The sequence below is a fragment of the Dama dama genome, chromosome 23, assembly GCF_033118175.1.
Source record: "Dama dama isolate Ldn47 chromosome 23, ASM3311817v1, whole genome shotgun sequence".
Classification (NCBI taxonomy): Eukaryota; Metazoa; Chordata; class Mammalia; order Artiodactyla; family Cervidae; genus Dama; species Dama dama.
Genome location: NC_083703.1, coordinates 67,230,019 through 67,301,126, shown reverse-complemented (window position 1 = coordinate 67,301,126; position 71,108 = coordinate 67,230,019). Strand labels below are relative to the sequence as shown.

The window sequence follows — 71,108 nt, the reverse complement described above, 5'->3', positions numbered from 1 at the left end:
TTACTTGAAATTGCTCACTATGATGGGCTTCCAAGGTGGCACTAGCAGTAAAGAATCCACCTGTAATGCAGGAAACCCAGGTTCGATCCCTGGGTTGGGAAGATCCCCTGGAGAAGCGCATAGCAACCCATTCCAGTATTCTTGCCTGGAGAATCCCCATGGACAGAGGAGCCTGGAGGGCTAAAGTCCACAGGGTCACAAAGAGTTGGACATGACTGAAGTGACTTAGCGTGGCATGGCTGGCTGACTACGATAGCAATTAAACTTTGAACAGACTACCGAGAGAAGATGTGTGGTGCTTTGTTGCTTCATCGTGTCCAGCGCTTTGTGATCCCATGGACTGCAGCCTACGAGGCTCCTCCATCCATGGGGATTCTCCAGGCAAGAATACTGGAGTGGGTTGCCATGCCCTCCTCCAGGGGGTCTTCCTGACCCAGGGATCGAACCCAAGTCTCCTGCATTTCAGGAGGATTCTTTACTGTCTGAGCCACCAAGGTACAGAGGCTTATTTCTGGAGATCTCTAAAGGGATACTTTCTAGCTATCTCAGGGCCAAGATTCAGCTCTAAGAAATAATAACAGTAATAATAATAAATTATGTTTTAATTTAAAATATGTTGATGACAATTTCGATAACAATGACAACCATTAAATTGCACATCAACATCTGGGAGCAATTGTTACTGTTTAGCTGCTAAATCTGGACTTCTCCTTATGGACTCACTTAGTGGAACAAGCATACATTAAGTAAATAAGCCTGCAAAGAGCTACATAAGTATCTTTACATAAGTCCTATGAAGAAAAATAATAGGATGCCATAAGAAAAAAAAGTGACAAGGGTCGTAAGATAGATCAGGGATAAGGGCAATCAAGAAAGGCCAATCTTGGGACTTCCCTGGTGGTCCAGTGGTTAAGAATCTGCCTGCCAATGCAGGGGACATGCGTTCGATCCCTGGTCTGGGAACTAAGACCCCACATGCTGTGGGGCAACTAAGCCTGTGCATCACAGTCTGAAGACTGCATGCCCCATAAGCTGCGCTCTATGACAACAGAAGTCAGCACAATGAGAAGCTTGTGCACTGCAACTAGAGAGTAGCCCCCAGTCTCTGCAACTGGAGAAATAAAGACCCATAGCAACCAAAAATAAATAAATAAATAAACTTAGATAAAAAAGAAGAGAAAGGCCTATCTGAGGATCCTTAAGTTGAGATCAATTTTAAGGAATTAACCAGGTGGTCAGTGCAAGGAAGAACCAGCAGGAAAAGGCAACAACATTTGCAAAGGCTTTGAACCTTACCACACCGAGCCGGAAGACAGGCTCCTTGACGGAGTTGGGCAGGAGCACAAAGGCCTCGATCTCCATCTGGGCGGCTGTGGACAGATTCCCAGGGGTGAAGTTCAGGCATGGGGCAGAGATCACTGCTCCCTGGAGCTCCAAGTTTGTGTTGGGGTACAGTCTGGCTATCTGAGGGTGGAATGAAGAGATTATGTCGAGAAGAAAATATGCAGGTTTGCTGGGACAACCTGGAGGGAGCTAGAGCAAGCTGAGACCACCTGTTGGTTTAATTTCCACAAAATGCTCTGTGCCTTGTTCTCTTAAAGGTATCACTGGACATCCTTCCATGTCAGACATATAGAGCCTGCGTCACCTCCTGGCTGAACTGTATTCTATTCCACTGTGTGTGGGTACTGCAAATGATCTAATCTTATTGGGCATCAAGTTGTCTCCAAAGTGTTGCCTTTTAATAACTACTCCCCTGTGTACCCTTGGCTATTATTTTGGGGGATACATTCCCTGAGGAGTCCAAGGACAAGAATATTTTTAAAGCTTCTGCCAGGTATTGCCAAACTATCCTCCAGAAAGGTTGGACTGAGTTTTTTCACTCCACACCCCTCCCTGGGCCATCGCTGAGAGCTATTGCTTCTCTAGAGCCTGCACGCCTGGCTCCCTTCCCCCTAGTCTGATAACTGCATACGCCAATGTTTTTGAGATATGACACACCTAGATTCTAGCATTTAAAAAGCTCTGGCAATTTTCTGTTTAATTAAAATTTAATCTGGGGTCAAGACTGTTCCGTGTAGGGGGGAAGTTGGTAGAGGAACAGTCCCAAGAGCCTTTTAACTATGCAAATATAAAATCTACGTTCTATTGTAAAACGGAGATGTTTAGAAGGTTGAGGAGGTAAATCACTTTCCCTCAAAAGGATAGCTGATCTGCTTATGTGTCAGGTTGATTATGATGTGAGCAGGAAGGAGGAGGGGGAGTTTCCTCCTCTTTCTGGGCAAAAAGGGCTGTTGGAGCCAGGATGTGGCCAAGGTCCCAAAGCTAGTGCCAACAATACGGCAGCAGGTTGGGCTGTTGTGGGGTTCTAGGGAGAGAAGGGGCCTGCTGTGGGGGTGCCTTATGGAAGGAGATGACCCAGGTACTGCAGCATTTGAAGTTTAACAATTTTCCCATCATTATAATTCCTCTCAGCCATCATTAAGCCTCCTGAAAGGAACTTTAAACACTACTGGCTATCTGAGCGGTGTCTTAAGGGTACCCAGAAGTTAGAGGAGAAGACAGGTAGATTTCTATGGGATTAAATGAGACATTGAAAATAAAGAGCTTAGTCCAGCAATGACAGAGCTACAGGGTTATTCACTGTGTCACTGATATAGCAAAGAGAAAACGTACATGTCCTGCCATGGGAGACCCAGATACTCAAACTATGCTCAGTCCATAATACAATGGCAGACAGGATTCCCAGGAAAACAAGAGTGAGGAAGCTTTTTATTTACCTATACAGAATCATCTCCTGGTACAGTAGGGGAAAAAGTAAGGTGAAAACTGGTGTGTAAAATATACCTCCATTTGTGTAAAAAAACAAAGGAAAGACAAATAACATTTGTTTGTATATACACACAATCTCCCCAGAAGGATGTGTGCAATCTGATAATATTGGTAGACTTGGGGTGTGAGCTGGATGTTTAGGGGACAGGAGTGGATGGGAATTTTCATTCTATAACTTTTTAGGTCTTTTGAATCTTGAACCATGAGAATTTATTATCCATTCAAAAGATAATTTTTGTAAAGCTGCAAGAACAGGGCCTGACCGCTACTACACCCTCTGTGAATTGGGGTACATTTTGTGGGGCCTGTCAGTATTCCTTGGGATTGTCAGAGATCATCAGTAAGAGACTGGGTGGTCTGTGGTCCCAGGAGACACAGGGCTTGGGCCTCTGTCATTTTGACTTTAAAGGGAAACCTGTAGCACCCCAGCCTTCAGTGGGGACCCCGCTGTGGGCCTTCTGACTCTTGATCAAGCTGAGAGGAGGTTGCAGGTTTTAAAGAATACTCCTGAAGGCTTTCGGGGCTCAACCTGCACCCTGAGGGCTAAGGGAAGCCTTACCCTGGGAACAAAGGCGCGGAAGGACTTGGTGTTCAGTCGAATGGTAGAATCAGGTGGAATCTGCAACGAAGGGACACAAAGAGGTTTTAGGTGCTCCAGCCAGAGCTGAAGGTCTGAAGAGAGATGGGGAAGTGAGAGGGTATTTAATAATGTAGCTTCTTGACTGCTTGCGGTTACCATGGCAACGACGAGATGCTTGTTCTGCATTCACCATGAGCACATGAATCCCTGGGGTCCTGGATGCTCTCCTTGGGGCATAGGTGACATGCAGGACTCAATCAGAGGATCCACAAGAGTGAGATTTGCAGTCTCACAGACCTAGGTTTGACTCTAGGTTACTATGTAATCCCAGCTGAGTCCCTTTCCCTCTCTGAGCCTCAACTTCCTCACCTATAAAATGGAGATAATTATGTGTGTGCGTGTATGTGTGTGTGTTAAGTTGCTTCATTTGTGTCTGACTCTTTGCGACCCCATGAACTGTAGCCCACCAGGCTCCTCTGTCCATGGGATTCTCCAAGCAAGAATATTGGAGTGGGTTACTGGGCCCTCCTCCAGGGGATCTTCCAGACCCAGGGATTGAACCTGTGTCTCTTATGTCTCCTGCATTGGCAGGTGGGTTCTTTACCACTAGTGCCACCTGGGAAGTCCAAGAGATAATTATAGTCCCCCACTTGTTGGGTTATTGTGAGAGCTAAATGAAATGGTGAGTATAAAACATCTAGCCCAAGGCCTAGCACATAGTGGGCATTCAATAAAACACAGCTACTATGATCCCTTCCACTGAAGGAAAGGTCTGTACCACAGGTGGGAAGGGTGACTCAAAAATGACAATAGAAGTAAATGACCCTGGCATGGATGAGAAATCATTCAAAGGACAAATGTCACTCCATCCATCACTGCTGGTCTCCAATTTATTACCAGGATTGGCTGGACCATCCAGTTTGGACTGCATTGTGTTTCCTCCACCATCCTGACATGGAACACGAGGCTTCAGCTTTTACAAAGAGCTACAAGAAACAGCTGCCTAAAACCCCAGAAATTTGAAAGAAACTGAAAGAAATTTTCATGATGTGACCCACTATAAAATGTAGTAACCTTTATACAAAGCCACATTGGAGACAGTTTTGTTTTAGAGGTAAATGCTAAGGTGACGTTTTCTCTCCTTTTCACTATGAATCCCTAAATCCTGTACTCTTTCCATTTTGACTACAGGAAGCACTCACACAGATCTGTGGTTTTTAAAAAATTCAATTTATGGGTCCCGTGTCTCCATAATTGTGCCTTACTTTTAACTTGGTCTTTATTTTCTATTCTATGAAATCTTATTAATTTATCAGTGTATCTATTATCCTGCCTCCTTCACTAAAATCTTTTTTTAAATCTCCACAAACCATCAGGATGAAAGAAAATATGCATGAGAACAGATCTAGGGACTTCCCTGGTGGTCCAGTGGTTAAAAACCTGCAGGGGACACAGGTTCAATCCCTGGTCAGGGAACTAAGATCCCACATGCCATGGGAAAGCTAAGCCTGAATGCTGCAAATACTGAGCTCATGTAATCTAGAGTCCATGCTCCACAACTAGAGAAGCCCCCATGCTCCACAAGACCCAGTATGTGCGCGCGCGCGCACACACACACACACACACACACACACACACACAAAGATAATGGATCTAGACAGGAGGGAAAAGTAAAATATGGACAAGCAAGCCACAAAATCTTCCACAATTGTTATAATGGAGAAAGAACTTTGAGCTTCCTGGCCACCAAAGTGAAAAGGGAAATTGTGCTAACATATTTTTCCTGCTCTTGATCTTTTTTCTTAGTTATAGTTTACTATTTCACTGATGTAAATGGGTGGAAAAGAAAGAGGAAGGAAGACCAAGTGACAAAGTCATCTGTGAGAGCTATTCTGCTACAAGTCTCACCATGTCATCCGTGATAGTAAAGTTCAGGAATCCCGCTTTATGATAAACTAGGCTGGCGGTGTTGAAGGCATAATCAGAGATGGCAAAGTAGACCATTCGGCTGTGTTCCTCAGGAAGGTTCATGACAGGAGCAAGGAAAGCAACTGGGAAGCGGTCCTCTAGGCTAAAAATTTCTCCCTAGAAAGAGAGAGACAGAGAATCCATTTGAACTTTTCTAAGTCTATCCCAGGGCTAGACACCTGAGTTGGGAGCCTATAGAGTCTGATGAGGGAACACTGGCGCGAAACACTGCCTGAAATTCCACCATTAAAGATGTTTCCCTTGGAATCTAAAAAAAAAAAAAAAAGATCCAAATGAACTTGTTTACAAAATGGAAGTAGAGTCACAGATGTAGGGAGCAAACTTATGGTTACTAGAGGATGGGGCAGGGGAAGGGATAAGTTGGGATCCTGGGACTGACACATATACACTGCTAAATACAAAATAGATGACTAATGGGAACCTGCCACATAGCACAGGGAACGCTCCTCAGTAGTCTGTAATGATCTATATGGGAACAGAACCTTAGAAAAAGAGTGGATATATGTCTCTCTATAACTAATTCACCTTGCTGTACGCCTGAAATTAACACAGCACTGTAAATCATCTACGTGTGTGTGCTCAGTCACTCCGTCGTGTCTGACTCTTTGTGATCCCAGGGACTGGAGCCTGTCAGGCTCCTCTTGGCCATGGAATTTTTCAGGCAAGAGTACTGGAGTGCGTTGCCATGTTCCTCCTCCAGGGGCTCTTCCCGACTCAGAGATTGAACCCACGTCTCCTGCACTGGCAGGTGGATTCTTTATCACTAGAGTTACTTGGGTCGCTCAAATCAACTATACTCCAATAAAATTGTTTTTAAAAATATGCTTTCCTTTGGGTCAAAGTGTATGTCCAGGATCCCCTAATGAAACGCTCACCAGAAGCTTTGGTGTTTTAACCTATAGGACCTCTTGGCCAGCTCTTCAGTGCTGAGGGCCAGCTCTGGTTAATGTCACCTGCATGGTGGGATAGGTGAAGGAGTGGAGTGAGGGGCGGGGGAGGAAGGAAGTTTCAAGGCCTAAGTGATGTAAGACACCATGGGAGGATCCTGGCTCTGGGAATACTCCCCACAACTCCATATTGCCCTGCCCTTGACACAGTGGGAACCATGGGGACACAGGGACAGATCTGAAGCTGGGGAACAGGAGGCCCCAAGAAAGGGCTGAGCTGAGGGAATGCCACACCAGGGCTGGACCCACTCAAGCCCCTGACCCAGAACCCTTACCTTGAACATCACATCCAGCATTTGGGCTGTTGCTTGAGGGGCCCCCATTAAGCTGTAATCAAGGCCAGCGAGATGGTCAATCTTCGTTGTGACTGTGAACCAGGGGAAGGGACAGAATTAGGAGGCGGGCGATGCAAAAGTGGTGAGGGCTCTGGCTGACCCACATTCCCTCTGGAGAGGTCACCAGAGCCCCTTGCCCATCCACCTTAAGACCCTCCACCCAGTCCAGTGCTGGGGCAAAGAGCTCCTTCACCAAGAAAGAGGTGACATGGTTCCTTCTGTTCGGCTGATGATTTAGCCACAAGGGGACAGGTGTGCTTAGCCCAGAGCCTGAGCAGTTTCCAGAGTCTTACACACACACACACACACACACACACACACAGCCTGAACGCAGGAGGAGCTCAGGTGTGGCAGCCCCTCCATACCCAGAACTTCACACCAAAGAATACATACGATAGGGAAAATTCTCCAACCGAAGATATTGCTCTTCAACTTTATAACCAAGACCTTGATCTTCAAGGAAACCAGCCTCCTACCAATATCAACAAATAACCAGGAAGGCGGGGCCATGTTCAGAGGACCCAGAGACTCCCCTCCAAGACCTTGGGGGCAGGAGCTCTCTGTCCCACATGCTGGGGCCTCTGTGCCCACGTGGGTCTCCACTGAAGGGAAGGTTAGCAGTGAGTGTGGAGGCCTGGGGGCCAAGGCATCAGGGAACACCTCCAATTGTCCAGGACCTGTCCTGACAACTTTACCTGTGTAGCCTAGCTCTGGAGCCTCTGCTTGTAGAGAACTGTTCTATAGGTACTCTTAAGTGCAGGCAAAGAGGTAGTATGAGATGCTCTCTGCCCCATTGTTGGTAAAAGGAAAGGATGACAACAAACCTACCTGTCCAGCAGCTGGGGGCTCACTAAATAAATGGAGACACATCCGTAAGATAGAACACTGTGCAGTTATTAAAATGAAGTCTAGGGACTTCTTGGAAGTCCAGCGGTTGGTGGTTACTCCACGCTTCCACTGCAGGGGGCACAAGTTCGATCACTGATTGGGGACCTAAGATCCTGCAAGCTGAGTGGCATGGCCAAAAAAAAAATGAGGTCTATATAATTATTTTGGAAAACTGTTTGGCAGGATCTGGTAAGGCTGAACCTAGGCACATCACAGGAACCTGTAATTTCTCTCCTGCGTATATACCCCAAGATGCGTGTCCATATGACCTAGAATATTCACAGCAGTACTACCCACAATGATTTAGAACTGAAACTACCCAAATGGCCTTCCACAGGTCTATAGATAAACAAATGGAGAGATGTTATGGCTGATCCACATTGTTGTACAGAAGAAGCCAACACAACATTGTAAAGCAATTATCCTCCAAATTAAAAAAAAAAAATGGAAAGACGTGGACACAGTGGATGACACAGCAGGAGAGTGAATAAACTCACAATATGGAACAATATGGATTGACCTCATATTTTATTATTTTTTTAAGCTTTTCTTTATGTGAATCGTTTTTAAAGTCTTTATTGAATTTGTTACAATATTACTTTGGTTTTATGTTTTGGTTTTTTTAGCTGCAAGTCATGTGGGATCTTAGCTCCCCAACCAGGGATTGAACCCACATCCCTGGCACTGGAAGGCGAAGTCTTAATCTCTGGACCACCAGGGAGGTCCTTGGAGTGACCTCATATCTTAAAGTTGAACAGAGAAAGCCTTCTGCTTTCGATAAAAGACTGTGATTACTGTATAGGGCCATTCATGTACCAAGTGCAAAGCTGATCTTTGCTGGAAGAAGTAGAGAAGATGGTCACCCTTGAGGGGTGGGTAGTGTCAGAAGGAGACATGAATGGACTCTGAAAGGCCAGCCATGTTCTGTATATTGATCTGGAAGTGGATAAGTGCGTGTGCTCAGTTTGTGAAAAATTTTTAAAAACTCCACTTACAGTTTGAGCACTTTTCTCTCTGTATTGACTTCCACAAAAACATTTTTAAAAATGAGATCTGTTTATGTGTGCTGATGGAAAAAGATCTCCAAGGTATACAGGCTACAAAAGAACAATGTTTCTACTATTATAGACTAATGTATATGTTCATAATTATGCATATTCACATATATTCATGAACAAAAGTAATACATATGTGAATGTATGGTGGTGGTGGTGATTTAGCTGCTAAGTCGTGTCTGACTCTTTGTGACCCCATGGACTGTAGCCCGCCAGGCTCCTCTGTCCAGGGGATTTCCCAGGCAAGAATACTGGAGTTGCCATTTATTTCTCCAGGGGATCTTCCCAGACCAGGGATTGAACTCCTGCATTGCAGGTGGATTCTTTTACTGATAAACCACCAGGGAAGCCCATGTGAATGTATATTCATATGCTTATGTATGTGTATATTTATATTTGTACATGCAAAGGAAACATCTGAGAGTACACACTCAAAACAGATTTTACCTCTTGGAAGAAAATTTGGGGAGGAAAGGGAACTTTTAATTTTTACTTTCAACACTGCTGCTCCATGTAAGTTTTCATAAGGTACCTATTAATGTATGCACTTATAAAAATTAATGAGAATCAAAGATGGGTGGAGTGTCCTACCTGGCAGAGTTTGGAGATAAGGCTGTAGTTCAGAGGTCACTGAGTCCTGAATAATTTCGCAAATCTGAAAAATATGGGAAAAGAAAGCTCAAGTGAGTCTGCTGGCTTTGGTCTGGCCCTGTGCTAATTGCTTCAGTCCCATTTCGCATCTTTGCTAGCTGGTCATTGATTCTACAAAAATTTATAAGTGCTTATGATGTGCCAGGTACCGAGAAAATAGAAATGATCGAAAACATGTCTGCCCCGACGTGGACCTCAATAGAGTCCAGTTGGGCCTGTTAAAGTCCATCACAGGACTGGAGATCAGAGCTAGGTAATTGCCTATGCAGCCGGATGAGGCAACATGGCTGGAGGCACCGCCTGAAACTCCGTCATTAAAGACCTATTCCTTTGAGAATCCCTAGTCTCTCAGGGTCTAGAATTGAACAGCAGAATTAGATAGTTAAGTAGCAATAGCCACACAAATAAGTGTATACTTAATGCAGATACTTAACAGATTAGCTGGATGGATCAATAGTTCTTGTGTTACTGAGTCCAAGCTCGCTCTGCTTGCTGAACGCCAAACAACAGGCCAATGGATGGAGACAGGTAGTAAGACAAGGAATATGTTATTCCAAGAGCCAGCTGACCCAGAAGATGGCAGACTAATGCTTCAAAATAACCATCTCCTCAGGGTCTGGATGTGGGGTTCTTTTATAGATCAGAGATGGGAGAGATGAGGAAACAAAGTAAAAAGGCCATTGATCTTGCAAATATCTCCTAGAATGACAAGCCTTGGGAAGGGGATGTGTTAATTTCTTCCTTCGTGCCATCTACAAGTGGACCAGGGTTCTGAACAAAGGCACTTTAACAGTCAGGCAGAGGGGCAGGATTTTCTGAGGCAGGCCATTATGTCTAATAACAAAAGCAAGGAAAAGCAAGTCAAAGAAACAGTTCCAGTGTAGAGTCAGAATTGGCTTTTCCCTGCAACACTTGTTTCCCCAGCTGCTTGTGGAAGACTGAATCCTCCCATCCAACAGGCTACCACACATAATAAACACTCAGAATTTGTTGCCCCAGTTAAATTGTGTGCTTCTCAAGAAATGGAAATGCATGCTCTCAAACCTGTTTGCTTTCCTTGCTATTGCAATCACTCAAATTATTCCTTACGTAGGGACTTCCCTGGTAATCCAGAGATTAAGAGTCCATCTTGCAATGCAGGGGATGTGGGTTTGATCCCTGGTTGGGGAACTGAGATGCTATGGAGCAACTAAGCCTGCACACCACAACTACTGAGTCCATGTGAGACAACTAGAGAATCTGTATGCCACAACGAAAGATCCCACCTGCGGAAACCAAGACCCGATGTAGCAAAATAAATAAATAAATATTGAAAATTCTTTTTTATGTAAACCCATGAAATAAAGACTGAGAAAAGAGTTGTTTCTCTGAAAAACCTGTGGTAAGTGCTTTGGAAAGGTGAGTTGCTTAAAGAAAATGCCAGTAAACTGCTGTGGACCGGAAAAGCTTACCAGGAAAACAATTATAAAAATACGGAAGGATTCTGCATTGATATCGCTTGGCAAACATCTCTAGATTCTCACTGTGGTTAAAGAAATCTAAGCCGGAACCTGTGGCTGATGTATGTTAATTGTTAGAAGGACAGTGCTAGGCCAATTAAGAGACTGTTTACAAAGAATGGTTCTGCATCTTAGGTCAAAGGAATGTGCATTTACTGTTTCTTAAAATATTTGGATTCATATGTAAATATTTTCTTTGTTCAAGGCTGTGTGAGTGAGTCCTCACTTTATTTTTTTCCCCCATTTATTTATTTATTTTTATTTTTGGCTGTGTTGGGTCTTCATTGCTCCACGCGGGCTCTCTCTAGTTGCAGAGAGCCGGAGTTACTCTGTTGCAGTGCACAGACTTCTCATTACGTTGGCTTCTTCTGTTGGGGAGCACAGGCTCTAGGGTATGTGGGCTCAGTAGTCACAGCTCCCAGGCTCTAGAACACAGGCTCAATAGTAGTGGCCTACAGGCTTAGTTGCTCTGCTGCACGTGAAATAGTCCCAGACCGGGGATAGAATCCATGTCCCCTGCATTGGCAGGCCGATTCTTAACCACTGGACTACCAGGGAAGTCCAAGCCCTCACTTTAGACAGCTTTTTTGATTAATCAGCTATCACCTATCCTCCACAGATACAGTGGAGGAGAGGAGCTTATGGGGGGAGGTGTCCTAGGGCACGTTTGTGGCCCTGGCCTAGTGAGAGGGTCACTGATGGCTCCTATGAGGAGGTGACACTTTCAGGGCAAGTTGTGGCTCAGATGGTAAAGAATCTGCCTGCCATGCAGGAGACCCGGATTCACAGCACTATTGTTGTATAATATTATTAGCCATTATTGTCTGCATCATCAACAGGGGAGCATAAATCCACACAACCATGAAGAAAACTATGTCCCACTAGAAAGGCATGGAAACATGCAACGGGGTGCATGAGAAGAGGATTGGCATGTTTCCCAAGCTCGCCTAGACCCTGGGACCCCAGAGCAAGAAAAGGAACAGAACTGCTTGCCACGTCCCATCCTTGGCGTCTGCATGCTATTTTCACTTCAACCACCAGGAGGCACTCAAAGCCAAATCAGACTTGGATCAAGAGCGGTGTGTGCCTGTGTTTCCCCTTTCCACTTCGTTACTGTCTGCCTTCCCAAGCAGTCATCACTGCAAATGCAGCTCCAGGTAGATGATACACCAGGGCCAGGATTTTAGGGTGAAGTAGGTGAATGAGAGAACTGAAAGTTAACATACACCTCTTTATTTTAGCCACAGATTCCAAAATTTGGGGATTTCACAGGATTTTTTTAAATGGGGAAAACCGACACTGTTGCTGTTTATACAAAGCAATACAAAGCAGGTGCTCATGCGTTCACCCAGGTAGGAACCAGAGCTCCTACCTGGTCCACACACTCCCAAAGCTTCCTGCTTGGTCTCCACAGGCACCTAAGTGTTGATTTCCTTTTTGGCTTTTGTGGACTGCAAAGCTGGGGCGGGCCGTGAGCACAGCCAAGCTGACCTTATTCCCTGTTGTTTGACCCTTGGCCAAGCATCTGACCATTTTCTGTCGAACTGAACAGACTCGGCATCCAGACACCTACATCTTGCCCTCAGCTTTGCTGCACACCAGCTCCATGACCTTGATTTGTCCTCTCTGGGCCTTGAGCCCAAATATGCCTGGGCCAGCCCCGAGGGCTGTTCAAGTCCAAAGATCACTGAGAATTTGCACCCAACCCATGAGAAGCTCAGCAATGCCAGCTGCTTGGACAAGCTTACCTTGCTCTCCAAGACCCTGCGGAACTTGGACTCGATCTGGCTATGGAAGAGATTCAGCAGCCACCTGGGGAGGGAAGCACAGTGGATGGTCAGCTTGGTGGCCCTGAATGCAGGGAAAGCGGGGCATCAGGGAGAGTCAGACCAGTTCCCAAGAGAGGGCTCCCCTCCCCATCCTGGCCCCTGCGGTGTTCCAGAATCCTGAATGGGATGAGCATGCAGACTCCCATTTCCCAGCACACCCCCTGATTCAGTGCATCTGACAGCCCAGCCCCAAATTCAATAGATGTGGAGGAGGGGCTGGAGACTCCATGAGACTTCCCGGGTGGCTCATGTCTGCTAATGTGAGAGACAAGGGAGACACAGTTTTGATCTCTGAATGAGGAAGATCCCCTGGAGTAGGTAATGGCAACCCATTCCAGTATTATCGCCTGGAAAATTCCATGGACAGAGGGACCTGGTGGGCTACAGTCCATGGGGTTGCAAAGAGCTGGACACGACTGAGCACGCACACTGCCACCACCACCATCACCTGGAGAATCCATGTTTTTCTTTTTCTTTTTTGGGAATGTATCTTTATTTATTCTTATTTTTAAATTTTTGCTGTGCCTCACAGCAACTGGGATCTCAGTTCCCCGACCAGGATCAAACCGGCCCCTCCTGCAGTGGAAGCGCAGAATCTTAAGCACTGGACCACCAGGGAAGTCACAAATTCATGTTTTTCTAATCAAGGAAACTGAGATGTGAAGAGATTGGCTCAAGGGTTTGTGTGTTTTTCACAAACTCTCATTTGACCAGAAGCCTTTGTGCTCTTTCCATAGCCAAACTGCACTTGTCTCATGGTGGTGAAGCTCTTTATTTTTTGGTGAAAATGGCACACCAGTGCATGCTCAGTCGTATCCAACTCTTTGCGGTCCCTTCATCTGTAGCCCGCCGTGTCCATGGGATTATCCAGGCAAGAATACTTGAATAGGTGGCCATTTCTTTCCTCCAGGGCTTCTTCTGGACCCAGGGATTAAAACTGTGTCTCCTGCAGCTCCTGCACTGGCAGGCGTATTCTTTACCACTGAGCCACCTGGGAAGCCCGGCACACCCAGCATTATCTGAGCTTAAATCTGCTTCTGTTCATCTCAGCAGGTCCCCCAAAGAATTACCTCCAAGTGTACATGATGTGCCCATGCAGGACCCTGGACCATCACGCTTATCAGAGGCCTTGGGCCTTGGGTTAGATGGGCCTCTGGCTCCTGCCGGGGGTCAAGCTGGTCAGTGTCCCTGTGGTGACCTACCCCAAATCTCCTGACATGTGCACCTCCACGTCATGGATGTGGCTACTGCAGCTGGAGACAGCAACTTTGGGTCTCCCAGAGGGCTCACTGTCCAAGAGAAGATTGACTGAAATGGTGATGCCTTTGACCTTCACGTCAAAGGAGCCTTTTAGTCTCCTGGAAGAGAAAGGAGAAGTAGTAAGTGATTCATAGACTATAGTTGGCCACCATTTGAGGGGAAATATAAATCTCAGTTCTTACCCCCCAGCTAAATGAAACCAGAGTAAGAAGTTAACTACAGAAATTATTACAAATATAGTTATTATGAGATAAAAGATTTGTTATAAACAAGACAATAAAAGAGCAAGAAGAAAGCTTGGGTCCATTTATTTATGGTCAGGGATGGGCAAAAGCCTTTCTAGGTTAAATCCAAGTCTCAGAAGCCATAACGGAAATGGTTATGAGCTTGCCAGCACTGAAAATTAAAACTTTAGAGAACAACAATGGCATATGCAAATTTTAAAAAATTGCATCGTGAGCTAGCCGGAGACCTAATTTGCTTAACACGTGAGCTAATATACGAGTTAATTTCCTTAATACACAAAGAACAAGCTTATACAGAGTAATAAGGAAAGGACAAAAGAGAAAAGAAAAGAGAGTTTCAAGATGTTAACAGAAAGTTCCATTGCAAATAAGCACATGAGACATGATTAAAAATGAAAATAAACAATGATGCCAGTTTTCATCTATCAGAGAGATAGAAAGTTGAGATTTTCATACCCAGTGCTTGTGAAGATATGGGGAAACCAAACACTAGTTGAGAGAACATATCAGGAACACAGATTGGTGGGACCTATCCTTAGAAGAAATGGAGTAGCCCTCATAGTCAACAAAAGAGTCTGAAATGCAGTACTTGGATGCAATTGCAAAAATGACAGAATGATCTCTGTTCATTTCCAAGGCAAATCATTCAATATCACATTAATCCAAGTCTATGCCCTACCCAGTAATGCTGAAGAAGCTGAAGTTGAATGGTTCTACAAGACCTACAAGACCTTCTAGAACTAACACCTAAAAAAGATGTCCTTTTCATTATAGGGGACTGGAATGCAAAAGTAGGAAGTCAAGAGATACCTGAAGTAACAGGCAAATTTGACCCTGGAGTACATACAGAATGAAGCAAGGCAAAGGCTAATAGAGTTTTGCCAAGAGAACACACTGGTCATAGCAAACACCCTCTTCCAACAATACAAGAGAAGACTCTATACATGGACATCACCAGATGGTCAATACCGAAATCAGATTGATTATATTCTTTGCAGCCAAAGATGGAGAAGCTCTATATAGTCAACAAAAACAAGACCGGGAACTGACTGTGGCTCACATCATGAATGCCTTATTGCCAAATTCAGACTTAAATTGAAGAATGTAGGGAAAACCACTAGACCTTTCAGGTATGACCTAAATCAAATCCCTTATGATTACACAGTGGAAGTGAGAAATAGATTCAAGGGATTAGATCTGACAGACAGAGTACCTGAAGAACTATGGACTGAGGTTTGTGACATTGTACAGGAGGCAGTGATCAAGACCATCCCCAAGAAAAGAAATGCAAAAAGGCAAAATGGTTGTCTGAGGAGGCCTTATAAATAGCTGAGAAAAGAAGAGAAGCTAAAGGCAAAGGAAAACAGGAAAGATATTCCCATTCGAATGCAGAGTTCCAAAGAATAGCAAGGAGAGATAACAAAAGCCTTCCTCAGTGATCAATGCAAAGAAATAGAGGAAAACAATAGAATGGGAAAGACTAGAGATATCTAAGGGAACGTTTCATGCAAAGTTGGGCACAACAAAGGACAGAAATGGTATGGACCTAACAGAAGCAGAAGATATTAAGAAGAGGTGGCAAGAATACACAGAAGAACTGTACAAAAAAGATCTTCATGACCCAGATAACCATGATGGTGTGATCACTCACCTAGAGCCAGACATCCTGGAATGTGAAGTTAAGTGGGCCTTAGGAAGCATCACTATGAACGAAGCTAGTGGAGGTGATGGAATTCCAGTTGAGCTATTTCAAATCCTAAAAGATGATGCTGTGAAAGTGCTGCACTCAATATGCCAACAAATTTGGAAAACTCAGCAGTGGCCACAGGACTGGAAAAGGTCAGTTTTCATTCCAATCCCAAAGAAAGGCAATACCAAAGAATGTTCAGACTATCAAACAATTGCACTCATATCACACGATAGCAAAGTAATGCTCAAAATTCTCCAAGCAAATTCATCAATAGTACCGAGAACTTCCAGATATTCAAGCTGGATTTAGAAAAGGCAGAGAAACTAGAGATCAAATTGCCAACATCCACTGGATCATCAAAAAAGCAAGAGTTCCAGGAAAATATCTATTTCTGCTTTATTGACTATGCCAAAGCCTTTGACTGTGTGGATCACAACAAACTGTGGAAAATTCTTCAAGAGATGGGAATACCAGACCACCTGACCTGCCTCCTGAGAAAACTGTATGCTGGTCGAGAAGCATCAGTTAGAACTGGACATGAAACAACAGACTGGTTCCAAACTGAGAAAGGAGTACACCAAGGTTGTATATTGTCACCCTGCTTATTTAACTTGTATGCAGAGTACATCATGAGAAACACTGGGCTGGAAGAAGCACAAGCTGGAATCAAGATTGCCGGGAGAAATATCAATAACCTCAGATATGCAGATGACACCACCCTTATGGCAGACAGTGAAGAGGAACTAAAGAGCCTCTTGATGAAAGTGAAAGAGGAGAATGAAAAAGTTGGCTTAAAACTCAACATTCAGAAAGTTAAGATCATGGCAGACAGTCCCATCACTTCATGGCAAATAGATGGGGAAACAGTGGAAACAGTGACAGATTTTATTTTGGGGGCCTCCAAAATCACTGCAGATGGTGACTGCAGCCATGAAATTAAAAGACGCTTGCTCCTTGGAAGAAAAGTTATGACCAACCTAGACAGCATATTAAAAAGTAGAGACATTACTTTGCCAACAAAGGTCCATCTAGTCAAAGCTATGGTTTTTCCAGTAGTCAGGTATGGATGTGATATAAAGAAAGCTGAGTGCTGAAGAATTGATGCTTTTGAACTGTGGTTTTGGAGAAGACTCTCGAGAGTCCCTTGGACAGCAAGGAAATCCAACCAGTCCATCCTAAAGGAAATCAGTCCTGAATATTCATTGGAAGGACTGATGCTGAAGCTGAAACTCCAATACTTTGGCCACCTGATGTGAAGAACCGACTCTTTGGAAAAGACCCTGATGCTGGGAAAGATTGAAGGCAGGAGGAGAAGGGGAAGACAGAGGATGAGATGGCTGGATGGCATCACCGACTTGATGAACATGAGTTAGAGCACTCTCTTGGAGTTGGTGATGGACAGGGAGGCCTGGCGTGCTGCAGTCCATGAGGTCGCAAAGAGTCAGACACGACCGACGAAATGAACTGAACTGATCCTGATTGTAACTACATAGCTTTGGTTCAGTAATTTTACTTCCAAGTCTTTAGTCTGTGGCTTATCCTGTCAAGATATTTGTGTGGGGAAGTTCACTGAAGCATCATGGGGAATAGCAAGAAATGAGGAATTAAGCTTAAATGTCAACTAGTCAGGACAGGTTCAATAAGTCGTGGGCATCTGTGTGATGAAGCCTTTACAAAGAATGAGGTCAAATGTGGTCTTGTTATACAATGAAATATTAGTCATTCATACAAAGGAATAAAGCACCGATATGTGCTGTAGTGTGGATGAACCTCAACAATATTATGCTCCATAAGAGACTTCCCTGGTGGTTCAGTGGCTCAGACTCTGCACTCTTAATGTAGGGGGTCTGGGTTCAATCCTTGGTCAGGGAGTAAAGTTTACTACATGATGTGGCTGAGGATACTGTGTACCCTGACTAAGACCCGGTGCAGCCAAATTAATTAACTAATATTTTTTAAAAATATTATGCTGCATGACAAAAGCCAGAAAAATATGTGTGCTGTATGATGTCATTTATATGAAAGGTCCCAGATAGGCAAATCTATAGACAGAGGCTGACTGGTGGTGGTCCAGGGTTGGGGGAGGGGCAGATGGGGAGCAAGTGCTTAATGGGTGTGGAGCATCTTTCGGGGTGATGGAAACATTGTGGGACTAGGTAGAGGTGGCGGTTGCACAACGCTGTGAATGTACTAGATGCCACTGAATTGGGTACTTTCAAATGGTTAATTTCATGTTATGTGAATTTCACCTCAGTAAAAATATTACATTAAAAGAAATTTAAAAAAAGAATGAGCTAGATATTCATATGGTCATATGAAGAGATCTTGAAGAGTATGGCCTGATTCCTGTCATGGAAATTGAATTAATATGCAAACATTAATGACTGCTGACAAAGGTCCATATAGCCAAAGCTATGGCTTTTCCAGTAGTCAGGTATGGATGTGAGTTGGATCATGAAGAAGGCTGAGCACCAAAGAATTGATGCTTTTGAACTATGGTGTTGGAGAAGACTATTGAGAGCTCCTTGGACTGCAAGGAGATCCAACCAGTCAATCCTAAAGGAAATCAACCCTGAATATTCATTGTAAGGACTGTTGCTGAAGCTGAAGCTCCAATAATTTGGCCACCTGATGTGAAGAGCCAGCTCACTGGAAAAGACCCTGACACTGGCAAAAAATTTAAGGCAAAAGGAGAAAGGGTTGATAGAGAAAAAAGTGGTTAGATAGTATCACTGACTCAATGGGCACGAATCTGAGCAAACTCCAGGAGATAGTGGAGGACAGAGGAGCCTGGCATGCCGCAGTTTGTGGGGTCACAAAAGAGTTGGACAGGACTTAGCTACTGAACAACAACTTTTGATGACCTATGGTGGCTTAGACGGTAAAGTGTCTGCCTACAATGCGGGAGACCCGGGTTCAATCCCTGGGTCGGGAAGTTCTCCTGGAGAAGGAAATGGCAACCCACTCCAGTAGTCTTGCCTGGAGACCCCATTGGCAGAGGAGCCTGTTAGGCTACAGTCCATGGGGTTGCAGAGTTGGACATGAGTTGTGTCCGACTCTTTGTGACCCCATGGACTGTAGCCGAACAGGCTCCTCTGCCAATGGGGTTCTCCAGGCAAGACTACTGGTGTGGGTTGCCATTTCCTTCTCCAGGGGATCTTCCCGACTGAGGGATCGAACCCAGATCTCCCACACTGCAGGCAGATTCATCACCATTTGAGCAACCCGGGAAGCCCAATATACTGATCTACATACTGAGCATCTTTCTAAAGCACTGTTGTCCAACAGAAATATAATGTGAATAACACGGGTAAATTTAAAATTTTCTAGTAGCCACATTTAAAAAAAGCAAAATTAAAGGAGTGAGAATAATTTGAATAGTATATGATTATCATTTCAACGTGTGATCAACATAAACATTATTAATGTGATTTCTTATGTTCTTTTTTGTACTATGTCTTCAAATCTAGTGTTTTATACTTACAACAGATCTCCATCTGTTCTGGCCACTTTTCATGTACTCAGTAAGGATGTAGGGCCAAAGGCTACTATATGGGACAGGGCAGGTCTACAGTGTCAGTACGGCCAGGTCACCCATATTTGCCCTCCTGTTACGGGTTGAATTGTGTCCCCTGAATTTGTACGTTAAAGGCCACTTAGTACCCAGAATTTGACTGTATTTGACATAGAGCCTTTAAAGAAGTGATCCAGTTAAAATGAGACCATTAGGGTGGCCTAGAGTCCAGTCTGTCCTCCTAAGAAGAGGAGATCTGGACATAGCGAACCACCAGGGGTGCAGGCTCACGGAGGGATGGCCATGTGAGGATGTGGCAACAGAGCAGCCATCTGCAAGCCCAGGAGAGAAGCCTCAGAGCAAACTAAATCTGCCCACATCTTGATCTTGAACTTCCAGCCTCCAGAAGTGTGAGATCTGTGACATTCCATTATGGCAGCCTGAGGAGACTAACCTACCTTCCATCTAAGAACCTCAGAGGTCAGAGAACAGTTCAAAATGCTGGAGAGGTCAGCCCAACCTTGACCAATGGCAGACAGGAGACCGGGATAACTCAGAGGTGTGCTCTGCCTACAATGTCCCCAAGAAGGTTGACCCCGGGAGGGTTGAGCTCCAGTAGCTGCCAAGCTGACTTCTTTCTTCCCCGCCTCACTTCTGCACAACCCTTGGATGTTTCCCTAAGTCACTCACCAGATAAAGTACTTGGACTTGAATTCTTGCCTTGGGGGTCTGCTGTGGGGAAAGCTAGAACACCCTGGACCCAAGAAGGATGGAATGAAAGCCAAGGTCAAGGTTCCAAGGGCCTGGGAGCACAGCCAACTTACAGTATCCTCTTGCGCACCTTCCAGTCGCCTGTGACCTGGATGAAGGAGTCGGAGATAGAGAAATGCAAGCCCTGGTTGGGGAGGAGCTTCAGGGCAGAGCCGAGCAGCTTACAGCTCTGAATGTTCAGGCTGCGGAGAGAGACCCACAGAAGAGGCATCAGTGCGGAGGCAGAGGCAGGTCTAGTCTCTGCAGGGGTCTTGCTCTCACCCGGGGACCTGGTACCCAACTCCTACTTACCTGCTGTGTGCCCTGAGCTAACCACGCAGCCTTGCCAAGTACTTTGCATGCATTGTGTCAGTTGGCCTCACAGACGGGGTTGGCACTGTTCAGGTTCCCTTTTCACACAGGGGGAAAGAGAACTTCTTGGAAGGGATGCATTTGCCCAGAGTCACACAGGCAGGATCAGAGTCCACAGATCTCACGACCCTGGCTGGGACCCCAAGTAAAGTGCAGAGATGCACCCCATCATCACTTTCCTCCCCACAGCCAGGTGGGGAATTCATTCAGAGAAGGCTGAGGGCAGCCTCAAGAAGAGACACGAAAGGCCTGGGAGAAGCAAACCCAGACCACACATATCCTGGGGCTGTCAGTGGGAAAGGAATGGTCAAGTTCCCTTTTCTTTGAGCGGTGCACAGTAGGTGCTTGATAGATGTTTACTGATGGACTGAATAAAAGAAGGACCGAAAGAAGCCGTCAGTGGTGAGCAGAGAGGAATGTGATGAGTCATGGGCTCAATTGTCCCTGCTTCATGGTCAATCCTTCAGAAAGTGATTGATGTCTTTTTTTAAAAGAAATATTTATTTATTTATTTTTGGCTGGGTTGGGTCTTCATTGCTGCATACAATTTTCCTCTGGTTGCGCTGAGGGTGGGTTACTCTCTAGTTGTGGTGCGAGGGCTTCTCCTTGCAGTGGCTTCTCTTGTTGCAGAGCTCTAGCACTCTTGGACTTCAGTAGTTGCAGCACATGAACTCAGTAGTTGCGGCTCCCAAGCTCTAGAGCACAGGCTCAGCAGTGATGGCACACAGGCTTTGTTGCTCCGAGGCATGTGAGATCTTCCAGGATCAGAGATTGAACCCATGTCTCCTGCATTACAGGCGAATTCTTTACCACTGAGCCACCTGGGAAGTCTGATGCATTTCTTTTTAAAGCATCAGCTGCTCTGGTCTAAATATCCTTTGAAGACTCAGGTGAAATGCCACCACCTTCAGGAAGCCTTCCTTGACGCCTCCAGATGTGCCAACCTCAGCTCCAAGAGTTGGGTTACTATATCTAAAGTTAAAGGTTTATTTAAAAAAAAAAAATTTAAGGTCTATCTTCCCTTCCAGACTACATCCAGTGTCAGGCCAGAGCCTGGATTATCACTCCAAAGAGACAGAAAGTTATCCCCATTTTACAGATAAGGAAACAAAGGCTCAGGTCACATAGCTAGTGGTTCTTTATTAATATTGTTGTATTAATGAGTGAAGGGCCCAAGTTCCTTCCAGAACTTCCCTCTGAACTCTCCGAGGAACCATCCCACCACTGCCTGCCCCAGAGAGGTCTTAAGCCATCCTGGGGCTCTCTCGCCCTTCCTCTCTGGACACCCAGCGACCGTGGAGTCCCACCTGTGGAATTCATAGTCCACTCTGCCGAAATGTTTGATCTTGACGTCCCCGTCAAAGTTGGGCAGCGTGACTTTGTGCAGCTTACTCTGCAGAGCCAACAGCTCCTCTTGGGCCACTGAGGACACAAAAAAGCTGAGAGTCAGCCTGGTCAGCCTGCTTCCATCCCTCTAAACCCTTCAGTGGCTCCTACCTGTCCTGGGGAAAGAGGCCAACTTCCTGATTAGCATTTTTATGGTTGCAGGTTATTGAGCCCCTCTAGAGCACCAGGGGCTTTCCAGGGAACTCTGTGGGTAAAGAATCTGCCTGCAATGAAGGAGTGGCAGGAGCCACAGGTTCGATCCCTGGGTCGGGAAGATCCCCTGGAGGAGGGAATGGCACCCCACTCCAGTATTCTTGCTTGGAGAATCCCCATGGATGGAGGAGCCTGGCGGGCTACAGTCCATGGGGTTGCAAAGAGTCAGACACAACTGAAGTGACTAAGCACATATGCATGCCCAAGAGCACGAAGTGGCAGGAGAGATATTCAGGAGCATCAGGGCATGCCAGGTGGGCTGGTTATGTTCATGCCCATTTTATGGGTGAGGAGACAGGGTGTCTGTCTTCGTCAGCAGCTCCACGAGGAAGGAGTGCTGTGTGCTTGGCAGCTGGGCCTCTTTCCTGTCCTTCACAGTGTCTAGCCTGTGTAGAAGAGACTGCAAGGATTTTAGGGCTAGGATCCTGGCATTGGCGTCTTTCTTGCTGGGTGACCTTGAGCAAGTCCTCAACCTTGGCATTCTCTGTCTGTCCAAAAGCAATGACAGCAATACTTTCCTCACTGGGATGGCATGAGGATTAAAAGAGATCACTGCAGGGCTTCCGTGGTGGTTGGTCCAGTGGTTAAGAGTCCTCCTGCCAGTGCAGGGGACACGGGTTCAATCCCTAGTCTGGGAAGATTCCACCTGTCGAGGGTCCCATGTGAGACAACTACTGAGCCCCTGCACTTTAGACCCTGTGGTCCACAATGAGAGGAGCCACCACAATGAGGAGCCCATGTGCTACAACTAGAGAATAGTCCTCGCTCGCCAGAACTAGAGAAAGCCCGTACAACCATGAAGACTCAGCAAAGCCTAAATAAATAAATAAATAAAATTATTAAACAAACAAACAAAAAAATCTAAGAAAAGAAAGATGTTTAAAAGAGAGAGAGAGAGATCTTTGCAAAGCCAAAAGGAGTCTGGCAGGATAAAAAGCACTTTTGCATGGTGCCTGGCACACACGAAACACTTGGTAAACACCCAGGAGGTCAAAGCAGGGTGGATCTTGTTTAAAAATATGGAAAGGAACCAACATGTCCAGCTCTAGAGGACTGGTTACATTTACACAGTGGAAAGGAACAAGAGGCAAATTTTGCCTGATCTAGAGTTTCATTATAAACAGTATTTACACTAGGACTTTCTGTTTATTTGGAGGTATGAGAGACCCAGGATTCTGCCCTTGGAGTGGGTGTGTGTACACAGATGACCACTGAGCTCCCCGAAAGAGCGCTCTGCCTCTCACCACTTTGCAGCCCTCCCTCCCGCACACGCAGGAGCTGGTACTCTGCCAAAACGCTATCCCTTGTCTCTGGCTAACTTTCATATATCATTTCTACCTTACCTCCTCCAAGAAGGCCTCCTTGATTGTCTTCTGTCTCCAGCCAATCTGGGCTCCCAACAACTCTTCCTGAGGGAATGTTATTATCCCATTTGAACAGATAAGGCAATTGAGGCTCCATATATGTGAGGAGCAGCTCTCCATCAAGTACTGTGGGGAGTGGTATATAAATACCCCCAACCCCTTGCCCCTTGGACAGATAATTTCTGAGGCTTTGTTTTAACTTCTTAAAACAAAAATTACAAATGAATTGTTATACAAAACAGAAAGAAGCTCACAGACATTGAAAACAGACATGATTATGGAATGTGGATGGCAGGACAAATTAGGAGTATGTGATTAATAGATATGAACGACTATATATATAATAAGCAACAGGGATTTACTGTATAGCACAGGGAATTATATTTAATATCTTATAATAACCTATAATGAATATAATCTGCAAAGAACTGAATCATTTTGCTATGTACCTGAAACTAACACATTACTGTAAATCAACTATACATCAATAAAAAAATAAAATACAGTTCTACTTTTGCCCATTCTTTAAAATTGAAGTATAACATCTGTAGAAGCACAACCTAAAGGACATTTGTCTTATTAAAGGTGTGTGTTAGTTGCTCAGTCCTGTCTGATTCTTTGTGACCCCACGGACTGTAGCCCACCAGGCTCCTCTGTCCATTGAATTCTCCAGGCAAGAATACTGGAGTGGGTTGTCATGCCCTTCTCTAGGGGATCTTCCCAACCCAGGGATCAAACCTGGGTCTCCTGCATTGCAGGCAGATTGTTTACCATCAGAGCCACCTGGGAACCTACTGCGAGGTAATTTTCACATGTTTATGCACCCATGTAGCCAACACCCCGACCAAGACACCGGGCCTTCTCAGCACCCCTGCAGGCTCTCTGTGCCCTTCTGAGTGGTCACCATTCTAACCTCTGGTTCTAAGGCATGTGTTTTCAAACTCGAGCAAGAATTTTCCAGCAAAACTGTTCCCAGCATAGGGGCGGTAGCTGGCTCACTGACATGCCTCTCCTGGCTGTCTTCTGTCCCCATCTCATGTGACAATCCTGCTACAGTGTTTCCTGGAATCAGCTCCCAAACCAAACATTCACCCCCAAATCTTTATCTCTGTTGGCTAGTGGGAACCTGGCTAAGACAAGCAACGTGCCCAACGCTTCCCAACGGTTGTGTGACAAGGCCAGACCCCGAGCCAGGGCTGCCTGACCGGGAAGCCTGCCACCACCCTGAGGGAGAGAGTCCCCTCTGTGTCCCCAGCTGTCCCCAGAGCAGCCTGGGGCCAAGCAGGTCAGCCAATCCAGCCGACAGCCGCGGCTCCCTACCGTACTCCAAGCCCCGGTCGGTGATCCTGACGACTAGGCCAGGATTGGCCCCCAGGGCCCCGGAGGTGAATGTGAGCAGCGTTCCCAGCAGGAGGGAGGGCAGGGTGCCCACCGAGGTCACCATCCTGGATTCCCAGGGGGCTGGGCTGGATCTGTCACAGCCTCTGGCTGGGCCCAGCTCCCTTAAATAGCCGAGGCCTGAGGACTGGGGCGGCTCCTGAGCGGGGTGTGTTCCGGGCATCAGGAGGGGAGGCTGAGTGACTGGAACCTGCTTGCAACACTGTTGGGGTCACGGGTCATTTAAAAGCCCCGCTGGCACCACCTGGGAGAGAGGGTGGGTTGGCCTGGGTCCAGGTGACACTCCGTCCACCCTTCTCACACAAAGGCCCCACATTCATTTCCAGGAAGGCCTGGGTTTTATAGACAAGGAAGCTGAGGCTCTGAGAGGCCATGTCACTGGCTCAAGCTCACACACCCTGGCAGGTGGCAGAACCGGGAATCAAAGCCAGTTGAGTTATACTCAACTCTTTCTGTAAAAAAAATTTCCCCACCCCATCCCATCCTTCTTATCTCCTATTGTGAAACAGGTTTTCTCAAACCCTGCTGGTGGTAAAAGCTGTTGGAAGGCAACTTGGCCAATCCTTGAACTCTGCCTGTCCTCCTCCAAGGGATCTTCCCACCCCAGGGATCTAACAAGAATCTCCTGTCTCCTGGATTGGCAGGTGGGTTCTTTACCATGAGCTCCATCTGGGAAGCACTAGCCACTTTCTGCTTTTCTGTAATTGTGATCTTTTAAAAATATGTCCTGCTGGAGGAGGAAATGGCAACCCACTCCAGTATTCTTGCCTGGGAAATCCTGTGGACAGAGGAGCTTGGTGGGTTGCAGTCCACTGGGGTCACAAACAGTTGAACACTACCAAAGCAACTTAGCACAAAAATATGTCCACAAATTCTTTGATACTCTTTCCATCAAAAGCTGAGGTCTCTGTGCCCTCTCCTTGAAATTGGATGTGCCTTTGGAATGCCTCAACACCCTGACTGTGGCAGAGCCATAAAAGACACTGGAATTGGGCTTGGGGTCTGAACCCCACACCAAGCGCAGGGAAGCACATACTGGGCTTCTCTGTGCCCTGTTGTTTGTATCCATCGGGCTGAGCATTTCGGACTCCTCTATCCCCACCCCAACCCCTGAGAGCAACCTAGGTGCTCCTGAGGGCAGTGCTGAACCTTTTGAGTCCTGTGTTCCTTCCAGTATCGGGTGGGAACTGGCAGGAAGCCAGCATTTATTGAGCACCTACTATGTGGGGGACACCATGCTGCTTATGCTCCATTGCCACCTCTCAGCCTACAGCAGCCCTTTTTAATCTCCTTTTGAGCTGAAGAAACAGGCTCAGAGGGGCGAAGTGATGAAGCCATTGTCACCCATCAGGGATTTGAACTCGGCTTTGTGGGGAGCCATTTCAAAACCATGGTCAGAGAAGCCTTCTCTGAGGTGACATGCTGAGCAGGGACCCTAAGGATGAGGAGGAGCGGCCTTTGGAAAAAGCTCTAACAGGCCAACAAAGAGCAAGGACAAAGGCCTGGCGGCAGTGTGCCTGGGGGCCTCTGCTCCCTGGGCTTAGCCTGTCAGGGCAAAGTGGGGGGCTCTGGGCTGGGAACCCGTAAACTAGGGTTCCCACCTGGCCCCTGCCTGGCCGCGGACCCCTCAGCAAGCCCTGTTTCCTCGAGTGCCTCTGTTTCCCTTGTAAAATGAAGGGAATAGAGCAGATGACTCCCAGGGGCTTTTTCACCTTGGAGAGGGCGGGGAGGGGAGACAGTCTGGAGAGTGAGGACCTCGTGGGGACACAGAAGTCACCCTCCCTTTGGCAGCAGTCTGAGAATATCCAGACTGGGGGCTGTTTGCAGGGGCGGGACTTCCCGTAGTAGTGAGCTTTGGACCTTAGACCTTCCCCAAGCCCGACAGCCTGCCCCAGGGCCCCAGGCCTGGCATCCACCCCAACAGGTGCTGTAGACTCAAAAATATTCACCACCTGAAAGCTGAGAGTTATATTTTATTTAGTGTGAATTTTTAGGACTTCAAGCCTGGGAGACAGCATCTCAAGTAACCCTGAGAGAACTGCTCCAAGCAGGCGAGGTGGGGAGCCAGGTTATTCAGAAATTGTGCAATAAAGGGCAGGTAGTCTGAACATCAAAAGATTATTGTTAAAGAAAACTAGATACCCCAAATTAAGGAATTTAGCTCTTTTCTATATATGGGAAGATACAAGAGTCTGGACTCACTGAAATCATTTATTTGACATGCACCTCAGCTCTCTGGGGCCAGTAACCTGTGTTTTCACATCCTGAGTTTTCTCAGGGCTCACCTTCGGGAGTGACTGCAGTCTGACGGCTGCTAGAGGACAGGTATTCTTTGTTTATTCATATTGTTGCGGGGAGGAAGCCAATTCTGACTCCATGTTGGACACTGTTTCCTTGACTTGCTTTTCATTGCTCTTGTTATTATAATCATACTTATCAGCTTGCCTGGAGGACCCTGCCCCTCTGCTTGAATATAAATTAAGGTACCTTTGTTAGAACTACACAAAAAAGATCTTCATAACCCAGATAACCACGATGGTGTGACCACTCATCTAGAGCGAGATATCCTGGAGTCCAAAGTCAAGTGGGCCTTAGGAAGCATCACTACAAACAAAGCTAGTGGAGGTGATGGAATTCCAGCAGAGCTGTTTCAACTCCTAAAAGATGATGCTGTTAAAGTGCTGCACTCAATACGCCAGCAAATTTGGAAAACTCAGCAGTGGCCAAAGGGCTGGAAGAGGTCAGTTTTCATTCCAATCCCAAAGAAGGGCAATGCCAAAGAATGTTCAAACTACTGCACAATTGCACTCATCTCACATGCTGGCAAAGTAATGCTTAAAATTCTCCAAGCCAGGCTTCAACAGTCCATGAACTGTGAACTTGCAGATGTTCAAGGTGGATTTAGAAAAGGCAGAGGAACCAGAGATCAAATTGCCAACATCTGTTGGATCATAGAAAAAGCAAGAGAGTTCCAGAAAAACATCTACTTCTGCTTTATTGACTACATCAAATCCTTTGACTGTGTGGATCACAACAAACTGTGGAAAATTCTTCAAGAGATGGGAATACCACATAACCTGACCTGCCTCCTGAGAAATCTGTATGCAGGTCAGGAAGCAACAGTTAGAACTGGACATGGAACAACAGACTGGTTCCAAATCGGAAAAGGAGTATGTCAAGGCTGCATATGGCCACCTTCCTTATTTAACTTATATGTAGAGTACATCATGTGAAATGCTGGGCTGAATGAAGCACAAGCTGGAATCAATATTACCGGGAGAAATATCAATAACCTCAGATTGCAGATGACGCCACCCTTTTGGCAGAAAGCAAAGAGGAACTGAGAAGCCTCTTGAAGAAAGTGAAAGAGGAGAGTGGAAAAGCTGGCTTAAGACTCAACATTCAGAAAACTTAAGATCATGGCATCCGGTCACATCACTTCATGGCAAATAGATGGGGAAACAGTGAGAGACTTTATTTTCTTGGGCTCCAAAATCATTGCAGATGGTGACTGCAGCCATGAAATTAAAATATGCTTGTTCCTTGGAAGAAAAGCTATGACCAACCTAGACAACATATTAAAAAGCAGAGACATTACTCTGCCGCCAAAGTCCATCTAAAGCTATGGTTTTTCCAGTAGTCATGTACAGATATGAGAGTTGGATTATAAAGAAAGCTGAGCGCTTTCTTTAAGCGCTCTTCAAAAAATTGATACTTTTCAACTGTGGTGTTGGAGAAGACTCTTGAGAGTCCCTTGGACTGCAAGGAGAGCCAACCAGTCCATTCTAAAGGAAATCAGCCCTGAATATTCATTGTAAGGACTGATGCTGAAGCTGAAGCTCCAATACTTTGGCCACCTGATACGAAGAACTGACTCATTGGAAAAGACCCTGATGCTGGGAAAGATTGAAAGCAGGAGGAGAAGGGGATGAGAGAGGATGAGATGGTTGGATGGCATCACAACTTGATGGATGGGGGTTTGAGCAAGCTCCAGGAGTTGGTGATGGACAGGGAAGCCTGGTGTGCTGCAGTCCATGAGGTTGCAAAGAATTGGAAATGACTGAGCAACTGAACTGAACTGAACTTGTCCCTGCCCACCTGTGAATAGAAGAGACTAACACGCCCCTTCCAAAGGCTGACCATTCCCTTGGAGATGTTTTACAAGACTGAAGACCCTTTCATTTTGCTTCCCCACTGTCTCTCTCTCTCTATTCTGCCTTTTGACTTTAGTTCCTCATTGCTTCTTTCTCTCTGATCTATAAAATAACCCAGCATTCAGACCCCAATAAGTTGGTTATTTTAAGGTGCTAGCCTGCCATCTTCTGGGTCAGTTGCTTCCCGAATAAAGTCTCTTCCTTGCCTCAACACCTCGTCTCTCGGATTCATTGGCCTGTCTTGTGGCGAGCAGAGTGAGGTTGGACTAGGTAACAACATGGCAGGAAATATCCCATTTCTCAGTGCCAATTCCCAGCTCAAGGTCCCTGCTGGTGACCCAGGACCAGCAGAGGCCCCTCGGAGCAGCATGTGTCCCACACTGGTCAGAACCCTTGGATTTTTCCTCTGCTGGGCTGACCTCCTCCTCCACAAAAGCCAAGACCACTTGTCACTCCCTCTACCATCAAGTCCCACAGCAGAGAAAACCCTCTCCCTTTTAACACAATGGTGTTTCCTATGTTCTGATGACCGAAGTCTCAAAAGGAAATCAGGAAACCCAGAGTTTGAAAACCACAGTGCCTGGAATACTGAGCTGCACATAGTAGATAACTGAGTGAATGAACATAAAGTGGAAAAGTGAAGGGTTAAGGGCATGAACTCTGGGACCAGGTGGCCTGTGTTTGAACTGGGGCTCGGCCACTAAATGACCTTGGGCGTGATGACTCAGTTTCCTTATCTGTTCTTGGACTTAGCCGTGGGGCAGCAGGGCAAGAGGTCAGAGGTCAGGAAGAGAGCGGGTTAGGGCACTTCTTCCTGCTCCTTCTTTGCTCTGGATCTCAGTCTGGCTGTGGCTGCATCCTTCCTGACATCCCTTGCCCCTCGACTCCAGCATCCCTCCAACGCTGGGACACCTCAACTCCTTTCTTTGCTGCTTCAAGCCTAGGGAGGCTAGTTCCTGGGGGCTTCCCATCCTTCAGGGGCTTCCTTCAGCCTGTCCCCCAGCTCTATAAACAGGATTCATTCGAATCCTAAGAACCATCTGAGCTGGATTCTGTTTCTTGCCTGGACCCTGATCGACACAGTTGCATACTGAGTATTTCTTCTGTGTTATTGACCTTTTGTAGCTAATGCCTTCCTCTCGTGGAGAGCTGGGGATTCTTCCCCAAGGTCAGCACAGGTCTGGTGTGGGGACAGTGGCCTGCAAAAGACAGAGGAGGACACAGCAACCTTGCTCTGCCACCAAGGATGTCTCTGGGGGCACCTTCTGCAGAGAGGTGACGTCCTCTTGGGTCTTGAAGGTCACATGAAGTTTTGCAGAGGAGAGAGCCAAGAGCTGTCCAGGAGAAGGAAGCTGCAGAAACACAGAGCCGAAACATGTGATGGGTTGGCGGCCAGGAAGCCTGGATTCCTGTCTACTCCTGATGGTCTGTGTGACATGGGGGAAAACCACGGCCTTCTCTGATCCTCACTTTGCCTCTGAAGGCAGAGGAAGGTGGTAGACTACGACAGCATTTCTCAGATTCTGGGGATCTTGTTTATTGGTCCATCTTATTTTAAAATTTATTTTCATTGAGATGTAATTGTAAATTTAAGGTGTACAATGTGTTGACGTGACATATTTATATACCGTAATAGGACCACCACTGTAACATCAGCTGACACTTCTACCCAAGCATACAATTAATTATCACTTCTTTTTAGTAATGGGAACAATTAAGATCTAGTCTCTTAGCAACTTTGAAGTTTATGATAGAGCATTGTTGTCTGTAATTCTATGCTGTGCGTTAGACCTTAAGTAATAATAATAAGTTAGGACTTATTTTCCTATGAGTTCCAAGTTTGGAGCCTCAAACACTGTCTCCCTAATTCCCCTACCCCCACCCCCACCCCACCCCTGGCTCCTGGTAATCACCGTTCAACTCTGCTTTTACGAGCTTAACCTTTTTAGATTACACATATAAATAGCACCATATAGTTTTTATTTACTTATATTTTGCTTAGCATAATGTCCTCAAGGTCCATGTTGTTGAAAGTGTCAGGATCGCCTCCTTTCTTACAGCTGAATAATATATCATTGTGTATATATGTAAACTTCTGCATGTAGAGATAAGGGGATGCTTATAGACTGTGGGTGGGAATGTAAACTGGTATAGCCACTAGGGAAAGAATATGGATATCTCTCAAAAAAATTAAAAAGAGACCTACCAAAAAACAAAAAAGTAGACCTACCATATGATCCAGCAATTCCACTTCTGGATATACACCCAAAGGAAACGAAAACAGAACGTGTTAGAGATGTCTGCACCCTCATGTTTATTACCCCATTATTCACAGTAGCCGGGACATGGAAACGACCCAAGAGCCTGTCAATGGTTGAACAGATAAGGAAGCTGTGGAATGTGTATACGCCAGGGATCTTGTTAAATGCAAATTCTGATTCATTAGTTTCCTTTGGGAGCTGAGACTCTGTATTTCTAACAAGCTCCCAGGTGGCACCGATCTTGAATCGTACGTTGCAAACAAGAGACTAACTGGGATCCAAGTTCCCTCCAAGCTCAGGGATTCTACATCCCTGTTCATTCTGTATTTTCCGAGCAGTTTTCTGTGATGGTGCCTGCACTCCTGAGCACATCGGCTCTAGCTGAAGAGAAGGATGTTGTGAAGACCTGACATTCTGGATCTCTGCAGTGCACTGAAGAGTTTGATGTTAATATTTATGGCAGCCTCCCCCGCCAACCTGGTTACTTGCAGATCTGTGTGTGTGCATGGAAACACACACACACACAGTTACACACATACACATGAGCCCCGAGGCATGTGGATTTACCGAAAAGAAAAAAAAAAATAGTAGTCAGTGAACGTCCAGTTTGGTTCGAGACTGTGTCCCCTACTTAGGATGTCAGGACACCTCTGGAGCAGGACCAGCCATGAGGACATGCAACTCCTCCCCCCAGGAAATGATAAGGAACTCGAAGACCCTCCTATGTCTCCCTCCACCCCTTCTCCGCCTCTGCAATTGGCAGCATCTAAAATCCAATCCAGCCTCATTTTACCAGGTCTTAATAGCTTTGGGGACCCTAAGGAGCTTCTGTTAAAATGAAAATGTCTCAGCAAGAAAAAATTCTGTAATATTTGCCGGAGCTCACTTTATTGGCTTCTTCTCCTGGAAGTCCAGAGGGCCCTTGCTTTTACAGATGGGGAGGCTGAGACCAAGAGAGGGAAGACCAGCCACACAGTGAATCCATCACTGAACCCAGATTTCCAGCTAGGCCGTGGTTCTGATTCTCGGGGTCAGGCAGCCAGCCTTGGCTCATACTTTGAAAATCATCACAAAGTGGCTCTGAGCCGTGCAGAGGTGGATTCAAATCTGGACATTTTAAAAAGAAATGCTTATTGAAAGTCAACCGTGTGGCAGGCATTGAGAATATAACTGTGGCAAGTCAGATACAGTCCTTACAGTATAGTGAGAATTAGTGGTTTGTTAATAATTAGTGTCGAATTTGATTACTGTTTGTCAGATCCCATAATACAGATTTCACATAGATGTGATTCTCATAACAACTCTATGAGGTAGTTACTATTATTTGTTGTTGTTCGGTTGCTCAGTCGTGTCTGACTCTTTGTTTTTTTGGTTTTTTTTTAAATTTTTTTAAATTTTTTATTTTTTATCATTTTTTTTTAATTAGTTGGAGGCTAATTACTTCACAACATTTCAGTGGGTTTTGTCATACATTGATATGAATCAGCCATAGATTTACACGTATTCCCCATCCCGATCCCGTGTCTGACTCTTTGTGACCCTGTGGACTGCAGCACGCCAGGTTTCCCTGTCCATCACCATCTCCCATTATTACTATGATCCTCATTTTACAGATGAGAAGACTGAAGGACAGGGATTTAATTGCTCAAAGTCACACATCTGATTAATAGCGGAGCAGGGACTTGAACCCATGGTGTCTGGGACCACGGCCCCTGCTCTTAATCACCACGTCACGAACTTATCACTGGTACCACTCACTCTTCCCAGCAACCTCATGCCAAAGAGGAGGGCAAGGTTTTATCTCTACTTTTCAGAGGAGGAAATAGAGGATCAGAGTGATTAAGTACCATTTGGAAAGCTGTGCAGCTCAGGACGGCTCAGGTTGACACCTCCTCTTCTCTTGGGTACCCCTCCTTCACATTTAAGTCAGAATTGCCAGAAGGAACCCCAAGAGGGCAATGATTAACCAGAAGTGAAGCTGCTCTGATGATGAGGTTTCAGGCAGTCCAGAGAGAGCAATTCTTTTTTTTTTCCCTTCCAACACCTTTGTTGACATGCATCTCACACACCATAACATTCGCCCATTTCAAGGGTAGGTTGAGTGGTTTTTAGCGTATTCACAGGGTTATGCAAACATCACCACAGTCTAATTTTAGAAGATTTTCAGCATCCCCAAAGAAACCCCATACCCATTAGCCACCACTTGGAGCGAGCAGTGCTCAGCCCGAAGGGAGAAGCCGCTCCAGGAGTGGTTTTGCTGGCAGCGTGGCAGATAATTGGGAGTGTCCTGGGGGATGCTCTTCACACAAGACCTCCAAACAACTGCCTATTTCTCAGCCATTAGCGAGAGCTCCCCAGGGCACATGGGGTTCCACTCACCAGTCTTTAGATACAAGAGATAATTGCACTTATTTCTACAGATAGTGGGGACAGGGGCTGCCTGAATGCCTTGGAAAGCAGAGGGTAGGAATGGGAGCGGGCTGACCATCTCTAAAGAGAGTAATAGGAGAGGAAGTGGTGGTTTTGGGGAGGGGAAGGGCAGACTGGGTTATGTCCCCTACTTAGCAGCTGTGTTCTCACCCCAGGCAGAGGGGTCTTTAAAAAAATGTGATTTGGAGTGTGTCCTTCTCTTGCTCGAAACTCTCCAATGGCTTCCCTTACTTTTTGGAACAAAATTCAGAGCCCTTAACAGTCTTAAAAGCCTCCTGGCCTCATCCCATGCTGTGCTCCCATTCATCCTCTCCTTCCAACCTAACACGCTGCTTTTTTTCTGTTCTTATTCAGTGCTTCCATTAAGCGTAAATAGAAAAAGGTACACCTTCTTGGGAGATGAATTAGAGAAAGGATTTTGTTCCTTCAGCCTGGTGTCTTTTTACAGTGCACGACCCAGGCCACCGAGCCTGGCAGTCCTCCCTTTAATACGCCATGCCCAAAACAGACAAGATTTGGACATCTGGGAGGAGTGGAAAGAGCCTGGACTCTGATGGCAGAAAGGGCAGGAATCCCAGCTCTGCCACTTGCTGGATGTGTAATCCGGGGAGTGACTCAATCGAAAAGGATTGAACAGGTCCCACTCTGGGGGATGGAAAGTGCTGTGAGGATTAAATGAAATCATTAGTGTGCTGTGCTTGATCAATATCCCTCCCTTCCGCTGTGTGGCCCCAGAGTGTCTACCTCTATTAACGGAGAATCAATGCTGTTAGCAGAAGCATGTACATTTTTCTTTTTAAATTAAAAAAAAAAAAAAAACTTTTATGTGCTTTTTTTCCCACTACAAATGCTTCTCTCTGTTTTTGCTATAATCAGCCTGGAAGAAGTCTGCATGACAACAGTCTACTGATTTGTTCCCGCCCCCTGCCATCTTGCCTCTCCAACGCTTTCAGAAGTCACAACGTTATAACTAAATCTGGTCATGTCACGCTAAACCCCACTGCCTGTTTCAAACTCTTCCTCATCCTTCTGGTCTCAGACGGAAAGTCAGCAGCTAAGGAGGACGGCTCTATCACTTTCAAGTACAGTGCTGTTAGAATCCATCTAATGGCCTGAGACAGCCACGCCTGGTGTCCCATAGCAGAAAATGGCCCATGGGCCCCAAGAAATTCACCAAGAATCCAAGGACGGTCTGGGCTGGTGATCTTGCTTTCACACCAGCCTGGAAAGTCATACATGCTTGCTAAGTCGCTTCAGTCGTGTCTGACTCTTTGCGACCCCATGGACTGTAGTCCGCCAGGCTCTTCTGTCCATGGGATTCTCCAGGCGATAATACTGAAGTGGGTCGCAACGCCCTCCTCCCGGGGATCTCCCCCACCCAGGATGTCTCCCGCATTGGCAGGCGGGTTCTCTACCATTAGCAACACCTAGGAATCCCCATCTGGAGAGTCATGGGGCAATGTTAATTGCAGCTGAGGATGTGACTGACTGAAAAATCCAATGGCTTCTGTCTCCTAGCCTAGTGTTCTGCTTTAGGCCTAATGGCTGGGCAGAAAGCATGGACTAAGGGAGCCATCAAGGCTGGAGCCCAAGAATGGGGCAGAGAGAACAGGCTGTGTGGGCTAGCTGCTCAACAGCGTCACCATGTGGTGGTGAGAAGAGCAGCGGCCGCAGTAAATACACAGGAAGACGATGGGCTGTGGGGAACTCACTGCTCAACAGCGACACTATCTGGCAGTGGTAGGAACAACATCCCAATGAACAGATCTACTCTATGGACCGCCGCCTGACATTAGGAACCAAGACGCAGTCCCTTTGGACTAAGTAAACCCCAATTATTCTTGGGCAGTGTGGAATGAGGGGTGTCCTCAAAAAGGGACAGTGGGACTTTCTGCTCAGGAAAGCATGTAGGAACTCAAGTGGTTAATTAGAGAACTAAAAAGAGGTGATTATATCTTGGCCACACTGGGTACAGGCAATAAACGAATGAATGGACATAAAACAAGAAGAAACAACATGATCACCAGAATTCCACAGAAAAAAAAGATTTTTTTTGTTTGTTTTTTAATGTTGTGTGAAGCACAAAGAGAAATATTGTGATTACCATTGAAATGCAATTCCTGGGGGAAATGTCCCTGCAGCCTTAGCCCTTGAAAGAAACAATTCCTAAAATACACACCACTCAGTTTTCCAAAGGACCAGGTTTCCATGTTTAGATCATTTCTGAATCTGAGTTCAGAGAAGTTTGCAAGAGTCTCTGAGTCCCGAGCTAGAGAGAGAAGGCTGGAGAGGGGGCAGCCTGGGCCCCAGGGGCGTGTCAGGATCGGGTGCTGACAACCCTGCACCTCCTGACTGACAGCCCCCCGGCACCCATGGGGTCTTCAACTGTAGTGGACATCTGCACCAAACAGCAGGAAATCCTGGGGGAGAGATGAGAACGCCGTCATCCGCTGGAAGAGTACCCCTCGTTTGTGAGGGTGGGAATGCAGGGGTTTTTAGAAGAAAACTTTGGGAGCTTGCCTGCTGGGAAAGAGAGAGCCTTTCTGCTGACAGAAAGGCAGGAGTGAGTGGGGGGCAGGGGGCTGGCATCCTGCCCCTACGGTCTGCACATCAGCGGCTGCCCATGCCAGGGAATCTGTCAGCAGTTTTCCTGGCAGCTGTTTTCCGCTCAGACATGGAGACCCCTGGGCTGCCGTGAAGGCCTTCATTTGTCATCCCTGCCTGTTGGCAGCTCCAGGGAGCCCTCTTTGCCATCAAGGCTGCAAAACCACTTCTCTCTTGCTCCTTCCTGCCCTTCACTCAAGAATGTTCAGAAAGGAAGGAATTCAATTGTGCCCAGGGGGTCATTTTTTATTTTAAGGACGAACTGGGTTAGATGTCGGGGGTGTGTTTCCTCTGCTCACTCAATTAACTTCTCTATTGTCTCTTAGTCCTGGGAGTTCTCCATGGACTGGATTTTGGGGGTGAGGGAGAGTGAGGAATCTGGGTGGGTGTTTCCCATGAGGGTCATCAGAAAGCCCTGGACCGAGGTAAGGAATGCAAGAGTGGGTGATGGCTTCCTTGTAGAGTTATCAGCTCTTTGGGACATAGTGGGTGTAAGGAGCTTTAGAGTGGAGACACTGAGGTAGCCAGCATGTATCCTTTGGGCACATGGAAGAGACTGGAACCTCGGCCAGGTCACACCGAGGTGACTCTTGTGCTTATGCTGATGAAAGTGACCAGGGAGGAACTTCTTTGGTGGCCCAGTGGCTGAGACTCCATGCTGGTCAGGGAAATAGATCCCACATGTCATAACTAAAGAGTTCATATGCAGCAACTAAAGATCCTGCATACCGCAACTAAGACCCGGTGCAGCCAAATAAATCAATATTAAGAAAAAGAAGAAGAAGAAGACAGTGACCGGGGAAAGCAATTGTGGAGGAAGGGCAGAGGCCGGGGCAGGAATCCTGGAGAACTAACTCTGGGAGGGTAAGAAGGAACCAGTAAAGGAGACCAAATAACACAGTGAGAGGTGGCTGGAAAACCTGGAGAGGGAATCTTCAAAGCTAAGAGAAGAAAGTGTTTCAAGGATGGGGAAAATAGTGTCAGATGCTGTTGGGGTCAGACCGGGGAAAAGGGAAGAGGAGGCTGTCCATTCCGGTGTCTTAATCTGCCAGACACTGACCACGGGCCTGGAAGGACGCTGGATGCAAAGGAAGGCTATGCGTCACATATCTGTCAAATATTTAAATGCATCAACCTTATAAAAGAGGCTTGGGGCCACCAAGTGAGTTCCACTTTTACCGAGTGTTGTGTGGGAGAGGTGCAAGACAGGGGTTAAAAACCGGGACCTGGCTTTGACTTTGGACTTCAGTTAATGGCGGTGTGGCCTCTCTGAGTCTTATCCTCTCTTTTCTGTTTAGCAACACAGCCCACCCTGCAGGAGTGTTGTTAAGGGTCGACAGCGCTTGATCCAGAGCTGAAGGAAGGTGGCTATTGAAGTAGGAGATTTGGCGGAGGAGACCCTGGGGACTCACCTGGTAAGGCTGAAGGACCAGGTTGAAGAGCTCGATGTAGGCGGGCAGCGGGAGAGGGAATCCTTTCTGTAGCTTCCCTGCATTGAAGGTTAAGGCAGAGGTTAAGGTGAAGGTACCACCTCTGATGGAGGGGCCCGGGGAGAGAGAGGGCTGGGCCGGGACTCGGGCAGCCAATTTCCGCAGCCTCCCTGGACCAGCGCTCCGGGCTCTGGGAAGAAACCTAGGCAGGAAGAGTCTGCCCAGAGTCTCCTCTTCTCTCTCCTCCACTGACCTCTGGACACTGCAGACACAGGAATTCCCGCCCCCTTGCCCCAAGACCACCCGCCCGAGGGTGCCAGCACTGCTGGTGCACCCCTGGCCCGAGTGACAGCCAGGGCAGCTGCTTGCTGGGGTGTGGAGGCTTGGAGACACGTGACGGATATGCACATGAAGGCCCTCAATGTTTCGGATGAAACCAGAAATGCGTGGTAGCCAGGAGCTAGCTCCCCCACCCCACCACACTCTGGCATGGAACTCTGGAGAATTCTAAGCTCCAGCCTAATCCCCCAGCTCATTATGAAGCTGCACTTGTGAAGGCAGGAAGAGAAGCCAGAGTCCATATGTAACAATTCGTTGTCTTCATTTATAATTTCTAAGTGACCTAAATCAGGGGTCCCCAACCTCTGGTGATCTGAGGTGGAGCTGATTGAATATTAATAGAAGTAAAGTGCACAATAAAGGTAATGTGCTTGAATCATCCTGAAACCATCCCCTCCCACCCTGTCCAGGGAAAAATTGTCTTCCATGAAACCAGTCTCTGGTGCCAAAAAGGGTGGGTGGGGACTGCCGGCCTGAATGTTCTCATCACAGTGGGGGTGGGCCTCTGTTTGCACCCTTGCACCCGGCTCTGCAAAGGTCGGGGGTTTCACCAGTGAGTGAGCTGAGTGGAAGCGTTGTTAGCCCAGGTTAGCCCCTCTTCCTTAGCCCTTCTCTCTTGGAAAAAGACAAGGTTCTGGCTTCAGAGCTGGGATCGAATTCCAGCTTCGTCTCTTACCTTCTCTGTGACCTGAGACCCACTCATTTCTCTGATCTCCCATTTCCTCCCATGAAAACTGGAGGTATTATTCTCCGTCTCAATGGACTGTCTCATAGTTCATGAAGGAGGAACTCAACCCTTTTCCCCTCCCTTTTCTGGGCCAGGTATCATTTGAGGTTCATTTGAGGGGACCACCTCCAGCCTCCACAGCGGGGGCCAGATAACCCATGGCTCTAAGATCCACCTGCCTCACCAGGACTGGAAATCAATCCTTTCTCCAAAACTCCTTACTGTTAATCGCCGGAAGCACAATGGTGGGCATAACGTAGTTCATGACAGACTGCAGCAACTCAACCTGGGGATCAGGAGGACAGGACCACGTCAGGGCACTGGGGCATCAGCTGTCCTCTGTCACCACCCTCCCACCCAGAACAACCTCAGGAAGAACCGCCGAGAGACGGAGACAGGGGTGACCTGGAAACGCTGCAGCTCAAGGTCACCAAAGTGATCTCTTTCGCTTTAAAGGTTCCAGATGCAAATTGCATTCTAGACTTGTAGGGGGCAAGGCGGAGGCAAGGAAGGTCATCACAGAGCACTGAAACGTGAAAACCTTTGTGTAAGAAAATGCATTCTCTCAGATATCCCAGGCTAGGGGCAAATTAATTCAACCTTTCGCAGGGCTATTCGGCAATGTTCATCAGAAACCTCAACAATGTGTGTGCCAAGGGGGTCACAAACATGCCTTTGAGGCATTTATCCTAAAGAAATGAGGTAGTGCAATAAATGCAACCAAAACAATAAAAGCAACCTTACAGGTACAACAATTGGGAAATCATCTGCTGGGGGCGGGGGCGGGGGTGGGGGGGCGTGGGGTGGGGAGCAGGGGCCGCACCTGGTTGCATTTGGATAATAAGAGATACTGTGTAACTATTTAGGGCTTTCCTGGTGGCTTAGATGGTAAAGAATCTGCCTGCTATGCAGAAGGCCCAGGTTCCATCCCTGCGTCAGGAAGATCCCTTGGAAAAGGGAATGGCTACCCACTCTAGCACTCTTGCCTAGAGAACTCCATGGACAGAGGAGCCTGGTCCATGGGGTTGCAAAGAGTCAGATACGACTGAGCAGCTAAAACTTTCACTTTTCGCGTGTAATTATTAAAGATGATATGGCAGAAATATAGCATCACTGACTCAATGGACATGAATTTGGGCAAACTGACAGACAGTGGAGGACAGAGGAGCCTACAGCCCACGGGGTAGAAAAGCATTGGACACGACTTAGTGACTGAACCCACAACAGCAACAGAAATATATTGGATTGGCCAAAAAATTCATTTGGGTTTTTCCATAACATCTTACAGAAAAGCCTGAACAAACTTTTTGGCCCACCTGAGAATTATCAACATAGATTTTTTTGTGATCTATTTTTGAGTTTAAAAAAAAGCAGGCTAATGTATAACTAATTCACTTTGCTCTAGAGCAGAAACTAACACAACACTATAAATCAACTGCACTCCAGTAAAAATTTTAAACAAAGAAAAATCAGGCTACAGAAACCACGTAATTCCATCCGGTTATTAAATATGCATTGAAAAAAGTCAGGAAGGATATACACCAAATTATTAAGTAAGTGGTGAAAACAAGAATGATTTTTATGTTTTGTTTTGCAAATCTGTAGGTTCTGACTGTTCTACAATGTACATGTTTTGCTTTCGCAATAATAAAAAAAAATTCAAAAATAACATAATACCCTCAAGAGGATGGCCTGTAGTGGTGACATTTACAACCTGTCAATATGTACATTTTTGTTTCTGGAACAATTAATTCAGTTTCCTTCCCCCGGCTGTAATTCCTGGAGCTCATCAAATGTGGTGCCCTTATTCCCATGAATCTGGGAACTTTAAATTTTTATTTTCTGCAGAAGCAGAAGTTAGTTATTGACTGAGTCCAGCTGCTGCCAGGAGAGCCCTGGCATCAGTAAATCCATGAAAATACAATGAGGTTGCTTTGGGTCTTTCTGTTTGTTGTAATCTTATCAGATGGGAACGGCTGGCTGGATTTCCATCGGATTTGGAGAGGATATTGGGACTGACTTCAGGGTTGGGTGATGGGGGTGCATTTCAGAGATCTAAGGATATATTCTCCAGAGGTTTGGCAAGAGGCTCTCTGGCAGATTCGGGCCATGAGCAGTAAGACACTGTGGGCAGAATTAGCATTTTTTAATGGAGAAGGAAACAACCCACTGCAGTATATTGTTGACTGGAAAATCCCATAGACAGAGCAGCCTGGGGGGTCGCTTAGAGTTGGACATGACTTAATGGGCAGGACTTAGCAACTAAGTAACAACAACAATGGAAGTCACAAGGGCAAGGCTCATTCAGGTCCACAGTTGAAGAGCATCTGATCTGCTGTTAACAGGGGTAGCTCCCCACCCGGGCCAGAGGGTATGGTAGGAGGAGAGGGAGCAGTGAACCTCCTATTTTTAAAAATAGATTTTTTGGGGATGTGGACCATTTTTAAAGCCTTTATTGGATTCATTACAATAGTGCTTCTGCTTTATGTTTTGTTCTTTTTTTTTGTTTTTCTTTTTTGGCCATGAGGCACACGAGATCTTAGCTCCCCGACCAGGAACTGAACCCGCATCCCCTGTATTGGAAGGTGAAGTCGTAACCACTGGACCACCAGGGAAAGTCCCAGTGGTGAGTCTATTTGATGACAGGGATTCCAGGCAGTGGAATCATCTCTGTGGGCTGGTGAGATACCAGTCGTCTCCGTCCCATCTGCCCTACTCTGTAAGTGACTCTACCATTCATTCACTCAGCTGCTCAAGTCAAAAATCTGGGAGTCATTCTTCATTGCCTTTCCTCCCACCATGCACAGAAAATCTCTCCCCAAGTTCTAATTCTGCTTCCAAAGTATGTCTCCCATCCGCCATCTTTCTCTTCCTTCCTGGCCTCATCCCAGCCTCCATCATCTCTCATGTGGACAAATGCACCGGCCTCCCCAAGGCAAGGATCCATATGCTCTGACTCATTCCCCCATAGTCCATTCCCATCATCTCTGCAGGGGCATCTTTTATAAAGTGGAAATGCGATCATGTCCCTCCCTGCATGAAACAGTTCGCTGGCCTCTCACTGCCTGCCTGCCTGCTTGCCTGCCTCTCCCTGCCCCCTACTTCTCATCTTGTTTCGCCAGCCACACTGCTTGCCCCCATTGCCGGAACAAGCCAAGCTGTTTCACCACAGGGCCTTTGCTCCTAATGTTCCCTCTGCCTGCAACATCTCCACCTGTGGACTCCTTCAGCCCAAATATCACCTCCCCAGAGAGGCTTTTCCTGATCATAGGATCTAAGCCTTAACCTCCCCTGTCACTTTCTACCCCACCTCCACTTAATTTTTCAAAGCATTGATCTTGACTGAAATGATCTTCCTCATTTCTCATTGTCTGTTTCTCCCCTACAATGGAAGCTCTAAAAGGAGTTGTTTTCTTGTCTAATTCATCAACACATCCCCGTCCATGGAACAGGGCCTGCCACTTAGTAGGTACTCAGGAAGGTAATTCACTTGTTCATTCAACGCACATCTGTTGAGCAGATTCTCTATACCTGATTGTGTACAGTTAACCCCATTTAAAACTCACTGCACTAATTCAGGCAGAAATTATTATCTTTGATTTGTAGGGAAAGTATTTGTAGGAAGTTCGGTGAGTGGAAGTGGCTTGCTGAGGGCCCATAGTTAGTAGGTTTGGAGCTGCAATTCCAGCTCAGGTCTCTGTGCCTACAATTGTGTGTGTGTGTGCGCGCGCACGTGCATGCATGTCATCAGTCATGTCCAATTCTTTGTGACCCTATGGACTGTAACCCACTGGCTCCTCTGTCCATGGAATTTCCCAGGCAAGAATACTCGAGTGGGTTGCCATTTCCTCCTCCAGGGGATTTTCCCAACCCAGAGGTCAGCACCCTATCTCCTGTGTCGCCTTAGTATAGAAAAAGCATAGTATATGTAGAGTTCCCTTCTATCTGTGGTTTCAAGCAACCCCAAGGTCTTGGAATATATCTGCTGTGAATAAGGGGGACTACTATATTCAGTTAAGCTGTTCAAGAGGAAATGAAGATTTCATCACACAATTCATTGTGACAAAAACCTAGAATATCCCACTTTGCTCTAAGGTAGTATGACAGTATATATCTTTTATGATGCTACGTCTCCAAATTTACTTGTCTCTACTTGGTTGTAGAGACATGGAAGTCAGTTGTACACAAAACCCACAGTGCTCCTCCCCTCACTATTTCACATGTAAATTATATGCAAACTAATCAGTGGTCTGTTGAAATGATGCTGTGAGCCCAGGTGGCCCTCAGGACAGTTATCTCAAGATCAGAGGAAGGAAGGAGCCCCCAAGGGCCTCAAACTCACCGAGAAGGGGCCGATGTCTGAGTGCTTCAGTTCCAGGAGCAGCCTGTGAGAAGGGGAGGGGAAAGCTGAGACCACCATTTGCCTGACCCATATTAGAATTCAGTTACTGGGGAGAAGGGCTTCCCAGGTGGCGCTAGTGGTAAAGAACCCTCCTGCCAGTGCAGGAGACATAAGAGATGGGTTTGATCCCTGGGTTGGGATGATCCCCTAGAGGAGGGCATAGCACCCACTTCAGTATTCTTGCCTGGAGAATCTCCTTACAGAGGACCCTGGGTTGCACAGAGTCAGACACAACGGAAGCAACTTAGCACATCATTGAGGAGAAGGGACACTCTCTGGTGGATGTCGTCTGCTTTTCCCATCCTGTATCCATTCCTCCTTCCTCTGGTGACAGCTCCCCAATTTTTTCTTTGGGACAGTCATCTGTTCCCTACATTGTTAATGCGGGGTTCTGGGGTGGGCTGGCCAAAGGGCAGAGTCTACCTCCGCTGCCACAGTGATTGCTTTGAGAATTGACCACTAACCCATGCTGGTCCAAGGACTTCTGCTGGAAATATTGGGAGTGAGGTATTCTCTTTTCTCCAGCAAAATTAGCTGGTGACCATTTTTGCCACCACTCGGTGACAGCCTGCTGGGAAACGAAGCCAGTATGGGGGAGAACAGAGCCAAGAAGAGAGTCAGAGACCTAAGGATATCATTTGAGCACCTGGATCTACCTGTGTCTGAAACCCTCAGACTTTTGAATAATTTGAGCCCATAAACAATCCCCCTATTTATGGACTTTATGACATCTTAACAATGATCCAGGAGAAAGGTAAATAAGTGGCTATTTAATGAATCCCTTTTTTTCACTATGTTGGATGCTATATCCCACTGAATTCCTGTAACATCCAAGAGGCAAGGGCCCATCATACTCCCATTTTACAGATGATGTCCTTGACAATCAGAGAAGACAAGCAATCTGCCCAAGGGCACGCAGTTAACAATCAGCCAAGTAGCATTTCAACCAGGTCTCCCTGATGCCAAAGCTTCTGTTGTCTCCAGTACCCTACAAAGCTTGAAAGCTCTCGCCCTGTGGGGTCTCCCCACCCCCCATTCCTGCATATTTCAGAAAGTCTGTGCTCAGCCATCACCCAGTTGTATTTTCTCCAGTTCCTCTACCTGAGAGGCCCACAGGTGTTTCCAGGAAAATGAAATCCACATGTTTCCAAAGCAGTAACACTTGTCAAAACGATGCCAGGAGAAATAAGCAGCATGCAAACCTCAGGAGCCAAACTCAAGGTTAGGAAGGACAGCTCTGTGCCAGAGAGAAGGCAGAAACAGGCAGGAATGTGGGTCAAGACTCAGTTTAAGCAGAGTGAAAGTGAAGAAAAGGTAGACGCCAGGTCAGAATGCGGGGGTCATCATGTCTACTCTGCCCGTCTCCCTCACACTTGATCTCTGTGTGTCTCCCTCTCTCCCTCCTGCCTCCTTTGGTGTCTGTCTGTCTCTGTGACAGTCTCCCTGTTACTGTGTCTCTTTATCCATCTGTCTGTCTGGCTTTACTTTCTTTCTCAGTGTCTCCCCCTCCCTCACTGTGTCTCTGTGTTTCCCCATCTCTTCCTGTCTCTCCCCCCGTTTCTGTATTGCTCTTCTTCTGTGTGCCGCTGTCTTTCTCTTTTCCTCTTGCTTGTTGAGCACTTATTATATCCTTCAAAGTGTTCTAACCATCACAACACATATTAATACAATGATGCGACTGGCAAAGAACAATTATTGGACTTATTTTACCAGCCAGGGCAAACGGCTGAAGTCTGAAGAGTTCTATGCTTGCCAAAGGTGAGCTGCACTTGAAAGGCAGCCGACTCAGGCTCCGAGCCCATGTTCCTAACCCCCACCTCCTCTGCTGGGATTCAATCCCAGGCACGGATTCCAGAGTCTTCTGGCAGGAGGTGGCTGATGAAGCCCCAAGGATGGGGTGTGAAGAAGTTGAAGTGGATTTCCAAGTGTCAAGGAAGGCCAGGGACGTGGGGTGGCTGGAGGCTGGAGGAGATTTATCAACTGGCACTGCCCAGTCATGAGTGGACTAGGATAGGGGCGTGACCTGGTATGTGGGAGTTTCAGTGCTAAAGCTGGGTCACTGCAGACAAGCCGGGATGGTTGATCACCCTATGACGTGTGGTGTTGGGCAGGTCACTTCATCTCTGAGCACCAGTTTCACTATCTGCAAAGGGCGGGTCACTTCATCTCTGGGCACCAGTTTCACTATCTGCAAAATGGGGATATTGTACCTACCGTGCCCTGTTTGAGGTTTAAATGGGATGAATGAACACAGAAGTTTGGAACTTTGTAAGGTCATTGTGAACTCACAGGCACCAAGACCGGATGGGCAGGACTTCCCCAGTAGTTCAGTGGATAAGAGTCTGCCTGCCAATGCAGGGGACATGAGCTTGATCCCTGGTCCAGGGAGATTCCACATGCCCTGGGACAACTACTGAGCCTACAATCGAGCCGCAACTACTGACTCACATGCCCTAGAGTCTGTGCTCCCCAACAAGAGAATCCCGAACACCACAACTAGAGAGTAGCCCCCGCTTGCCACACAATTAGAGGAAGCACACTCGCAGCAACAAAGCTGAAAGAAGAATGGATGGGCAGCCCCCTCCTCCCACGCCCACCGGCCCACTTACTTGTCCAATCTGAGCTCTCCAATAAGTCTGTCGGACTTGGCACCAAGAAGCACAGAAAGGTTCAAGTTCTGCAAAGCAACCATCCAGGAAGTGAAGCCACTGACCCAGAATCCCGGGGCTCCGCAAAGCCTCCAAGACCAGAAGGTCTGCTTCACAGAGACTCAGCAGAAGAGTCCACATTGCCGGGGCAGGCCCACAGAACCCATGGAAGGGATGAGTCTTCCTTTTGCCAACTTTGTGCTTGTGATGAGTCCTGGACTGTCAAACAATTACCATTTTTCTCTCCCTGCTTCTGGGACCAGTTCAGATTCCCAGGCCACTCCCATGGGCTGTAGGAGACAGGCTGTGAGGTAGGAGTCCAGGCCAGCTCTATTTCACATTCATTCATTTAGTCATTCAACAAATGTTTACTCAGAAAACCAAGGTTCCCAACCTCAGCTTTCCTGTCCACTGTCTGTGTGACCTTGGGCGACCCCCTGAGAACCCACTGAATCTGCAAAGTGAGGAAAATGGGTCTCAACTTGAGGCTGGACAGACCTGAGTACCTGCTGTTGGGGAGAGTCTGGCCCTCACCTCCAGTGGCCAGAGTGGGTGCCACCAAATGTTTGTGGAGTGATAGAGTGATCAAATGAATGAATGTACAAGTCAACCATGGGATGAAAATTTAAATAAGTGAAGGATTAAATGCACAAAGGAAGGAATAAATAAAGATAGGCATGGATGAATAAGTGATTAATGAATGAATTAACAAATATACAAAGGAATGATCCATTAAACAAAGATATAATAAATGAATAATGAAATAAATGCATGTATGAACCAGCAAAGATACAGTAGATTTCCAAGTTAACAGTTGAATGAATAATTGAATGACTAAATAAATGAATGAACAAACCCACAAGTGCATAATTGAATGGCCAAAGATATGCATGAACAGATTGAAAATAGTTTACCTATTTCAAGCCAACCACAGAATGAATAACGGAATGAATGAAGAAGTCAGAAGACAGTGGCCCTGGACACACACAGTGTAGGTTTGAGTCTGGGTAGGCTTTACACCAGTCCCCCTGGCTCTCAGGGCAGTGCTCTGAGCCCTGTCCAGGGCTGCCTGTCTGCTCAGATCTGGGATCGGCTTACCATTTCAAGCAGGAAGAGGGGATCCAAGGAGGAGTTTGGGAGGATGGCAAAGGCCTGGGTGTCCAGGACAAAGATGAGGTCAAGGCCGCTGGCGTTCACGGTGAGTTTCGGAGGCAAAGAGGCCCAGATGAAGAGCTGCATCTGCATGTCAGGGTACATCTTGGCCACCTGCAACCCACAGGGGACGACCAACAAAACAGGCCATTGATTAGAAAGTGTCTAAATCGTATCTTGTCCTGGTCCTGCAGAAGCACTTCCAATGTCTTCCCACTGTTGTTTTTTGGCAGTGCTGGATCTTCACTGCTGCACGAGCTATTTTTCTCTGGTTGTGGTGAGTGGGGGCTACTCCCTAGTTGTGATGCACAGGCTTCTCATTACAGTGGCTTCTCTCGTTGCAGAGCACAGGTCAAGGGCACTCGGGCTTCAGGACTGTGGCCCCCTGGCTCTAGAGCACAGGCTCAATAGTTGTGGCGTACGGACTTAGCTGCTCCGTGGCATGTAGGATCTTCCCAGATCAGGGATTATTGAACCTGTGTCTCTTGCATTGGCAGGCAGATTCTTTGCCACTGAGCCACCAGGGAAGCCTTCCCATTGCTTTCGGAATAAATTGTAAAGACTGTATAATTCAGCACCTTGCACCCTGCCAACCTCACCCCATGCCCACCCCCTCCACCGCTTCTACCACTTGCCCTCTAACTCCACCCACAAGGGACTTCTTTTCCTCAAATGTGACTCGCTGTCTTTGTATACATCAACTCAATTAATCAATCGCAGCTTTATGAGGTGAAGTTGTTATTACTGCATTTTATGTATGAGAATACTGAGATACAGGCAGAACATGCTCAGGAACATAAAACTAGCAAGTAAGGGCCAGAGTTCAAACCCAGATAGATCCCAGGAAGAGATTTATAATTCAAAATATCTTTTTGAATGGAATAAAAGTATCCTGAAATTAACTTAAAAAATTGTGATCTGGTCTCTTTCTGTCTAAAACTCTTTGCACTCTCTGTTCCCTCTCCCTGAATGTTTGTCCTGGATTCCTCCCTAGCTTGGCTCTTTCTCTTCCTTCAAGTCTGGAGAGTAGTGATGGGTTCAAGGAGGAACAAAAGAGAGCTTTGACAACACCGCCATTTCTGCTAGCCTCCAGTCCTCCCCCAGGTAAACTCACAGTCTGAGTAAAAAGAATGCAATTGTTATGCAAATGAAGCTTCCCTTTCCCTTTTCCTGACCCCCCTAGGTGTTGCACCGCCTCCACACCAGTACTGTCTATATAGAAATTTCTGAAAGTGCCACCATCAAAGAGGCTATTATAGACTGAATGTTTGTGTCCCTCCTGCTCAGCAAATTCATATACCTAAACCCTAACCCCCAGTATGGGCTTTCCAGGTGGCTCTGTGGTAAAGAATCTGTCTGCCAAAGCAGGAGCTGCAGGAGACACAGGTTTGATCCCTAGATCGGGAAGATCTCCTGGAGGGGGAATTGGCAACCCACTCCAGTATCCTTGCCTGGAGAATCCCATCGACAGAAGGAAGCTGGTGGGCTACAGTTCATAGGGTTGTAAACAGTTGGATACAACTGAATGACTGAGCACAACGCTCAGTGTGGCTGTCTTTGCACATGTGGCCTAAAGGAAGTAATTAGGGTTAAATGAGGTCATCAGTGTGGGGCCTGATCCAATAGGATTAGTGTCCTAATAAGAAGAGACACTAGAGCTTGCCTGCTCTCTCTCCACAAGCTCAGGGGAAAGGCCATCTGAGAACCCAGCAAGAAGGTAGTCATCTACAAGCCAGGAAGAGAGCCCTCACCAAAAACCGAATCTGCTGGCACCTTGACCTTGGACTTCTTGACTTCCATAACTGTGAGAAATAAATTTCTGTTGTTTAAGCCAGGCAGTCTGTGACATTTCTTTATGGCAGCCCAAGCAGACCGAGACAGGGGCCTGACTTGGCTACCTTTGTCTGTAGTGACCTCATCAACTTCAGCCAATTTGTGGTAAACTTCAGCTTCCCTGGTGGCTCAGATAGCAAAAAAACCTGCGTGCAATGCAGGATACCAGGGCTCGATCCCTGAGTCAAGAAGAACCCCTGGAGGAGGAAATGGCAACCCACTCCAGTAGTCTTGCCTGGGAAATCTCATGGACAGAGGAGCCTGGCGGGCTACAATCCATGGAGTCGCAAAGAGTGTGACACGACTGAATGACTAACACTGTCACTTTTTCACCTATCACAGTCTGAGTTTTCTCTTTTTATTGTTTTGGGTGTCTGAACAATAATTTTCTCTCTCTCCACTGGACGGGAGCTCCAGGAGGGCTGGGATACGGTCTGTTTTGCTGGATGCCCTGCACAGGGCCCCAGAAGCGTGGTGGGCACGCAGTAACTATTTGATGAATGGATGAGCCCTCAGGGTCTACTCTCACACCTGGGGACAGGAGTGCTTGGGGCCTTTCTCTTCACTGGCGATGGGCTGCACAAAGCTATGTCCACACTCTCAGGCTGGGTCACCTCTCCATCTGGACGGGGAGCAGCTCTCAGTAGAGCTGTTCTCAGCTCCCCCCAGGCCTCCTCATGAGATGACTAAAGGGGAACAAGTCCTTTCTTACCTGGGGTATCAGGGTTCCAAAGAATTTGGTTGTCAGGCGGAGCTTGGATTCCTTTGGAATCTGTAGCGAGGGAGGAAGAGAAAAGGATCTTGGAAGATTATGTTGTAGATTGGGGGGCAAATTCTATATGAGGTGTGAGAGAATGAATACATAAACAGACCGTGGCCAGATCATGTATGATTGAAGAATGCTGACCCAGAATGATCAGTGACTGCCAGCTTCCTTAACTTTTGTGCTGGAAAAATCAGATATGCTTTTCAAACCGATCACATGAGATGTCTGGCTTCTGTTAGCCCCGCCTCCAGCTTGCCCACACCCACAATCTCTGTAAAAGCCTACCCAGCACCCTCCCTTTTTTCACCATAAAGCTTTCCCACCCTGGGTCTGCCTTTGAGTCTACCAAGCGCTAGAGTTCTCATTGGGATGGTCTTTGTTTATCTCCACAGGGAGGCAAGTCAGGGCTCAGCATCCCTTTGATGCCTCTCCAGAGGGGGAGGATCTGGCATGTCTTATTCGAGCAGCAGAGGAGGAACCCTGCGTGGCTGGTGAGCAGGGTGGGTCCCGTTGCCCCTAGACTCTGGGGAGGATGGTCATTTCCTCATTCTACAGATGGGCAAACTGAGGCCCAGAGCAGGACTCAGCCACAGATATAGAGACAAAGACATTGAGGATGATGACCATAATGGTGATACGATGCTAAGACTGGATTATAGACCGAGACACAGCAGGGACTCAGTCAATGTTAGCTGTTACCATTAGGATTCAGGGGATTTCCTCCACACTCATAAGTCTGTGCTGGGGCTGCCCCAGTAATCATATCTCATTCAACCTTCCTTACATCCTTTGGATGAAGATATTATTTTTAGTGTTTTACAAATGAGGTTCTTAGAGGCTGAATAACCGACCTAAGGTCACCAGGATGAGAAAGAGGGGAGCTGGGGTTTGAACTCAGGTCTGGCTGACTCCAGAGTTCAGACCTCGATATTTCTGGCTGTGAACCAAGACTCAGATCCAGACCATCTACTGCACTCTCTTCCCACATTCACTCCCATTTGGCCTTACCATGTCGTCTCTGAGGGTCAGATTCAGGGCTCCAGCCTCATGATACACGAACCCGGCCGTGTTGAAAAAATACTCAGAGATGCCCAGGTACACCATGCGGTCGTGGTCGGCGGGAAAGGCCATCGGTGGGGGTGCAAAGGGCGGGGGGCTGCGGTGGGCCAGACTGAAAAACTCCCCCTGCAGGCAGAGGCAGCAGAGTGAGCCTGGGCATCCTTCAAGAATTACAATTCGATGTCTCCATTCCAGGAAAAAACTGGCATCACTGACTCGATGGGCATGAGTGTGAGCAAACTCCGGGAGTTTGTGATGGACAGGGAGGCCTGGCAGGCTGCGATTCACGGGGTCGCAAAGAGTCGGGCACGACTGAACGACTGAACTGTCTGACTGAACTGAAGGATACTAATCCCAGATTCACAGAGGAGAAAGCCATGGCCTAAAACTAACAATAGCATTGCATGCCTCCTTGTGCTAATTTCTAAGTGTTTTCCCACCAAGGCTGTGTGGTAGATGAGATCACCTGCATTTTACAAGAGAGGATGCTGAAGTTTCCCAGGTGGCTCAGTGGTAAAGAATCTGTCTGCCAATGCAGGAGATGCAGGTTTGATTCCTGGGTTGGGAAGATTCCCCTGGAGAAGGAAATGGCAACCCACTCCAGTATTCTTGCCCGGAAAATTCCACGGAGGAGTCTGGTGAGCTACAGTCCACGGGGTCACAAAGAATTGGACACGACTGAGTGACTGATCACACAGACACACACTGAGGCTTGGGGAGATGAAGTGGCTTGCCCAAGCTCCCTCAAAAGGGTGAGTGCCAGAATCAGTGATTGAACCCAGACATCTGGATTCTGGCAAGCACATTCCTAACCATGCCATGGTCTCTGCCTCAACCTTGCAAATAAGCGCAGAAATTCTCCTAAAAGAACAAGGAGAATTCTGTTTGTTTGTTTTCACTTATCAAATTGGCAAAATATTCAAGAGAGAGGTAAATTGTTTTAAATATGTGTGTATTTTAAACTGATACTATCCAGTTTTTGGTGAGAGTATACATGGGCTCCTGGGGAATATGTTTACATTTCTGAAGAGCAATTTGGCTACGCATTGCAAAAAACAGATCATTCACTTAGTTGAAAAACAATAATGTTGAGTTATAAAATAGCAAATTTTTGATGGATACATATGTTAGAATACCATTTATGTAAAACTGTGCTTTAGTCACTAAGTCGTGTATGGCTCTTTGCGACCCCATGTACTATAATCCACCAGGCTTCTCTGTCCATGGGATTCTCCAGGCAAGAATACTGGAGTGGGTTGCCATTTACTTCTCCAGGGGATCTTCCCAACCCAGGGATTAAACCCAGGTCTCCTGCATTGCACGAAGATTCTTTACCGACTGAGCTATGAAGGAAGCCACTTATGTAAAATTAAAGGCATAAGAATTATTGACATCAGAGATAGAAAAAGTATAAAAACTCAGGCGAGAAGGACACATAAGGATGTCATCCACGTGATTCCCTGTGGGGTAGAGGGTCCCCAAGGGGGCCTCAGCTATTTACTTCTACAATATTTCATCTCAAAAAATAGCAAAGGTAAATATGACAAAATAGTAACACTTCTAAAATCTGGGTAGTGGGTATGTGATAATGTGTAGTATTCTCTGTACTTTTGGATCATTATTTGCTGTTAATGATCATGACACCAATCTTATAGAATAAATATCATGAGCAACTCTTAAAAATAGCTGCAAAAAAAAGACAAAAAATAAAAATAATGGGTGGACCTATGTACCAACCAGGAACCATCTCTAATATATATCGCTAGGTGAGAAAAGCAAGTGAAGAACAATGCAGACAGATTCTCAGTAAAACTAGATGGGCTTTCATGTAAGTGTACCTGAATGCTCAGGATCAGATTAATACCCACCATGGCTGACAGCTATCACCTCTGGGCAGGAGCCCCAAGTGTGGGTGGGGGGGGGGGCAGTAAACAGGACATTCTTATTCGCTAGGGATAATCAGGTATTGTTTTAATCCGTTGTTCCATCTTATTACTTAGATTTTTTAACAAGTATACTATTTGGTCCAGCAATTTCACTTCCAGAAAATAATCAAAGATGGGCAGAGACCCAGCTACAAGGATACTCACAGCAGCTCTGGTTACACTTGTGGAAAAAATGGAAAGAGCTCAGACATCCCAAGAGGGGGCACTGTCTGCATACCTTATCACAAGCTGTCCACTGAAAGACCCAAGAGCCAGTTAAAGGACTACGGGAGGACATTTCATTGACAGATGTATACCTTGCACTGTTCTGGTTTTAAAAGTTGTAAAACATGACTTGTACACATATATATGTTTATATATGTTGTTTTAGTGTGTGTTTGTTTCCATGCCTACATGTATGTATTTTTGTTTCGGCCTCTTTTACATGTGTGCATGTGTGTGTGTAATTTTCTGTGTCTGAGCAGAGGACAGGATTGGAGGGTTGGAGAAGTGTAATTTGTGTGTCAGCATACAGATCTCTAAGTCATATTATTAGGGTAATTTCTCTTTTCTTCCCCCCCTTCTTTCCCTCCTATTTATTTCTTCTGCTTCTATGTGGTCTCTACATTTTCTTTTGGACATTAAATGTGCTTTAGAGAAAACAAGCAAATAGTAAACAGACACACCAGTTGTGGAGGGACTGAGGTACATCCGGAGGGGATTCAGAAAGTGGGACTTATTCCAGCTGAGATGGGGGAAGGCTGCTTGGGGAGTGACATCCCAGCCAAGACCCGCTGGAGGATAAGAAGAAGATGGCTGGGAAGAGGAGGGGAAGGAGGAGAGGGGAGTCCAGGCAGAGGGAATGGACGGGATGACGGCCCTAAGGCGGAAATTAGCTGGAAGTGTTGAGGAGGTGCAAGGCCAGTGAGCCTGGCTGGAGGGTAGACAGTGAGGGGAAAAGTGGCACGAAATGAAACTAGCTCACTCCATCCATCCATCCATCCAACCATCCATCCATCCATCCATCCCATACACATTTACAGAATACTTATTACACATCAAGCATAGTTCTAGGTGTTGTGTATGGTGAAGAACCAAGCAATCACAGCCCCTTCTCTTTCATCATATTGAGGGAGACAGGCTTGTGACTGCGGTGTGCGTACATGAGTAATAAGTGCTGCTGAGAAAAATAAAGCAGAATATAGGGGAAGAGGAGGGTATTCTTTTAGCAATGGTGGTCTGGGAGGGCTTCTCTAGGGAGAGGATACTTGAGCAAAGACTTGAAGGAGGGAAGAGAGAGCTGCTGTCGATATCTGGGTGAGAGCCTCCTGGCTAGAAGAAGCAACAAATGCAAAGGTCCTGGGGAGGGAGCAGTCATCGTGCATTTCAGAAATAGCAGGAAGGTCAGTGTGATTGGAGCCAGGAGAAGGCATGGAAGGTGGGCTGGGGAGAGTGGTGAGGATGGATAGGAAAGGGGTGGGGTCATTGTAAGATTTGTTTCCAAGAATGATGGGAAGCCCCCAGGTGTGGGGGTTCTGAGGCAGAGGTGTGAGGGGGTATGATTCTTGATATGAGTCTCACCTTCAGCAGCCCATCCAGGTTATCGGCTGTGGCTCTTGGAGGGGCCACCAGCGAGTAATCAACCCCAGCCACTTTGTCTAGTTTGGTTGTCACTAGAGGGAAAGAAGATGGACCATGAGCTGGCTCCCCGTGGCAGCATCTTTGGAGCCTGGGATGCAGAGTCAGCATCGCCTAAAGTTAAATACAGACCTGCCGTGCTAATCCCATTCCCACTGCCTCCAAGGAGCCCTCCTCCCTGAGCTCCCTTTAAAGGAAAATGAGCCCACAGCCCACATTCACAGAAACATCAACTCCCTCCCTTCTTCCAACAGCCCTGAGACATGGCTAAAGCAGAGTCAAGAAGCAGGATGACTTGGGCTTAAACTGAACTCTGTGTGACCTTGGACAAGTCCTTTCGTTTCCTCTGAGCCACTTGTCTTCATTTGCAGGGTGGGGTACTACTGACGACTTTGCAGATGCCCTCTACATGGTAGGGGCTAAAGCCAGCAGGGGTCATTAACATCCCAGGCTGAGCCAAACTGGCTTCAAGTCGGAATGGTTTCTCTGTTTCCAGCATTAATCAATGAGGATGAAATGAATATTGGTTTCTCCTTTAGCCCTTCTTTCCCATGTTAGAGGGAATAAACTGAGAAAACGTAATGAGTCCTGGATGGCAAAGCTTGTGAGTGACAAGGCTGGGACTCAAACCAAGATCTTTTTCCTGCACGGTGAGGCTAAACCCTGGACCCTGCAACTGCATTGAACACACCCAGGATGGGCTCTGCACCTGTAGGGGCTGGGGCAGTGCCCGGAAGAAGGAAATGTATCTGAAACGGACAAGTACCACGTGTTGGCCACACTAGGCTCTGTGGGGAGGCAGCCCTGGAAGAAGTTTGGGGCACAAGCTCTGGAGTAGGAAAACCTGAATTTAGATCATATTTCTGCTTCTTACTGGCTCTGTGAATTTGGCAAGTCATGGCTCCTGTTTCCTGGTATAAATTTGGCAGAAAACAGTGACCTCAGTGTGGCACTGGGAGGCCGAGAGGAAACATTACTGCTGGGTACATGACACATGGTGACACTTGGCCAGATGGTTCTTCCTGCACCTTCTGCAACCCTTCACAGTCTACTGAGCACTTGGGGAAAGAGAAGATTGTGTCCATTTTAAAGATATGGAAACTGAGTCCTTGAGAGGGGAAGTGACCAGCCTCAGATCTCAGATCAGCTATGTATCTCTGGCTTCAGGGGGCTGTGGATATTTGTTGTTTGGCCCTTGTAGGGTTTCTCTTCCATTTAACTTCCAGACCTGCTACAAGGACCTGGTCCCAAGGGATCTGATGCTAATTACCATTTGAAAATAACCAGCTCTACTCATTCCCACCCAAGCCCAGGCCTACCTAGGAAACTTGCTGGCTCCATCACACCTCTCTATCTCCCTTCTACCCCAACTTTCCCTCCCCCTTCTACCCCAACTTTCCCTCCCCCTTCTACCCCAGGTTCCCCCTCCCCTTTTATCCCAGCCTTCTTAGCTCCGCTTAGCTCTTACCTGGCAGTGTCTCGAAATAAGGCTGCAGCTTGGAGGACACAGTACCAGTCACCACCTCGCAGATCTTGGGAGAATAAAAGAAAAGATCAGGGAAGGCTTCCTGTAGTGGACAATGTCCTTTGGGAATAATTATGTGGACAGGTTTTGCTTGTCTTGAATGTTTCCTCAAAAATCATGTAGCTACTCAAGCTTCCCTTTTCACTTTGGCCACCAGGAAGCTCAGAGTCCAACATATAGCTTCGAAATAGTAGCTGTATATGACTGTATGGGGGCTTCCCAGGTGGTGCTAGTAACATAGAACACGCCTACCAATGCAGGAGATGCAAGAGACATGGGTTCTATCCCTGGGTCAGGAAGGTCTCCTGGAGAAGGAAATAGCAACCTGCTCCAGTATTCTTGCCTGGAAAATCCCATGGACAGAGGAGCCTGGTGGGCTAAAGTCCATGGGGTTGCAAAGAGTCAGACATGACTGAGCAACTGAGCACACATATGACTGTATGAGATGCATATCTCCATTTTATTTCCTGCTCAGACTCTAAAACCCATTTTATAATCTACTCTGCTATGCATTTTGACCACAATGCATGGATATTTTTTTCTTTTAATATTTGACAGAGTGCCTTCAGATGGATGGTTGATATCTCCTTACCCATATTGTCAGTGCCTTTGACTGGAAGACCAAAGTCTCCCATCTGGAAGACAGCACAAGCCTCCTTAGTTTTCCCAAGACTCCTGCCCCTGCTCTTGGCCCCTCCAGCCATTCTCACAGCAGCCAGAGAAATTGTTCTAAAGCACAGATCTGGCCAGGTCATCCCCTTGCCTAAAACCTTCAATGGCTCCCCACTGACCTCTGGAGAAAACCCAAGCTCACTTGGCTTGGAAGACAGGCTCTGGTGTTCCCTGGAAGCTGATGGTATATTAATGGGAAGCTAGCCCAAGGAACCACCCCTTTTCTCAGCTGAAGAAGTTGTCTTGTAGGAGAAGAGGGTTAGAGTGAAGGCAGGGTTGGGGGGACACACTGGTCTGTGTCTGTCCTTCATACCAGTTCCAGCCTCAGGACATAGCTTGGCTACACTCTAGTCTAGCAGCTTCATCAGCTGCACGTTTTCTGGGTGGGGCTCACCACCAAGGTGGAGAAGGCAAAGGCACCCCACTCCAGTACTCTTGCCTGGAAAATCCCATGGACTGAGGAGCCTGGTAGGCTGCAGTCCATGGGGTCAGGAAGAGTCGGACACGACTGAGCGACTTCACTTTCACTGTTCACTTTAATGCACTGGAGAAGGAAATGGCAACCCACTCCAGTGTTCTTGCCTGGAGAATCCCAGGGACGGGGGAGCCTGGTGGGCTGCCGTCTATGGGGTCGCACAGAGTCGGTCACGACTGAAGTGACTTAGCAGCAGCAGCAGCACCACCACCAAGGGGGTTCTGGGGTAGGGGACGGGGAAGGAGGCCGGAGGGCTAAGAGAGCTCGCCAGGAGAGAACATAGTTTCCCTGCAGGGAGGGACGACGTGGGGGAGGGCAGAGGTGGCTCAAGCGTCGGGGCATTTGCTGAGGGTGCGTGACATGAACCTTAGTCTCTTGCTAGATTCCCAGGAAAATTGACCTGACACATTGTAGAGCTGGACTTGTGCTCCCTAAGGGCTGGAGGGGCCTGCTGAAGAGTTTGGGGTGAGAGCGAAGTGTCCAGCGATGCCTGAGGTTTGTGGACACCGCGGGCCCCACCCACTCTGACGGGGGCGGGCTGAGACTCGGAGCCCCTCCTACCTTGCTGGTCATGGCGTTTTGGAGCGAAGATTCGATTCTTTTGTGGAAGAGTTGGATCAGCCACCTGGATTGACATGTGGGGACAGGCGTGAGGCTTTCCAGGTACTTCCCAGGCTGTGCTCAGAAGGCTGCCTCGTCTGGGAAGCCTCATCGCTCTTCCGAACAGGCCTATAACCGCCCTTATCCCTGGGCTCCGAATCTGTACACCCCCATCAGGCCGTTCTTCTCCTGTATTCAGTGACTGGTCATGAGGTTATTTCTTACACAGGTGCACAGCGGGAACCCTGCCCCATCTCAGCCTCATTCCTCGTCACTCCCTCTCTCTCTTTCCTCCAGCCCCACAGCTCTGCCATGTCCTCCTGTGTCCTCTGCTTCCTCCCACCCCAGGACCTTTGCACACGCTGTTCACTCTGCTTAAAACACCCACTGTCCCCAATCTAATTAACTCCTACTTCTTTTCATTTCAATTCAAATATCATTTCATCAAAGAACTGGGCAACCCCCAGACTAGGTCAGAACCGTCTGTTCTATGTGTTCACCACACTTGGTACCTCTTTTTCCTACTTTTAATATCCTTTTGTAATTCTTTGTGAGCCGTTCATTAATGCAATGATTTGATTAATGTCTATCTTCCCCACAGGCTGAAGCTTCAAGAGAACAGGGGCAGTGAAGCTAAGAATCTGGGGGCTGGGACTCCTGGATTGAATCCCTTCTCAATTCTCATTAGGTATGAAAACTCAGGCTACTTCCTATTCTTTCTGTGCCTTGATCTTCTCCTCTGAAAGTGGGGTAATAATAGACTAACCTTGTAGAGTCTTTGTGTGGACAGAATGGGATAAGGCTCATGTCTGGACAGTGTTCGGCATCTATCAAGCCTCCAGTCACGTCAGCAAGGCCAGATTTTTAGTGACCACTGCTCTTTCTTGAACACAATGAACAAGCCTCATGCACAAAAGTTTCTTAGTTGATATTTGTTGGTTGGATGGAGGAATGAATGCCTATAGGCTTGTGATAAGGATTGTATAACTTGGTGCACTTAAAGTGTTTAGTGCAGAGTCTGCAGCATAATAAGTGCTCAGTAAAAGTTTGCTGAATGAATACTGAATGAGAAGGGACCCTTCAAGGCAGGGAGGGTGTGTTCCATCTGTGAACCTTTGTCCCCTCCTTACATCTGAGGCCTTTGGACAAGGCTGGCATGGAAGTCGCATTTGGGATATGCTGTCTGAATACAAGAATGATTAGGATAATCCTGTCCTTCCTCCCAGGACTTCCCAGGTGGCTCAGTGGTAAAGAAGCCACCTGCAATGCAGGAGACGGTTCAATCCCTGAGTCGGGAAGATCCCCTGGAGGAGGAAATGGCAACCCACTCCAGTATTTTTGCCTGGAGAATCCCATGAACAGAGGAGCCTGGTGGGCTACAGTCCATGGGGTCGCAAAGAGTCGGACACGACTGAGTGATTGCGCACGCATGCACATTCATCCCTCCTCCCATCCACAGCCCCAGGAGGTCATACCCCAGACTGCTGCCAGAGATGCGTATGCGGACGGTGTTGATGTGACTGCTGCAGCTGGAGCAGGTGACTGTGGAGTGGCCCGAGTCAGGGTCATAGCCCAGCTTCAGACCCGCCAAAATAGAGATGCCTTCCACACTCAGGTCAAACTTGCCGCTGAGTTTGCTGAAGGGAAACACAAACATGAGGCTTGGAGCAAGCATTTTCTCCCCTCTGCCATCAAACTTCACATCAATGCTGGAAGGTAGGTTTTGCTGTTATCCCCACTCAGGATGAAGAGATGGAGTTCAGAGAGGGAAGGCCGCTTGCCCAATGTCACACAGCAGCTGAGTAAAAGAACCAGAATTCCAACTCGAAGTTTGAAGCCATGTCTGCCTGGCAGAACCCTCCTCTGATCCACTGCCTCAGCCTCTGCCTGTGCTGTGTGGCACTGGGAGTGTTTCTCAACCTCTCTGAGCTTCAGGTTCCTTACTCAGACCTTGGACCACCAGTGGAACACTAGTTTTGCCACTAGAAAGCTGAGTTTTGGGGAGGGACGTGTCTTTAATTAATTGATGACTTTGTTCATTAAATGGGGTTAATAACTACTCCCTCCTGAAATGAGTTTGGGATAAGACAGTGGATGTGAATGCAATTTGTCAACTCTTCTATAATGTGAGGAAGTATTGCTATTTATTTGTTTATGATCCGTAAGTGAAATGATAGATGTGAAAGAGCTCACATGAAAAATTAAGCAATTCCCTCTGCTGTATAACACAGGGAACCCTGCTCAATGTTATGTGGTAGCCTGGAATGGGAGGGGAGTTTGGGGGAGAATGGATACATGTATATGTATGACTGAGTCCCTTTGCTGCCCACCTGAAACTACAACAGGATTGTTAATATAAAATAAAAAGCTAAAAAAAAAAGAAAGAAAAAGAAAAATTAAGCAGTGCTTATTGGGAACAACACATCAGCAGTCCTTATAACGAAGGGCAGACCTACGCCTCTGTCCTCATCAAAGTGTCTGTTTTCTCCCTGGATTCCGCACAAAGGAGAAGTTGCTAAAATGACAGGTCATCTGAGTCACTATCACTTCTGCACAGTGACCGCAGTGAGAGCCCAGTATTTAGATTCACAGTTGTAGTTGGGATGATTTGCCCCAATTTTCAGCCTCCCTGCATCCATACCCTCTCCATTGCCCATCTTGGGAGGATACGTGTGTATTTCCATGTTCTTGACTTTGGACGTGGCCACGTGACTTATTTTGGCCAGTGGTATATGAGTAGAAGTGACTATGGGCCAGTTCAGAATCTAGGACTTCATATGCCTCTGGTACCCTTTTTGCACCTCTGCTGTCCTAAGAATATGCTCTCTGTAGCCCATTCATTGGTCCAGGGAGGAGGAGGAGATATATGTTGAACAGGGCCACCCCTAGCTGAGGCCAACCTATGGCAGGGAACTCCAGCAAAAAAAATAGATACACAAGTGGAGATATATGACTTGCTTTGGGTCACTGAGTTTGGGACGGTTTGTTACACAGCAGTTGCTAACTGATAAAGGGGTAAAGTAAAGGTCCTACTTAGCCTTCTATCCTAAGCCATGTGTACCAACTCAGCCTTAACGGTGTTCTGTATTGAGATGTGGGAACATGTTCAGCTACTAACCAAGAGTTATGTTAAAACTTCTTTTGTGAATAATTTTCCCAGTAGCTCTGAGGGGGCAGATGGTATTCGGCCAGGCAAAAATTGGGCATGCTTGAGATCTTGGCTCTCCTCTCTTCCAAGTATCACCAAGAGCTTACCCACACACTCAACAAACAACAAGCTTGGAAACGCACATGAAGTTCTTTCGTGCCTTCCACTTTCCTCTGATGTTGATACTGGCATCTCTGATAGTGAGATCAAGGCCCTCACCCGGCGATGGTCTTATCTGGGAATTGGGAAGACTGAATCCTTGAATAACCATGCTGCAAGGAAGAAATGATCAGTTAATCTCCTCGGGATCCCCACAAGGACTCAGTCAATGGTCCTTTGGACTCATTCCCCTCCAGCCCGGTCCTTTACCACATCCATTTTAGGAGAGCCCGAAAGTTATGATGAGAGCAGCCTTGGGAACTCTGTGGCGAGGCTTTGAAGTCAGACAAATCTGCATTTGAATCCTGCTCTTTGATTTACTTTTGTGTGATCCTGGGCGCATTGCTTAATCATCCTGAGTCTCAGTTTCCTCACTTGTAAAACGGGCACAATAACCTCTCTCTTGCAGGGTGTGTGATGATCAGCGAAGATAACAAATGTAATTCCATTGACTACACGTTCTGTAAGGGGTGGAATGTGTCTGTCTTTTTTTCACTATTGTACAATAGCAAAGCCTGCTGAATCAGACACATAGTAGGTACTCAAATATCTGCTGCTAAGTGAGTGCACAAAATTCTTTAGAAGATATTTATGGGTTTTCTCCCCAGCACCCACATCCCTCTCTTGTTGATAACAGAACTGCCATTTTTACTTTGGAGGAACTCTTCCCCACATCTAGCCCATGTTGCTCTAGAGAAAGTTGACTTCACAGGACATCTTCAGAGAGTGGAGCTTGAGACTTTAGTACAAGCTCATTCATGTTTTCTATTCCCTGGCCACAGTGATTGGTCCAGGAGTATGTATATAACCTAAAACAGATCCATCAGAGTGAATCTTGGGAGTTTTGTTTGAGTGGTAGGAAGACCATGCCTTCCTCCTACAGGGCTGGGAGTGCTGAGAAGATGCTGATGGTCTCTTTGCAGGGACATCCTACCTGAGAATTAGCCCTTTCAGAGAGAAGCGATACTGAGAGATGGCAAGAGAGAAACAGGGTCCAGTGATATTTGAGCTTTCCTCAAGCTGAACCAGAAGCCAAACGATTCCAGGGACATCTCAGTCCTCTGAGCCCCTACATTTTGATTAAGGTCATTTCTGATTAGGTTTTCTGTCATAGAAACCTCACCTCCGCCCCTAATCCCAGTTGACATATGGGCTTGGCACAGAGTTTGGGAATTCATGACATCCCCTCTGGAGTCATGGTGAGTGCCTGAAAGACCGTTTGGGTGGTTTCCTCCACACGCAGCTTGGGGACTGTATCCCCTCTGCTGCGGCTGCTGCTGCTAAGTCGCTTCAGTCGTGTCCGACTCTGTGCGACCCCATAGACGGCAGCCCACCAGGCTCCCCCATCCCTGGGATTCTCCAGGCAAGAACACTGGAGTGGGTTAATATCTCTTCGTGACCCCATGGACCCAGGCGGCCTACAAGGCTCCTCCGTCCACGGGATTTTCCAGGCAAGAGTACTGGAGTGGGTTGCCATTGCCTTCTCTGTTGTATCCCCTTGGAATGATGTAAACACTAGCTTTGGGATCCTCTAAGCTCTCTGAGTTTAGGAGTTTGTGGCTCAATGAGTCTAGGTTTTGTTGGCCCCAACACACGACAGTCCTGAACACGGAGGACTGAGCTGGCAGGGCTTACCTGGAGAAGTAGTATTGCCCTTTCCCAAGGTATTTTATCTTAAAGCTTCCTGAAAAAGTGGGAATTGTGATCTTCTCCAACTCCTTCTGCAGAGTAACCACTCCCTGCTGGCAGGCTGAGGAGAGAGAGGAGGCTGAGGTCAGAGGCATGTAGCTGGTTCATAGCAGAGACGGTGGGCTTGGAAAGGTCTATAGCAGGGCTCAGTCAAGGGCTGTTGTCAACACCCCGATAGTAAATATTTCCTGCTTTGTAGATCTTACTGTCTCCGTCACAACCACTCAGCTCGGATGTTATTGTATAAAAGCAGCTGTAGACAGTAAGTCAATGAATAGGTATGGCTTTGTTACAATAAAACTTTACTGAGAGAAATTGAAATTTGAATTTCACATCAGTGTCACTAGTGGTAAAGAACCCGCCTGCCAGTGCAAGAGACATGAGAGACATGGATTCGATCCCTGGGTCAGGAAGATCCCCTGGAAGAGGGCATGGCTACCCACCCCAGTGTTCTTGCCTGGAGAATCCCATGGACAAGGAGCCTGGCCAGCTAAAGTCCCTGGGGTCGCAAAGAGTCGGACACTGAAGACTGAAGTGACTTAGCATACATAGCACACACATCATTTTCACACGGCCTGAGATAGGATTCTCCTTTTGATTTTTTCCAGCCATATAAAAATGTAAAAGCCATGCTTAGTCCCTGGGCCATACAAAAACATGGTGACCCAGATTTGCCTTACAGGCTCTTGTTTGCCAGCACTTAGTTTGAAATATCACCCACTCAGAACACCCAGTCATGCATCCTATGGGTGTTTATTGAACATCTGCTCTGTACTCTGCCCTCACAGATACTGCGTCTCTCTGGGTTTTGGACTCTCTTGCCACAGGATCTTTGCATGCACTTTTCCCACTGCCTAGGAAGCCTTTTCCTCTCATCTTCACCTGGTCATCATTTCTTCTAGGAACTTTCTCTGGTTCATCAGAAGAGTGCGATCCTGCTTGTTATCATTCTCATGATGGTGTGGGCATCTCTTTTGGAGCTTGCATTACCTTTTGTAATTATGCAACTATTCATGTGATTTTTCGATTAATATCTCTCTCCCCTACTAGATGTAAGCCGCCCAAGGCCAGGGACAGATGTCACAGACGTCCGCCACATTTACCACAGGGACTAGAACTTAATACCTGATGGATGACTAAATGAATGAATGTCCCCAGGGTCAGGAATTCTGCCATCCATTATTATGTGGTTAACAGCCTCAGAGAACCAGTTAGATGGCAAACACGTTAAATGAGAAGAGTAAGCAGTAAAATGATGGATCCCAGGATTTGCGTTTTTCTAAGAGCCAGTTAAGCATAGTAATAATAACAATAGTAATAATAATAGTAACAACATCAACAACCTTTATCAGGTTCTTACTCTGCTCCTGGCACAATTCTCGGCCCCAAACACGTATTACGTTACATACGTGTAACTGAACATATATGAATCTGAACAATCCTGGGTAGTAGGTCTAGTTGAAAACAATTGAATTGGAACCCGGGTCTCCCACATAGCAGGAAGTCTTTCCCAACTGAGCCACCAGGGAAGAAGCCGTGTGGGTCTTGTTACACCCCCCAAATCACAGACGAGGAAACGGAAAGGTGACCACACAGCTGACAGGCGAGGGAGGCAGCCTCTGAATTCAGGCCTTCTGTTCCCAGAGCCCGTGCCCTGGGACAGGCCTTCTGGGGGTCCAAAAGAAAACCAAGCATAGACTGGCACTGCCCAGAGAGAAATGAAAATGTGGGATGGCCACCATCTGTGGATCTGCAGGGGCCGGGTCCCCAAGGGTCTCTGATGCCAGGCCCAGGACACCTTCTGAATTCAGGCACTTGGGAGCCGCTGAACAGTGTCAGTAATGAGGGTCCTGAACCGACACGCTGCGCTTCAGGACGCTCGCTGATGGCTGCCTGGGGTGGGAGTAGGAGGGACGGAGGCTGCTCTGACCCGAGTGAAGACTTCTGGGCTTCAAGGCTGAGCCCAAGTCTCTGCTCCCGGGAAGCGACCAGGTCTGGGTACAGAGCAGGGGCATAATCCTTTCTCCTAGCTCATGGGGAGCCTCCGGTCTACACCCCTGGGATTCACAGGTGTCCTGCCTGGGCTGGGGTGGGAGTTCAGGGATGGAATACCAGGTCTCCTTGGTCCTATCCGGGGCTTCCCTGATTGCTCAATTGGTAAAGAATCCACCTGCAATCCAGGAGGCCCTGATTTGATTCCTGGATCAGGAGGATTCTCTGGAGAAGGGATAGGCTACCCACTGCAGTATTCTTGGGCTTCCCTTGTGGCTCAGTTGGTAAAGATTCCACCTGTAATGCAGGAGTCCTGGGTTCGATCCCTGGGTTGGGAAGATCCCCTGGAGAAGGGAAAGGCTTCCCACTCCAGCATTCTGGCCTAGAGAATTCCATGGACTGTATAGTCCATGGGGCTGTAAAGAGTTGGACACGACTGAGTGACTTTCATTTCACTTCACTTCGGTCCTGTCCTGATTCCCCCGGAGGTCCACCGCCCCTGAGAGCCTGCCTTCTCCTCCGTCTGGTGTCTCTGGCACCAGCTGTCACCCACTGTTTTGCAGGTCATCTCTCTGCCACCGAGAGGCAGCATTGAGCAGCCCCACGCCGATACTTCTACACAGACCAGAGCTCAGATCCAGGCCACCCCCTCCCCCCTCCCTCTTTCCAGTCTGTCTGCTCATCTGTAAAGGTCACTAGTAGCATTGTGTGCTTTTAGCATCTTGCCTGGCACTGATCTGAGCAGGTCAGGAGGCTGCTTCATAACATTCTCTGCTGTGTTTGGGCCTGAGGGAGTGGCCGGGGGGCATCCTCTCTGTGGCACCCAGCTAGCTACTGTGCAGAGTGTGGCTGCCAAGCACCACCGCTCCTCACGGAGCCTGAGCTCTGCCCACGCTGAAGACTGAGCCAGGGGCCGCCAGACCAGTATCAGGGCTGAGAACCAGCTAGGAAGTGAAGGGCCCAAGCCCAAATCGGGTATTGGGTAGAGGGACGGGGACCATGAGGGGCCTGAGCACTGGACTCAGAGTCCTCCAGACTAGGGGTCCATCCCCACCTGCTGCGGCTTCCCAGCTCTGTGACCTTGGGTAATTCACCCTGGCCCAGCTTTTTGCTCTGTAAGACGGGGTGAGAGGGCCGCCTTGAAGGAGCAGTGAGCAGGCCATACCCTGGGTTCAGAGGGCTGCACACAGCCGGTGCTCAGTCAGTGATGGGAGAGAAGGAAAGGAAGGCATCCAGTTACCGTAGTCCAGGCCCTTCTGGGTGACCCTGGCCACGATGCCGGGGTTGGTAGTCGTTGTCACAGCCGTGCCCAGGGCGGCCAGCACCACCAGGGTCGCCCACCTCCGCGCGGTGTCAGGGCCCCTGGCCATGTCCTCGTCCTGCAGAGCTGCCAAAACCTCGAGGTCTTGGAGGGGAACCAGGGACCTATAAAGGAGGCAGCTGTGGAAATGCACGTCAGGAGAACAGAGAAAGGAGGAAGGAACATGAGCAGGGGCGGAAGAGGGGGTGGACGGCTGCCTGCCTGCGGTCCCCCACCGTGTGGTTGGGGCCACAGCCCCAGAACAGCCAGAAGTGGAGCCTGGGAGCCTTGTGTGTGTGTGTATGTGGTGTGGTATGTTGTATGTATGTGCGATGTGTGTGTGTGTGTGTGTGGTGTGTGTGTATATGTATGTTTGGGGGTGTGTGGTATGGTGTATGTGTACGTATTGTGGTGTCTGTATGTATATGTGTGTATGCATGTGTGATGTGTGTATGGTGTGGTGTATGTGTATGTATGTGTGGTGTGTGGTTGTGTTTGTTGTGTGTGTATGTATGTGATGTGGTGTACTGTGTGTGTGATGTGCGTATGCATGTGTGGTGTGTGACTGTGTGTGATGTGGTGTGTGTATGTATGTGTGGTGTGTGTGTGGTGTGGTGTATGTATATGTATGTGTGGTGTGTGACTGTGTGTGGTGTGGTGTGTGTATGTATGTGTGGTGTGTGTGTGGTGTGGTGTATGTATATGTATGTGTGTGTGTGACTGTGTGTGATGTGGTGTGTGTATGTATGTGTGGTGTGTGTGTGGTGTGGTGTATGTATATGTATGTGTGGTGTGTGACTGTGTGTGATGTGGTGTGTGTATGTATGTGTGGTGTGTGTGTGGTGTGGTGTATGTATATGTATGTGTGGTGTGTGACTGTGTGTGATGTGGGTGTGTATGTATATGTGGTGTGTATGTGTGGTGTGTGTAAGCTGAGACTTCTGGCTCTGAGTGTCATTCCCCTCCCCTTCCCCACTCCCTGAACCCTCCACCCAAATCCCTCCATCCAAGGACTTCTTGGAAGCTGGGTGATAGGTATATCAGAGTTGATTATACTTTTTGTCTTCTTTTTTTATGCTCTACTGAGGTATAACTGGCAAAATTGTACACAATTGCTCCTTGAACAACACAGGTTTGAACTGTGCAGGTGCATTTGTATATGGATTTCCTTCAATAAATACACACTGCCGTTCTACACCACCTGTAGTTGGTTGAATCCTTGATGTGGAACCTCGGCTATGATGGAACTGCGTATATGGAGGTCTGACTCTAAGTTATACTCAAATTTTCAACTGCTTGGGATGTGGGAGTCAGCACTCCTAGCCCTTGCATTGTTTAAGGGTCAAATGTGCATTTAAAGTGTACAATGAAAAAAAAAATAAAGTGTACAATGTGATAATTCAATATATATATACACTGTGAATTGATTGCCACAGCCAAACTAATTAACTCATCTCTCTCTTTACATGGTTATCATTTGGGGTGTGTAGTGGGAATGAAGATTTACTCTCCTAGCAAATTCCAAAGTGTATAGTATTCTTAACTGTAGTTATCATGCTGTGCATTAGATCCCAAGAACTTACTCATTTTATAACTGAGAATTATATTTTTCTTTCTACTTTTGATTTCCTTGGTGTTTTCCACAGTAAAACCTTTAAGGAAACAGAGCCTGAAGCATTTTCTTGTCCTGAGAGGTAATAGTGATAATAATTAAATGCTTGAATTTTGAGTCTGGTATTTTAACTGATTTTAAAGCTTAGCTTTGCCACTCTGTGGTGGCTTGACCTTGGTCAAGCCCCTTAAACTCTCTGAACCTCAATTTCCTCTTTGTAAAGTGAGGATAACCAGAGTACACTCCCCACCTCAGGTTATTGTGAAGACATAAAGGGCTTTAAATCATGTAAAGCACTTAACACAATACCCCATGCTCACAAATGGTAGCTATTACTGTCACTCTGACTTTCAAAGCAATGCTTGTTCATGGGCCAAAATTTGAGAAAGAACCAAAAAAAAATAAATAAAAATGATATGCAATCCCCAGTTCCAGAGAGGACAAGCAGAAGTGTATTTTAGAGTATTTCTCTCCTCGCTCCCCACTTTTGGTAAGCATAGATCAAGTGTGTCTTTCCACACTTGAGTAATCAACGCCAGTTTTGTGAAGTTCCCTTTTTTCATAAACGGTATGTGCGGTTCTCTGTATTTCATTGCTTCCTACCCTACAGTTTTCTTCACCAGGCTTTTGTTCTTATACCTTTTCCCCTTTCCTTTGACAGATGTGAAACCTGAGGCTTCGAGAGGGGAAGTATTCTTTCCACAGTCACGCAGCCAGGCTGCTAGCAGAGCTCGGATTCAAATGCAGACGCATCCCACACCAACCTGAGTCCTTTAGCCTCTTGGGAGCTGGGGGGTGGGGGGTGGGGGGCTGGCATCAGCACACACACTCCCCACCCTCCCTCCAACTTTCCAGACGGAATTCTGTCTGCTAGGCCCCTGCCCCTCCCTTTGCAGCAGCCTCGGGCCCAGTGTGGGTGGGAACCCCACAGGGCAGCGGGCGCCGTCTCCATGGTGATGAGAGGAGGGGCAGGGCTGCAGAGAGGGAGGCCAGCTTCTCTCCTGCTGGGTCCTCATCAGCCCCCTGATGCCCTGTCTCCCCGACTCTGATTTGATGAAAATCTAATGAAGCCCATTGAGCCTGGAGGATATGAGACCTTCTGAATTTTTTTTCTTTCTTCTCTTTCCACTGTTTCTGAAAGGATCTCCCTTCTGCTGCCACCCACCACAACAAGAATCCTTCTGGCTTGCTGTAGAATGAAAACAGTGGCTCTGGACAGAGCATTTACTATGACACTTTACATATATTGTCTCCAAGCCTTTAAATAACCAGTGAAAAGTGAAGAAATTGTTAGTCGCTCAGTTGTGTCCCGTGGATAATAGCCTGCCAGGCTCTTCTGTCCATGGGATTTCTCAGCCAAGAACACTGGAGTGGGTTGCCATTCCCTTCTCCAGGGGATCTTCCCAACCCAGGGATCAAACCTGAGTCTCCTGCATTGCAGGTGGATTCTTTACCGTCTGAGCTACCAGGGAAGCCCCAGATAACCTGTGAGAGAGGAATCATTATCTCCATCTTGAAGATAAGGAAACTGAGTCACAAGGCAATTATGTCCCTGTCAAGATCACAGTGCCTTTCATGGAGAAAAATATTCTCCTCTCTTCTTGGGGTAGTTTCTAAGAGAACTTGTCACCTTGGGTCTTCACCCTAGCTCTGCCTTCCTGGGCCCTCAGACTCCCATGTCTGTATCCATACAAGGAAGACATATGCCAGAACACATAGATTGATGACTTGTCAGAAAATTAGTTTTTTGAAAAGTTATCTTACACAATTTTGAATACCTGCAGCTCTAACTGCCCCCAAATTCCTGAGTCCCCTGGGTCCAGGCAGATGTTGCCTCTGTGAAGATATCAGACAGGAAGTGGGTATTAGGAGGAAACTCACAGAATGATAACTTAAACTGCCACAACGTAAGAATCTTAAAACCAACTGGCTAGTTTCTGAATAAGCCAGCCCCACTGGCTTCTGATGCTTGTGCTCAGTCAAATCCGGATGAGTCCATCAGCAAACCTCTGATCTCCTTTTCGGTTCTGCCCCTGGCCACGGAGGGGCCCCACTGCTTCAGACCTGACTCTTTACTTGGTGTGAGTGACAGTGTCTTCAACCCAAGCAACAGAAATCCCCAGCTCACATTGGCTTCAACAGTCAACCCATGTCTCAGAGATGAAGTCCAGAGAGAGAGCAGGTTTGAGGATCTGATTAATTCAACAGCTAAGAAGACTTCCCTGGTCATCCAGTGATTAAGACTCTTGCGCTTTCACTGCAGGGGCTGTGATTTGATCCCTGGTTAGGGCACCTTTATGATCCCACAGGCTGTTTGGCCAGGAAAAAAATCCCCACCAAATTTGCAGCAAAAACGTGAATTAAAAAAATGCAATAATTAACAGGCATTTACCTTCTCTCCACACCTGTCTGCTCTGCCACCGTAGTATCTCAGATTTACCCTCACACTGGCTTCTTTCATGGTTGTGTGAAATAAAATTCATATTTTATGGCAAGACAAGAAAAATTTAAACATAAAAAATTTATTTCTGTCCTTTGGCTTCCTCTCTCCCTTCTACTGTGCATTGTGTATCTGCATTAAGCATCGACCGAATCTTCGCTGTTGGCAGAAATAACCAGCTCAGCCCTAGAGAGAAACATTCTCCCAGCATCAAGAAGACAACTCCTTAAAGGTAGCATTCCTTCTTGATCTTGTAAAGGAATCACGTAGCCCATCACCTTGTACTTGCATATCTGGATTGTGTAAAATGTCAGTGATTCATCATCTAATGTACAGTCCTCTGTCTCAAAAAACTTATGTAACTGTGTTTTGACTTCTAATGGTAGAATAGCCCTCAGAGCTTACTGAGATGCTGTTCCTGTTTTTGTTTGAGTTTGAAACAATACAAGTTTTATTCAGTGGCCAAAGAATGGAGAAGGGGGAACTAAGTTCACAGATTAATTTCTCATATTCCTGGGTTATAATCCTCAGTTTGGCTCAAATAAAAACTTTCATTTCTTTCTTAGATTGACTGATTAATTTTTCATTGACAGTTGCAAGATGACTGCAGCAGCTCCAGCCATTACATCTAAACAGGCTTTTTCCAGTGTCTCCTCCTCCTTCTCCTCTTTTTCTTCTTCCTCTTTTTTGGCCTTTTTGTTATTATTGTAAAATCTTTCAAATATAAAGATAAGAACAGACTACCCAAATTTGTAAAATCTTAACATTATGCCGTATTTACTTCATATAATTTCTTTTAGCTCCATGAATCGTTAATACATGTACAGCTATGTTTAACCAGGATCACCATAAGAATATAGAATAGTTCTGTCGTCCATTCAAACTCTCTCCTGTTGTCTCAACTCAACAACATAGGAAAATACACTACCTCAGCAGAAATTTAGAGGTGGGATGGGTCAAGAGTGAATGATTCATGGGCTGGTTCTTTCTGCCTTTCTAGTCCATGCTCCTTAGGATGTTGATTTTTTTCCAAAAGAAAGTGCATTTGGCTTGGAGCCCTGAGTTTATAGTTCCAGCCAAGTTATTTGCTCTGGTCAAGTTCTTTGACCCTTCTGAAATTTGGGTTCCTCATTTAAATATGGGGAAACAGTGCCCAACATGAGGGTTGTTCTGGGGATTAAATAATAGGCTTGAATCCACTGGCATGGAGAAAGTGCTCAAGAAATAGTCATAATTTAACCGTCATGGCCAGCTGGTTGGAAAGTTCCAGAGCACCCAGGAAAACGCACTAGGGGCACCACGCGCTGAGTGCTCGGTCGTCAGGTCTCAGT

The 71,108-nt window shown here is 47.0% G+C and overlaps 2 protein-coding genes across 2 annotated transcripts in view; both read right to left on the bottom strand.

Annotated features, from left to right (window-relative positions):
* LBP (lipopolysaccharide binding protein) overlaps window positions 1–24,955 on the bottom strand; it is a 31,974-nt gene extending 7,019 nt beyond the window's left edge. The window contains exons 1-10 of the mRNA XM_061127266.1: window positions 24,720–24,955; window positions 21,744–21,858; window positions 20,139–20,267; window positions 13,808–13,963; window positions 12,525–12,588; window positions 9,218–9,281; window positions 6,624–6,715; window positions 5,321–5,497; window positions 3,392–3,451; window positions 1,297–1,464 (exon numbers count right to left, since the gene is read on the bottom strand). Of these exons, the coding sequence (XP_060983249.1) occupies window positions 1,297–1,464; window positions 3,392–3,451; window positions 5,321–5,497; window positions 6,624–6,715; window positions 9,218–9,281; window positions 12,525–12,588; window positions 13,808–13,963; window positions 20,139–20,267; window positions 21,744–21,858; window positions 24,720–24,843 (1,149 nt within the window). The 5' untranslated portion in view covers window positions 24,844–24,955. The remainder of the gene's footprint in view (window positions 1–1,296; window positions 1,465–3,391; window positions 3,452–5,320; window positions 5,498–6,623; window positions 6,716–9,217; window positions 9,282–12,524; window positions 12,589–13,807; window positions 13,964–20,138; window positions 20,268–21,743; window positions 21,859–24,719) is intronic.
* A 10,716-nt stretch (window positions 24,956–35,671) lies between these two features.
* Window positions 35,672–65,879, bottom strand: BPI (bactericidal permeability increasing protein). Its single transcript, XM_061127265.1, has 15 exons — window positions 65,666–65,879; window positions 62,380–62,494; window positions 60,729–60,857; window positions 58,913–59,074; window positions 57,399–57,462; window positions 55,634–55,697; window positions 54,109–54,200; window positions 50,552–50,728; window positions 49,490–49,549; window positions 46,891–47,058; window positions 45,754–45,821; window positions 43,085–43,127; window positions 38,965–39,028; window positions 37,659–37,735; window positions 35,672–36,062 (listed from the first exon to the last, which is right to left on the bottom strand). The coding sequence occupies exons 1-15, from the start codon at window positions 65,793–65,795 to the stop codon at window positions 36,024–36,026; spliced, it is 1,452 nt and encodes a 483-aa protein (XP_060983248.1). The 5' UTR covers window positions 65,796–65,879; the 3' UTR covers window positions 35,672–36,023.
* Window positions 65,880–71,108: the final 5,229 nt, after the last annotated feature.

What these genes read in the sequence shown, in the direction of transcription:
- BPI (XM_061127265.1), bottom strand. Translation starts at nt 65,795, where the DNA reads ATGGCCAGGGGCCCTGACACCGCGCGGAGGTGGGCGACCCTGGTGGTG. An exon ending in TTGGAACCCTGATACCCCAG is followed by an intron (nt 47,059 to 49,489) that starts GTAAGAAAGGAC and finishes TGTGGGTTGCAG; the next exon opens with GTGGCCAAGATGTACCCTGA. An exon ending in CCCTCTTCCTGCTTGAAATG is followed by an intron (nt 45,822 to 46,890) that starts GTAAGCCGATCC and finishes GTTGCTTTGCAG; the next exon opens with AACTTGAACCTTTCTGTGCT.